The 72,089-nt window shown below is 36.0% G+C and overlaps 1 long non-coding RNA gene across 1 annotated transcript; it reads left to right on the top strand.

The window, feature by feature from the left end:
* The first annotated feature begins 19,315 nt into the window (after positions 1-19,315).
* On the top strand, positions 19,316-45,445 carry LOC140712557 (uncharacterized). Its single transcript, XR_012094172.1, has 3 exons — positions 19,316-19,487; positions 40,171-40,235; positions 44,608-45,445. It is a non-coding gene; the product is annotated as an uncharacterized lncRNA (long non-coding RNA).
* Positions 45,446-72,089: the final 26,644 nt, after the last annotated feature.

The following is a 72,089-nucleotide window of genomic DNA, read 5'->3' as shown; positions in this document are numbered from 1 at the left end:
CAGGACTTCCTGTATTTGCCTGTCTATCTGTACAACTGGGGGAGGCAGCTTGCCCTGTGACCTCACTCTCCTGTGGATCTAAAAGAGTTGTTAATTTTAGTTTCTTCAGCCTTTTATTTGTTGTTTAGGTACAGTGGCAACTTACAAGCTCTTTACATGTGGAGTGAAAACAGAGAGTCTCTACAAAGCTTTTTAAGTGAGTAGTCTACCAGTACCTAATTCTTTCAAAAAAAAAAAGACATAGGATTTGTTGATCTTATGGTTTTTCACATCTCCTTCAGGTAAGTTCTGATTTTGGTTATTTCTTTTCCTCTACTGGCACTGGGGTTGGCTTGCTCTTGTATCTCTAGTTCTTCTAGATGCAATATTAGATTGATAATTTGAGGTCTCTCTTACTTTTAGGTATAGGCATTTAGTGCTATAATCTTTCCTCTTGTTTTATTTGTATCCCAGATATTCTGGTATGTTGTATCTTCGTTCTCATTAGTTTCAAAGAATTTCTTGATTTCTGCCTTTTTTGTTTATACAAATGTCATTCAAGAACAGCTTAATTTCCATGTAATTTATGATTTTGAGCACTTTTCTTAGTATTGATTTCTATTTTTATTGTGCTATAGTCCAAGAGTGTGATTAGTATAATTTTTTTTTTTTAATTTTCTGAGAATTGTTTTATGGCTGATTGTGTGATCAATTTTAGAGAATGTGCATGTGTAAATGAAAAGAATGTATATACTCTCTCATTTTTCTGCGGCAACTTCTGTAGGTGTCTGTTGGGGCCGTGTGATCAAGTGTTGTGTTTAGGTCTCAAATATCTGTGTTACTTCTCTGCCTTGATGATATGTCCAATACCAGTGAGTGTTGAATTTCACCAGTTTGTGGTTATCTAAGTCTCTTTTAGGACGTTAAGGACTTGTTTTATAAATATTGGTGCCCCTGTGTTGGGTGCATTTTTAATTAAAATAGTTAGGTCTTATTGAATCAAACCCTTTATCATTATGTAATGTTCTTCTTTTTATGTGTTTTTCTTAAATTATTGTTCACTTAAAGTCAGTTTAGTATGAAATTAGAATAGCAATACCTGCTTTTTTTCAGTTTTCCATTTGATTTGGTATATTTTTTTCATCACTTTACATTGAACCAATGGGTGTCCTTGCATTTGAGATGTGTCTATTGAAGACAGCACACAGTACATCTTGCTTCTTTATCAGGCTTGCCACTCTGTTCCTTTTAATTGGAGCATGTAGCTCATTTACATTCAAAGTTAATATTGATATGTGTGAATTTGATCTTGTCATTGAAATGATAGCCAGTTATTATGCAGACTTGACTGTGTAGTTAGTTGCTTTATAATGTACTTAAGTGCACTTTCTATGTATTTAAGTGTGTTTTTTATGGTGGCTGGAAATGGTGTTTCCTTTCCATATTTAACACTCCCTTAAGGACCTCTTGTAAGACAGGTCTGGTGGCAATGAATTCCCTTAGCATTTGCTTGACTGAAAAGGATCTCAGTTTTCCTTTGCTCATGAAGTTTAGTTTGGCTGGATATAAAATTCATCATTGACATTTATTTTCTTTAAGAATATCGATCATAGGCCCCCAATCTCCTCTGGCTTTCAGGGTTTCTGCAAATGGGGTTCCCTTTCTAGGTGACCTACTCCTTCTATTTGCCTTTACCATTTTTCTTTCATTTCAATCTCAGAATCTGATGACTCTGAGTCTTGTCTTAGAGATGATCATCTTGCATAGCATCTCACAGAGGTTCTCTACATTTCCTGAATTTGAATGTTTGCCTCTCTGGTGAGGTTGGAGTAGTTTTCATGGATAATATCCTCAAATATGTGTTCTAAGTTGCTTGCTTTCTCTCCTTTTTTCAGGGATACCAATGAGTCATATTTTTAATCTTTTTACATAATCTCATATTTCTCATAAGTTCTATTTATTCATTGTTTAAAAATTTTCTGAGTTATTTTTGAGAAACAGTTCTTGGGCTCTGAGATTCTCTCCATAGCCCAGTTGATTCTGCTGTTTAATACTTGCAATTGCATTACGGAATTCTTGAAGTAAGCTTTTCAGCTCTATCGGTGCAGTTAGGTGTTTTCTTAAAATTGACATTTTGTCTTTCAGCTCTTGAATTGTTTTACTGTATTTCATAGATTGAGTTACAACTCTCTGCTCAATCTCGATAATCTTTGTTCATATCCATATTCTGAATTATACATCTGTCATTTTAGCCTGGTTAGGAACCACTGCTAGGGAGGTAGTGTGGTTGTTTGGAGGTAAGAAGACAGCCTGGCTTTTTTAGTTGACAAGGTTTCTGTACTGTTTCTCTCATGTGTAGGATGATGTTCCTTCAATTTTTGATATTGCTCCCCTATGGATATTGTTTTTAGTTGTTATCTTCTTTGATGCTCTGGGGGGTTTGATTGTGGTATATATAATATGAGTTCAGTCAACTGACTTTGTTTCTGGAAGATTTTAGGGGGCCAAGGCTGAGCTTGGCACTCCTGGACTGTATGCTCCAATTCTGAGTGGCTGGCACCAGAACCCTGGCTTTGGTCTCTGGCCCCTAGAGGTTAGAAACCTGCTGCACTGGAGGGGCTGAGGTGTTCCTGGTCTGCTTGCCATGAGACTCCAATGGGTGTTGCCAGGCAAAGAGTTTCTTTGGGGCAGTGGAATCTTGTACTTACTCACACATGCCAGCAGTTACCGAAGCATAGCAAGTTGCATGTGCATTGGCTGGGGCAGGACACTAATGGCAGTGGGGCTGCGACTGTTCCTGCGTGTGCTTGCTCCAGTGGCAATCGTAGCTTGGCAGGGGTGGGGCACTGGAGAGGGAAGGGCTTCCGGCATTCATGTGCATGGTGGCACTAGCGATGGCAGTGCAGCTAGGTGCCTGTGCATTAGCAGGAGGGCATGGGGACAGTGGCGTGTGCTTGTGCAGTGGCACCAGAGGGCTGTGCACACACGTACATGCCAGTAGGGGAGGGGAGGAGAGGTCCACATGTACGCGCCCTGGCAAACCAGCAGGGGTGTGGCCATGGGTGAGTGCATGCAGGCAAAGGGGGGCGGGGCCTGGGGGTGCTGTACCAGCGGGAGGGTGCAGGGGAACTGGTGCATATCGGTGGGTCCAGTTGGCTGGAGAGCTCTGATAATCTGTTGCCATCTGCTGGTGAGGGACCTATGATGAGGGCCCTCAGAAAGTACCCTGCTAGGGCATCTGAGGTTGTGCTACATGGCCATGGCCATGGCCATGCTGGGGCCCTTGGAGAGGTCAGCAGGTAGGGTGGTGCTCAGATTGAACTGACCCCGTCTCATAGACAAGACCACCCTATTTTGTCTAGGTCTGATAGTCATCCCAAGGCTAAAGTCTCTTAGAGTAGTATGGTAAGCCTTGGGAGATGGGTATCTCTGGCTGGCCATGCTCCACTGCAGACATTTCTGCCCCAAACCCTCTGGGCTCTGCACAGGCTGGAGTACTGCTCCTATTGCCTCTCTAAGTAGCTCTTGCTACCAGCTCAAGTTTCTGTGGTGTTCATGGGATCTGCTGATGCCAGGGTTCTAAAGGTCCATAGCAATAGTGAGATACTCCTCACTTATTCAACTCACCCCTTCCCAGGAGTCTCTAGAGACCAGGAAGAAGTTCTTGTGCTCAGAAGTCCCCTGCAGAGTTCCTTGCTACCTCCCATTTCAGCTCAGTGTCTGCATCCTTAGTCTATCCACTCTCAATTTCTGTCCTCTAAAGGTCTGTTCGAAGTGTGCCAGTCTTCTCAATGTCCCAGTCTCTTGGTGGAAGATGTTCCTCTCTAAGTGGACGATGTCAGCCATCTTGGATCCTCTGCCCAGCTTTTTGTATTTTAACCATTCGGCTGAAGGTGTTGGACTATGTCATTGAGGTTTAAGTTTTGTTGCAGTGATGATTAATGATGTTGAGTACTTTAACCATTTCTACATATTCTTTTGTAGAGCGTATTTCAAATCATTTGCCTATTTTAGTTTCTACTGCTAGTCTATTATCGAATTTCATGAGTTGTTTATATATTCCATTTATGAATTCTTAGGTGTGTATTTACACATACATTTTCACAAACTTTGGCTAATGTATTCATTTACTAGGTAATTTGGATGCGTAAAGGACTTTAATGACAGTAAAGTCTAATTTATTATTTTTATTAGTAATCTGAGCCCATTCTAAAAATGTTTGCTTGACTTTAGGGTCCCAATCTTTCAAAGAATTTTCTTCCATAAATTTATTGTTTGAATTGTGGAGTTTTATGTCTGCAGTATTATTTTAAGGTAAATGTTTATGTAGAGAGTACTTTGTTTTCAAATCACTTCTAATATGACATTCCCTTACTCGTTGCATTGCTTTGGCATTCTTCATTAATTCAATACGGGTGAGACTCTTGATGCTCTTTCCACAGAACTTTTTGTATGTCTTTTATCCAATACTATGCTCTCTCAGTTACTGTAGCTCTATAATCTGGTAATATGTCTTCAATATATATTCTTTCTTTTCAATATTATTTTGGATATCTTATATTATTTGCAGTTTTGTACAAATTTTTTATCTGTATATTAATACAAAAATACTTTAAAGTATTTTCATTATAATAACATTGAATTATAAAGCAACTTGGGGAAGATTGACCTCTTAATATTGAGTCATCTGCTCAATAGATGTGGTGTATCTATTCATGTAATGGGTCATCGCTATTATTATTTTTCAGCAATGATTGAATTCTAGTTTGTAGGGCCAATTTTTTGCTACTCTTATTTTTATATGTTTTACATATAGGTAAATATGGAAAATAATATTGCCCAGTACATTTGTCTTAGTTCTCTGCCTGATTCTCAGCCATCTACAAACTCCATAGTCTTGATCCTCAATTAGTGCAACTCTTTCAGGTCTCCTGACTACCGTAATAAAGTTGCCTGCTTCATTCTACTCAGAATAAGGTCCAGTGTGTACCTGTAGAATTTCTCTAAGTTTTTTCACCCTGACTTTAGACTTGAGTGGGCTCTGTATGTCTGTACTTAAAAGAGGCAGTGTTTTCTCAGTCCTTCGTCCTAGCTGCAGATGCCAAAATACTCAAAATCAGTATGAGATGTAAGTATTTGAGTTTTCTTCAGTTCTTGCCTGCCTTCGGCTAGCTTGCTATGCCTATGCCTCAGAAGAAATCTCTCTCAGCTATTCTACCCTGCCCACAATCTGTCTCATGAGCACACAGTGTAGGTTCAAGAAAAACAGCTGACAGGGAATACTGACTCCTTTTGTTTGGGGCTCCTGGGAATTCTAAACCACTGTGCCAACACCTAAGTTACACTTAAAAGCATATTTACAATTTATCTTCCTATCTTCTGCTAAGGATGAAATCTGCCATGGATGTCTTATCTCCTGAGAAAAATTTGTCATTTTATGGCTTTTATTTCATACTATCTTTTTTTGCCACCTCAGCTCTTTGATGGACATTAAAAAACAGACCAAAAAATATTATAATTTGTCAGTTTTGTATCCTGCTTTTTTTAGGATATAATTTGTTTTCTTACAACTTTCTCCACCCTAAGCACAAACTAAAATTCTATTTTATTTTCAGCTGTGTCCCCATCTACTCAACTTAGAATTCAATTTCAGAGGTTGTCATGATAACCTCCTGCTTTAACTTTTTCTTGATATGTTTATGACATTTTCTGGCATTTAATGCATGCACAACTCAGTTAAATTTTTTAAAAGTAGTTATTTACACATGAATATCAATGAAACCTACAGTTTACAGAGTACAATAGATTGAGTTTCTCAGCAGAAAAATGGAAAGAACACTGGACACAGAGGCAGAGAGAAGTGGATTTAAATCTAGCTTGGACATTTATTATCTCCGTGATCTTAAGCACCTCTCTTAACTTTGCTGTTTCTCAAAATTTCACTTACAAAGTAGAAAGTAAAACACCTACCCCAAAGAATTGATGAAATTAAGTAAGGCAACATATTTAAGTAAGGAAGAGTGTATGGCGTACAGGTGACTAATATCTTTCCTTGAATCTGAATATAAACACAAATATCCATCACAGAGGAAATTATAATTCATATAAAACTAAAAAATGGCACATCTTAGTCATGCCTGTGGACTGCATTGTGGCTACTTTTAGTATATTTAGTATGTGGGTTTTAAATAACAATTATCTACTAAACTTGACTGCAGAAAAATTTCATTACAAAAAAGAAAATCTGTTTCTTTTTTGTCACTTTAATTAAAGTTTGTCTTATATCTTGTTTTTTTTCAGGAGATACTGAAATTTGGAATTCTGTTTTATGTCTATAAAATGCACCTTTTATGATACTAAATGCCTATTTGTTGTATATGTTTTTTTTTTTTTGCTTTCTTGTTTTAGAGGTGATTGTTTCTGTTATTTGAAATGTTTCATTTTCTAATTTTTCCGTGCAGTAATTTTACTTATATATTACCCGCCATTATTTAGGTTTTTTTAAATTATATTTTAAGTTCTAGGGTACATGTGCACAACATGCAGCTTTGTTACATATGCAGGTTTGTTACATATGTGGCATGTTGGTGTGCTGCACCCATTAACTCGTCATTTACATTAGGTATATCTCCTAATGTCATCCTTCCCCCCACTCCCCACAATAGGACCCAGTGTGTGATGTTCCCGTTCCTGTGTCCAAGTGATCTCATTGTTCAATTCCCACCTATGAGTGAGAACATGTGGTGTTTGGTTTTCTGTTCGTGCGATAGTTTGCTGAGAATGATGGTTTCCAGCTGCATCCATGTCCCTTTGTAGGGACATCTTTTTTTATGGCTACATAGTATTCCATGGTGTATATGTGCCACACTTTCTTAATCCAGTCTGTCACTGATGGACATTTGGGTTGATTCCAAGTCTTTGCTATTGTGAATAGTGCCGCAGTAAACATACGTGTGCATGTGTCTTTATAGCAACATGACTTATAATCCTTTGGGTATATCCCTAGTAATGGGATGGCTGGGTGAAATGACATATTTCTAGGTCTAGATCCTTGAGGAATCGCCACACTGTTTTCCACAATGGTTGAACTAGTTTACAGTCCCACCAACAGTGGAAAAGTTTTCCTATTTCTCCACATCCTCTCCAGCAACTGTTGTTTCCTGATGTTTTAATGATTGCCATTTTAACTGGTGTGAGATGGTATCTCATTGTGGTTTTGATTTGCATTTCTCTGATGGCCAGTGATGATGAACATTTTTTCATGTGTCTGTTGGCTGTATGAATGTCTTCTTTTGAGAAGTGTCTGTTCATATCTTTTGTCCACTTTTTCATGGGGTTGTTTGGTTTTTTTCTTGTAAATTTGATTGAGTTCTTTATAGGTTCTGCATATTAGCCCTTTTGTCAGATGAGTAGATTGCAAAAATTTTCTCCCATTCTGTAGGTGGCCTGTTCACTCTGATGGTAGTTTCTTTTGCTGTGCAGAAGCTCTTTAGTTTAATTGGATCCCATTTGTCAATTTTGGCTTTTGTTGCCATTGCTTTTGGTGTTTTAGACATGAAGTCCTTGCCTATGCCTACGTCCTGAATGGTATTACTTAGGTTTTCTTTTAGGGTTTTTATGGTTTTAGGTCTAACATTTAAGTCTCTAATCCATCTTGAATTAATTTTCGTATAAGGAGTAAGGAAAGGATCCAGTTTCAGCTTTCTACTTATGGCTAGCCAATTTTCCCAGCACCATTTATTAAATAGGGAATCCTTTCCCCATTTCTTGTTTTTGTCAGGTTTGTCAAAGATCAGATGGCTGTAGATGTGTGGTATCATTTCTGAGGACTCTGTTCTGTTCCATTGGTCTCTGTCTCTGTTTTGGTACCAGTACCATGCTGTTTTGGTTACTGTAGCCTTGTAGTAGAGTTGGAAGGCAAGTAGCGTGATGCCTCCAGCTTTGTTCTTTTGGCTTAGGATTATCTTGGCAATACGGGGTCTTTTTTGGTTCCACATGAACTTTAAAGCAGTTTTTTCCAATTCTGTGAAGAAAGTCATTGGTAGCTTAATGGGGATGGCATTGAATCTATAAATTACCTTGGGCAGTATGGCCATTTTCACGATATTGATTCTTCCTATCCATGAGCATGGAATGTTCTTCCATTTGTTTGTGTCCTCTTTGATTTCACTGAGCAGTGGTTTGTAGTTCTCCTTGAAGAGGTCCTTTACATCCCTTGTAAGTTGGATTCCTAGGTATTTTATTCTCTTTGAAGCTATTGTGAATGGGAGTTCATTTATGATTTGGCTCTCTGTTAATGGTTTATAGCAATGCTTGTGATTTTTGCACATTGATTTTGTATCCTGAGATTTTGCTGAAGTTGCTTATCAGCTTAAGGAGATTTTGGGCTGAGCCAATGGGGTTTTCTAAATATACAATCATGTCATCTGCAAACAGGGACAATTTGATGACTTCTTTTCCTAACTGAATCCCCTTTACTTCTTTCTCTTGCCTGATTGCCCTAGCCAGAATTTCCAACACTGTGTTGAATAGGAGTGGTGAGAGAGAGCATCCCTGTCTTGTGCCAGTTTTCAAAGGGAATGCTTCCAGTTTTTGCCCGTTCAGTATGATATTGGCTGTGGGTTTGTCATAACTAGCTCTTATGATTTTGAGATACGTTCCATCAATACCGAATTTATTGAGTGTTTTTAGCATGAAGGGCTGTTGAATTTTGTCAAAGGCCTTTTCTGCATCTATTGAGATAATCATGTGGTTTTTGTCTTTGGTTCAGTTTATATGCTGGATTATGTTTATTGATTTGCATATGGTGAACCAGCCTTGCATCCCAGGGATGAAGCCCACTTGATCATGGTGGATAAGCTTTTTGATGTGCTGCTGGATTCTGTTTGCCAGTATTTTATGGAGGATTTTCGCATCGATGTTTATCATGGATATTGGTGTAAAATTCTCTTTTTTTTTTTGTATCTCTGCCAGGCTTTGGTATCAGGATGATGTTGGCCTCGTAAAATGAGTTAGGGAGGATTCCCTCTTTTTCTATTGATTGGAATCGTTTCAGAAGTAATTGTACCAACTCCTCCTTGTACCTCTGGTAGAATTCGGCTGTGAATCCATCTGGTCCTGGACTTTTTTTGGTTGGTAGGCTATTAATTATTGCCTGCTTTTTTCACGGTTTTTAGTTTCTTTGAGCACTTTACGTAGTTCCTCCTTTAGCTCTGAGAAGTTTGATTGACTGAAACCTTCATCTCTCAACTCATCAAAGTCATTCTCCATCCAGCTTTGTTCCGTTGCTGGCAATGAGCTGCGTTCCTTTGGAGGGGGAGATGCGCTCTGATTTTTTTGAATTTCCAGCTTTTCTCCACTGCTTTTTCCCCATCTTTGTCGTTTTCTCTGCCTTTGGTCTTTGATGATGATGACATCCTGATGGGGTTTTGGTGTGGGCATCCTTTCTGTTTGTTAGTTTTCCTTTCTAACAGTCAGGACTCTCAGCTGCATGTCTGTTGGAGTTTTCTTGAGGTCCACTCCAGACGCTGTTTGCCTGGGTATCAGCAGCGGAGGCTGCAGAAGATAGAATATTGCTGAACAGCGAGTGTTGCTGTCTGATTCTTGCCTGGAAGCTTCTCTCAGGGGTGTACCCCCCCGTGTGAGGTGTCGGTCTGCACCCAGTGGGGGATTTCTCCCAGTTAGGCTACTCAGGGGTCAGGGACCCACTTGAGCAGGCAGTCTGTTCTCAGATCTCAACCTCTGTGCTGGGAGATCCACTGCTCTCTTCAAAGCTGTCACAAAGGGGAATTTACCTCTGTCGAGGTTTCTGCTGCTTTTTGTTTAGCTATGCCCTGTCCCCAGAGGTGGTGTCTACAGAGGCAGGCCGGCCTCCTTGAGCTGTGGTGGGCTCCACGCAATTTGAGCTTCCCAGAAGCTTTGTTTACCTACCTAAACCTCAGCAATGGCAGGTGCCCCTCCCCTAGCCTCGCTGCCACCTTGCAGTTAGATCTCAGACTGCTGTGCTTGCAATGAGGGAGGCTCCGTGAGCATGGGACCCTCTGGGCAAGGTATGGGATATAATCTTCTGGTGTGCTAAGACCCTTGGTAAAGTGCAGTATTAGGGTGGGAGTTACCTGATTTTCCAGGTATTGCATGTCTCAATTTCCTTTGGCTAGGTAAAGGAATTCCCTTCCCCCTTGGGCTTCCCAGGTGAGGCGATGCCTCGCCTTGCTTCAGCTCTTGCTGGTCAGGCTGCTCCCACGGACCAGCTCCAACTGTCGGACAGGCCCCAGTGAGATGAACCTGGTACCTCAGTTGAAAATGCACAAATCGCCTGTCTTCTGTATTGCTCACGCTGGGAGCTGGAGGCTGGAGCTGTTCCTATTCGGTCATCTTGGGTGTGCCCCCCAGTCATTATTTAGTTTTAAATGTTTTTTGTTTTTCTTTTTTAGACTACAGTGGCAGCTGTTTCAACATAAGAAAGGGTTAAAGATTTGACCGGCTTTTGTGTTCAAGTGTCTTCTCTTAGAATGATGTTTCTTTAACTTATCGTTGCCTTATTGGTAGAGAGTATTGATTTTATAGTAATACTCTCCTGTTTATATATAAAGCTTAATTTTGATCAGTTACTTCTTTCTTTCTCATCACCACCAAGGCTGCAAAGGAATCCTGTTTCTTCCAAACTACCTCTTCCTTCTGCAAAAGTTAAATCCCTTCCTTTCTATTTTCCTGTGGCCAGTCCAATCACCCCGGTCTCAGGCTGCAATAGTTCCCCTTTTACGGTATGACTTTCCTCCTCCTCAGAAATCTTCATAAAACCCACTTCTGCATTGCCCATGCAGCTGTCTCTGTTGGTTTGAGTGTTCATTTCATTACACACATATAATTCCGAGCTGTAATATTATTTCTCTCTTACTAATGCTGGACAACAGTTATGAGTGGTTTTATTTCTGCCGTTTGTTGATCTAGATGGTTTCTGGATGATATGTGGGGGTATGCTGATTTAAGAAGCTACTAGTATTTGAAAAATAATGGCATAAGAGGTATACATTTATGTGAGAGAAAATTGTCTTTAAAGGTGTAGCTAATTTGATACTCATCAAAAAGATAAGTAAAACAATGTCTCAGTTTTATTTTAGTATAAGTCACCTATAATTAACTATATATTTGAGGCCACCTCTCTTTGTAGGATATGGTGATAGTGGAGAGTAGTGAACAGCTTCCTTCCTTTATCACTGTGCAAAGTGAAAATGTTGTGCATTGTTACCATGGAACCTTGACATGCATGAATTCAGTCCTGATATGCAGAAGTTTTCTACCATGCCAAGCAAGGACTGCCTGCACTGATGAGAACTTCTGCACAGTCAAGATAATTGACATATTTAAGCATCCCTCAAAGTTTTCTCATATGCTTGTGTCAATCCTCTTTTTTTTTTTTTTTTTTTTTTTGAGACAGAGTTTCTCTCTGTCTCCCAGGCTGGAGTGCAATGGTGGGATCTCAACTCACTGAAACCTCTGCATCCCGAGTTCAAGCAATTCACCTGCCTCAGCCTCCTGAGTAGCTGGGATTACAGGCATGCGCCACCATGCCTGGCTAATTTTTTTTGTATTTTCAGCAGAGATGGGGTTTCACCATGTTGGCCAGGCTGGTCTCGAACTTCTGATGTTGTGATCCGCCTGTCTCGGCCTCCCAAAGTGCTGGGATTACAGGCGTGAGCCACTGCGCCCGGCCCGTCCTTCCTCTGGCAGTCCCCAATCTGCTTTATTTCATATAGTTTTCATTTTCTAGAAGGTTATGTAAATGGTGTTTACAGTGCATATACTTTTGGATCTGGCTTCACAAAGCATAGCTATTTTGAGATTTATCCAACTTGTTGCAAGTATCAGTAATTCAATTAGGTAAAACAAGAATAAATCCTCCAAATTTTTTATCTTTCAAGGTAGTTTTTCCCCGACTTTGTCTTTTGAAATTCCATGTAAATTTTATAATCATCTTGACAATTTCTATACAAAAGCCTGATGAAATACCAATTAAAATTGCATTGAATCTGTAGATATTTTGGGGACAAGTAACATGATATCACATTTTTTGATCAATCAGTTTGATATAGCTCTATATTCTTAGAAATCTTAATTTTATCAGTTTAGAGGCCTTTTACACCTTTTGTTCAATTTATTGCTAAATATTATGTATTTTAATGGTATTGTAATTTATAATTATTTGTTGCTTATATATACAAATACTCCATATCTTCCAAACTTGCTAGACAGAGGTACCAGTTACATTTTTTTGGTAGATTCCTAGGATTTCCTGCATAGACAATCATGCCACCTCTAAATACAGATTTAATCTTTGCTTTCTAATGTGTGATTAACTTTTTTCCTACTTTATTGCATAAATTCTCCAATGTAATGTTTAATAGATGAGGTAAAAACAGACATCCTTTCTGCATTTCTGATCTTGGAGGAAAAGCATTCAGTTTTAACCATTAAATGTTTTATCGTATATGCCTTTTATCAGGTTGAGAAATTTTGCTTATATTATTAGTTTGCTGAGAGTTTTACCATAAATGGAGATTCAGTTCTGTTAAATGCTTGAGATTACTGTTATGCATTTTTCTTCATTAATTTAATGGTATGATTATTTAAATAGCCTTGCATTCTTACACTTAATCATGATGCATTATCTTTTTATGTATCATTGGATTTAATTTTCTTAACAAATTTTTGTATTTATTTTTATGAAACATGTTGCTGTGTACTTTTCTTATATCTTTGGTTTAAGTGTCAGGATAATGTTGGCCTCATATAATGAGTTTGAAAATGCTTTCTGCAACTCTATTTTCTGACAAACTTGTAAAATTGGAAATGTTTCTTCTTTCAGTGTTTGGTGGAATTTACCAGGGATAAATCTGAAACTGGAGTTTTCTTTCTATGAATGTTTTACCTAAAATTCTAATTTCTTCCATCACATGTCACTGTTTGATATACAGCTATTTAGGTTATATATTACCTTTTAAGTGAGTTTGGTAGTTGCTGTCATTTAAGATAGTCATCATTTCATCTAAAATTTGGAATTTATTGACAGACATCTTTAAACTGTTAACGCTGATAAGAACTGCAGTGATGCCATGTTCCTTTTTCCTGATATTTGTGGTTTTTCCTCACATTTTTTAATCAGTTTGGCTTGAGGCTTATCGACTTTACTGATCTTCCCATTCTTCTGTTTTTTATTTTATTATTTAATCGTAATTTAGTAGTTTTCTAATTAACATGAGCTCTATTTCTTTAAAAATGTTCAAATCTATAATTTGTTTCTCAAAGCACTGCTTTAGTTGAAGATTAGAAGTGGACATGTTTTCTTATTTAATGCTATGTTATTTACTGTCTACATTACAATATTTCAAGTATCTCTGTGTTATTAATTTCTAATTGAATCCCCCGAAGGCATATAATAAAACCTTGTATTATATACATAAATTTAGAATACTGAGACCTGTTCTATGGCTCAGAAAGCAATCTATCATATTACATGTTCACTGTTTTCTTGAAGAATATATATTCTGCTGCTGGGGTTTGTGTGACTATCCTATGAGTATTACTTAGCTTCCTTTGGTTTTACAATTATTTTTAATCTGAATTTTTAAAGATCAAATCTCTCCCCAAGTTACTCAGCATTAGTCAGATTTGACTGTATTCTAAATTTAAGTCTTTGGTTTACATGAAAATTTAGAATTCACAGAAAATGAATTGTCTTTTAGTGTGTTCTCAAAAAACGTTGAAAAAGTAACAAAGTTAGTACCTCTTTAAAACTGAGATTTCTTGGATTAACCCAAATGTGTGTGAGGAAAAATATTGAATCAAGAAAAATGCTTCTCAAATTTTAGCCACATATTTCTGTTGTTAATCTACCCTAAACACTAGCAGAAAGTCTCAGCTTATAGTGATGGTGTATTATGAATAAGGATTATGTGATAAGTTTTAAAACTTATCTATAAGAACAGATAAATGTTGGTGACATCTGACAAAATATCTGAACAGCTGGTGGTCCAGTCAAGTTGACACATAATATTAACCATCATACAGACCCTGAAGAAGAATAAAATAATTATGTGCTGTTTACTTAAGATATATTTTGCATTTAAAGGACAGTCATCTGATAGTGTGTCACAAATGAAGAAAGTACATATACAAAATTAAGTTGGTAAAGCACGTAGTTCTAGCTAGACCCTTTCAAATCTTTAACTCTGTACAGTTATGTGGAGAAGATTTTAGAGTAGATACACTGCCTTGATATTTAAATTATACTTGTAAGGCTATACATATGGTAATATTGTAGTACATAGAAATAGGATACCATTATAAAACTGGAGTTTAGATATATATGCATTTATATAAAATCGAATCTTAGGTTTACAGTATAATGAGGCACAGACCAACAGGGGAGACATGAGTTTTATTAAAGATGCTTATCTGAGATTCCTTTGTAGACAAATTGCCTCAAATGCCCATCACTGCCATGGAAGCTGTAATTTTATACATCTAATTCACAAAGTGAGTAGTGAATATCATTTCTTGGTGCACAGATATCTGCCTCTTGTCAGGCAGTTTTCACATTTCATCTCGTCGTCTTTTTGACAAGTTGGAATTAGAGTCCTCAGTTTCAAAGTGATTGGTGTGAAATGCTGTTATGATAAAAAGCACTGTGATACCACGAAAAGCAAAATCATGAAATAAATAATCTATAACAACACAAACTCACAATACAGAAATGTTTTCAAAACACACACATACACACAGTAAAAAAAAATGTCATTTACACTGCAAGAGAAAGATAATTTTTTTTTTTGGTCAATAGCTGCTGGATATTCTCTCAAAAGCATGTTTCCTTTTCAATTTTTATTACAAGTCAAAATGTTCATCCTCACTATGTAGATATTTGTCAAGTGTATTGAGGACCATCTTTCTTTCCCTAAAACAGAGGCTATTAATTCTAGGAAACTCAAAATTGAGGTGAGTAGCTCACAATGCATAGGAGCCAGGGCTGCCTCCAACTTTTCTGATACCACCCAGAGGATGCCCTCACTTTTCTCCAGATTATCATGAATACATGGCTTGATTTCATTCTGATGCAAATAACACCCATGACCGGATGACTATAGAGAGGCTCCAGATTGGGAAAGAAACCCAATGAGATCAATCCACATAGCTCAAAAGAAGGCAAAGACAAGGATGTGGTTTTAAAAATCAATTCAGATGAATGAATTGCTGCCAGGAATAGAACTGAAGATTTCATTTTCAATAACTACCTAATTACATCAAATTTAATTTTCTGAATGAGTTTCTATTGTTATGTTTAAAAGTTATTGGAAAATTCTGATAGGTAAATACTTTTGTTCTATCATTTTTGGTGCAAGTCCCCTTGTTAGGACATGGCTCTATGAGATAAAAGTTAAAATTAATATGTTAATACATATAAGAATGAATATGAATGCACACATAATGAAAATTATATGTATAATCTATGGATGTATATTAATATAAATCTAGTTGACTCTTACACAAACAGGTTTGAACTGTGTGGGTACACTACATGCCTATTTTATTCTGTATCTGCCACCCATGAAACAGCAAGACCAACATTTCCTCTTCCTCCTCTGCCTTCTCATTGTGAATATGGCAAGGATGAAGACCTTTATGATAATCAGAAAATATATAAATATATTTTCTCTAGTTTACTATAACCATAGTATACAATATATAACATACAAAATGTGTTTATTCACTGTTTATATTATTGGCAAGATGTCTGGTTACAGTAGCCTATTAGTGGCTGGAGAGTCAATAGTTATACATAGATTTTCAACTGTGCGGGGAGTGAGTTCTAACCCTTTGATTGTTTAACTTCTTAGCTTTTTCAGACTTTTTAAAAATGTGATCTCTAAAAGGTAAATCTTAGGTTCAAAATTTAATCTATGAAGTAGATGATGTAATCTTTTAAATTTATTAAAAACAACTCAAAAATGAGACAAAAATTGTAGGGAAATAATGAATGTTAAGATGTACTTCACCTGCTTGGTGAATATATTAACAGGTATAATTTTTTCAGATGCTAGGCCTAGTTTTGATGCCTCCCTTCCTCCTCAGAGGGAATCACTTCAAGAAATTTGTGTTTTATACCACATGCATATTTTCCATGACATGTGCATACTTATGCACATTTTTAATTATACATATAAAAATTAAAATGATATATTTAATAAGAGACAATGCATTCTGCTGATTTTGTTTTTTACTTTATATTTTGAAATTTATCCATGTTAACAAATTTAGTCTGGGTTGATTCGCCTTATGTCATATCACTGAAGCAGTGTTATAAATGATCTTTTATATGTTTCCAATTTGTTGGACAGCACAATAACTATTCTTCTGATTGTGCACATCTGTAGACAGCCTAGTCACTAGAATATGCCTAAGTGAAATTTCTGATATGTTGCCAAATTATTCTCCCCATTAGATTTTCCAATTTATATATTCGTCAACAGCTTGTTGATATTCTTGCTAAGAATACTGTAAGAATATTATACAATATTTTTCGGTATTCTTGCAAATTTTCTGCATTGATGAGTATTTTCCATGTACTTTCTTGTTTGTGGCTGATTTTGCTAACCCTGCACAAATCAAATTAAGAGACCCATCCCACCAGTAATATGTGTTTTTAGTGTTTTTCCATGTACTTTCTTGTTTGTGGCTGATTTTGCTAACCCTGCACAAATCAAATTAAGAGACCCATCCCACCAGTAATATGTGTTTTTAGTGTTTTTATAATGATTTCTAGTTTTGTTAGGTTCCCTGAATACTAATCCTCTTTCAGCTCTGTGTTTTGAAAAGATCTTGAGCATAGCATTTTATTATATTCATATGAAAATAATGGTACAACATAGATAATACCCTCAAACATAATCTTTAATATTGTATTGGACACTTTCTATTCACTACCTCTTATATTCACATAAAAGGCTTTAAATTGGTTGTGCATAGTGGCAGGATTGATTTAGCACAGGAGTTCAAGACGAGCCTGGGCAACATGGTGAGAGCCCCATCTCTACAAGAAAATACAAGAAATAGCCAGGTGTGGTGGTGCATACTTGTAGTCCCAGTTACTGGGAAGGCTGAGGCAGGAGGATTGCCTGAGTCCTGGAGGCAGAGGTTGCAGTGAGCCCTGATCATGTTACTGCACTCCAGCCTGGGCAACAGAACAAGACTGTCTCAGAAAAAAAAAAAAAAAAGTCTTTAAATTATGCTTTTAAAATTTATGTCCTTGGCTGGGCACAGTGGCTCATGCCTGTAATCCCAGCACCTTGGGGGACCGAGGTGGGCAGATCACTTGAGGTCAGGAGTTTGAGACCAGCCTGGCCAACATGGTGAAACCCCATCTCTACTAAAACTACAAAAAATTAGCTAGGCGGGTGGCACACGCCTATAATCCCAGCTACTGGGGAGACTGAGGCAGGATAATTGCTTGAACCTGGGAGGCAGAGGTTGCACTGAGCCAAGATTGTGCCACCACACTCCAGACTGGGTGACAGAATGAAATTCCATATCAAAAAATACAAAATGTATGTCATTAACCTAATTTAGAATTGATTTACACTCATGGTGTTTTGGGAGGCATCTAGCTACCTACCTATTTACGTATCTCTTTCAATGTAGCTAATGTATTGCCCTATCATTTATGGTAGCAGTTTTCTTAAAAGCCATGATGTCTGTTTAGAGGAATGTCCCCCACCTTGCTTTGCCTTAGAAGTTGTGCTAGTGAGGTAGATATGCCATAACAAAATACCATGGACTGGGTGGCTTAAATGACAGAAATGTATTTTCTCACAGTTCTGGAGGTGGGAAGTCCAGATCCAGGTGCTGTTAGACTTGACTTCTGGCAAAGTCTCTCTTCTTTGCATGTGGCTACCTCGTTGCTGTGCCTTTACATGGCCTTTCTCAGTACACACATGGAGAGTGAGAGCTTCGATGCCTCTTCCTTCTTTGAAGGACACCAGTCCTATCCAATTAGGGCTCCACTCTTATAACCTTATTGAACCTAATACCTGGATTTCATAGAAAGTAAACATCTCATATAGAGATAATATTTATTCAGTGAGTTGTTTTTTTTTTTTTTCTCTAAAAGGACACACGTGACGGGTCCAAATAAGATTTGCACTAGACCTTTTAGTCCAAATGAGACGTCTCTTCTTGAAAATAAAAAAGTTAATGGGTGTGTGTGATGGTGAAGCACTATGTATTCTGTTCACATATTTGAAAAAAAAATTTTTTTGAGATGGAGTTTCACTCTTGTGGCCCAGGCTGGAGTGCAATGATGTGATCTTGGCTCACTGCAACCTCCGCCTCCCGTTTTCAAGCGATTCTCCTGTCTTAGCCTCCTGAGTGGCTGGGATTACAAGTGTGTACCAATACCTCCAGCTAATTTTTTGTATTTTTAGTAGAGATGAGGTTTTGCCATGTTGGCCAGGCTTGTCTAGAACTCCTGACCTCAGGCGATTCACTGGCCGTGGCCTCCTAAAGTGCTGGGATTACAGGTGTGAGCCACCGCAACTGGCCTGAAAAAAATATTTTTAAGATACTAAAGCTGATGACTTTTATGGTTGTTGACAAAACTTTCAGAGTTGTTGGAAGAGTCTCTAATGCCAGTGCCTATCTCTGTAAAAAGCAATAATATGAGGAGCTTGAAAATGTGGGAAGATTTTTCAAGTAGTATAGGAGCTCCATCTGTGACAAGCAGCAGAAGCATTCATTTCCACTTGATATAACTTTAAGTAACATTCTTTATCTGCCTTTAAAATGTTGACTCAAAATGTTGAGTCTTTTAGTAGTTTTTAAAATGGACATGCAAGAGGTATAATTTTCTCTTATCGCATCAGCATACACCTGAAGAGTAATTATATATAGATTTGAAGGCCAGGCACGGGGGCTCACATCTGTAATCCCAGCACTTTGGGAGGCCAAGGCAGAAGGATAGCTTGAGGTGGAGCTCAAGACCAGCTTGGGAAAAATGGCAAGATCCTGTCTCTACATACGTTTTTTAAAAATTAGCCAGGTGTGATGATACACACCTGTAGTCTCAGCTACTTAGGATGATGAGGCTGGAGGATTGCTTGGCTCCAGGAAGTCAAGGCTGCAGTGAGCCATGTTCGTGCCACTGCACTCTAGCCTGGGTGACAGAGAGAGACCCTGTCTCAAAAAATAATAATGATAATGTTTTTTTAAAGGACGTGGCTACCACAGAAGGGGAGTAGTGAAGCTGCAGTACCTTGATGAACAATTTCAGAGTTAGCTAGATTAGAAAATACATAAAACTTTGGAAGTATATCAGTGGGAACACAGAGTGTTGTTTGAAAAATGGTTCACTTTTCCCTTCCTTTTCCAGGTCACCAACCAGTTTGAAAATTTTTGCAGTACACATGTCTTTCTTAAAGGCTTTCCAATGCTTTGGGACTTCTTTTCTTTGCAATCTGGTAAGTAGTTTTATAGAATGCTTCTGGAAAAGGTTTTTAAGAAGAGAAGACCCTAATCGTGAAAATGTCGCCTTGGAAGTTTTAGAATTCTCATTTGAACTGTCTCACTTCTCTCACCTCTTTACAAAAATACTGAACTAAGCTTACGTGTCTAAATCACCTATGTGAGAACATGCAGCTTTACCTTAATGGTGGCTAATGGCTTTGAGGTGCCTATGTGCATCAGAAGAGGCCAGTTTACTCTGATGACATGCATTCTAGCCCAGACTATCATATAACAACTACTGCAATGTTGTAGAAGTCATGAATATAAATGAGGTTTTTAGATATCTGGAAAAACATCAGTTGACCATAAAAACATTTTTAGTTTCTATTGGTGTCATTTTTATTTTTAGTCTTAAATTTATAATTGAAGAAAATACTAAGTTTTGTTTAGAGGCTATAAAGATGTAATTTTTAAGACTTAAATATTCTTATTTTAAAAGTAAATATCAATTTTATTGTTTTCTTCAAGTTATGACATAGGTATTTGTTTAAATGTACATGGTATACAAATTATATATGCCACATTTTAAAAATTAAAAACAAATTTATATTATTTGAATTAACTATTCACACTTGGACAAGAGTCAGATGTTTCTAATGGAGAGATGAAAGTAGCCAGTACTTTCTTACTTTGGGGATGCACATTGCCTCAACATTTTCAGGGTGAATATACATAACAATTTTCATTTTCTGGAATCTTTTTTTATACCTATGGTGAGGTAGATATGTAATCTTATATAGGTCTATTTAGTGCAAATCATGTATATTACTATAGAAGGATAACATTGACCTTGGGATTTACTTCTAATTTGCCTTATAAGAGATCCTTCACTTCTTATGCCTTCTTTCAATTTATTTATCTCTTTGAGAAGCAATATGCTACATGCTAGAAAAAGAAAAATTATGGCTAAAATAGATCTAGAAACCAGGTGCGTTAGTAAATATATATACTATATATATATGGAAGTTATTTCCAAATATGGTATTATGGTAGTATATATATGTACTTCTCTCTAACCCTCAAAAATATAATGGGTATCAACGTTTCCTATATATATAGACACACAAAATTTATATATATTTACTTATTTCTAACCATTTTGTGACTCTCAAAAACATAATGGATATCAAGATTTCTACAAAATAGAAATGAAAGCATAATAATGATATATTAAATAATTATACCAGTTCTCAAAAACACATTTCCAGGCATCTCTACAATTGACAAATGAAACTTACTAGAGTAATGCAAAGAAATTGCTCTGTGCATGTGTGACTAGTATTCCTAGGTCATACTTTAACTTATCCTACTATGTGGAAATGCTACTGCTGATCTATGAATTAGCCATTATCTCCAATTATTTTATCTAGTTTTGATGATAAATTATACTAAATTATGTACACTGTCTCTCACAAGCAAAGTCTCATGCTTCAGAGAGAGAGAGATAAGTGGCAAGCCTTAGACCTTGAGATAATCAGACAGATAGTGATGTCTTGGGAATGGCACAGTAAAGTGTCTGAATACTAGGTCCACTCATTCAAACTACCATCACCTGGCAAACACTGACAGCATCAGCTCTGTTTTTGGAACCTTGATATTTTGCTTTTGCACCTTTGGGATAATTGTGGGCTCTACAAAAGCAAAATATTAACGTTAAGGCACAGTCCTGAGTAGTCTGGCTTGGTATTGAAGTAACACAACTCAGAGCTACTCTGCACAAATTAGGAGAGTAGGATTTTCTTTTAACTCCAGAGGTATTTAAGAAAAAAACACCTCTGTTGGGTCACTTGCTTACTGCTGAGATAATGAAACATAGACTTCAGTAACTACACAGCATAAGGAATACAATCTTTGTAAAAATAGTTTGGAAAACTCACCAAATGGACAAGTTAGAGCCCTAAAAAATTAACACCAGCAAACCCAGGGGAATGAGGATAATCTAATTCCCAGAGTTACCACATGTAAATATTCAAACTGCATAGTGTTATTATGAGGAGAATCTAATTCCCAGAGTTGCTACATTTAAATATTCAAACTCCACAGTTGTGTGTTTTTAAAAATCACAAGGCATAACAAGAAAAAGGAAGTACGGCCTATTCACATGGGGGGAAAAAAAAGAGAGCTGGTTGTGAGGAAGCACAGACACTGGAATTAGTAGATAAAACCTTTAAATTAACTATCTGAAAACTGCTTAATAGGCTAAAGGAAGTCATGGCTAAAGAACTGAAGAAAACTGGGAAAGTAATGTCTAGTCTAAAGAAGTAAAATATTAATAAAGAAGAAATAATAAAAAAGGATCCAAAGATGAATTCTAGTGCCAAAAATTAAAATAGGTTAAAATAATTCAACAGCAGCTTTCTGAAGACAGAAGAAAGAATTAGCGAATTTGGAAATAGGAATTAGAATTATCAAGTCAGGACAGATTAAAGAATAGTCACTGAAAACTTCGTAAGTTTGATGGAGGGTATGAGCTACACATTCAAGAGCTTAAAAAATACTCCAAATAGGACCAACTCATAAAGATCCCAGATATAAACCATGATCAAATTTTTGAAAAGATAAAATATTGAAAACAAGCAAGTAGCAAGTTTTACATACAAGGGGTCCTCAATAGGACTAACAGCTAATTTCAGTAACTTCAGAACAAAATATTTAAAGTATTGAAAGAAAAACAGTAAAGTCAGCCAAAAATTCTATTTTCAGTAAAACTACTCTTCAAATACACAAAAGTTGAGAAAATGATTTTCTGGTAGACCTTCCCTACAAAAATGCTAAAGTGAATCCTTCAAGATGAATTCAAGCACTACAGTATGCAAAGACATATGGGAAAGGTAAGAATGTTAGAAAGGTAACCGCAGTTGTAAATATAAATGACAGTACTGTATTTTTTGTTTGTAACTCCTCTTATTTTCTACATGATATAAAAAATCATGAAATATGTAAATCCATGTTAATTTGCACATAATTTATGAAGATAAAATTTATGAAGTAGTAACTTAAAGACAGGATGAGGCTAAATAGGGGCAAAGTTTTCATATGTTAGAGATGATAAATTGCAAGCAAGCTAAATTGTTATAAATTTGGATGCTGGTTGTAATCTACATGTTAACCATTAAGAAAATACCTAAAAAGGGAAGACAAAAGAGATGAGAAATGAATAAAAAGGGTGCAATACAGAAAAAAAGAATAAATCAAACACTTAAATATGTTTAATGGAGAAAATAGTAAAAAAAGATAAAGTGGATAGACCATCTAAACACAAGATAGAAAACTGAGAATTTGAACAACATATCAGCAAGAACTAACAGACATATTGAATAACCCACCAACAAAAGCATAATTTTCATTCTTCTTAAGGCACATGAGATGTTCTCTGTAATAGATCATATATGGGGCCACAAAACAAGTCTCAAATTGTAAAATACAGAAATTATACAAAATATATTTTCTAAACAGAATGGAATAAAGCTAAAACTTAATGATAAGGAAAACTTGGAAAATTCACAAATGCAGGGAAATTTAAAAACATACTTTAAAAAAACATACTTTTAAACATGTATTGATGTAGAAATCACAAAGGAAATTAGAAAATATGTGGAGACCATGGAAACAAAAGCACAGTATACCAAAAGTGATTAGGTGCAGCAAAACAGGTGCTGGGGGGGACCTAGGGACCTAGAGCTGTAAACACCTACATTAATGAAGAAGAAGCATAAACTAGACCCAGAGGTAGGTGAAGGAAGGAAATAGATCAGAGTAGAGACAAATGAAGTAGAGACAAATGAAATAAAGACGAGAAAAAAACAATAGAATCAATGAAAACAAAACTGTTTCTTTAAAAAGATCAGTAAAATGGCAAACCTTTAACTTAAATAAAATCAGAGCTAAATGGAGGGACATAACTGCTGACCTTACAGATACAAAGGGATATAATGTGATGCTGTGAACAACTGTAGGTCGACAAATTAGATGAAAAATACATAGAAACACATAAATTATAAAACTGATTCAAGAAAATATAGAAAATCTGAACAGAACTATAGTCAGCAGATTGAACCCATATTTAAAAATGCTCACAAGAAAAAATATCAGATTGATGGCTTTGTTGGTGAAATTCTAACAAACATTTATTAAAAACAATTCTCAATTTTTTTGAAAAAATAGAAGAGAAGGGAACACTTCCCATGAGGCCAACATTAGCCTGCTACTAAAGTCAGGGGATGGGAGGGAGGAATAAACATCACAAGCAAGAAAATAAATAAATAAACAAATATATATGTGTATATATGCAAATTCTATCACACCATCACACATAATGGAGGCTATGAGCTACACATACCCTCCTTAATAGCAAGTCCAATCAGAGCATATTAAAAGTATTATACATGAAGACCAAATGTGATTTATCCCAGGAATGAAAGGGTAGGTCTGTATATGATAATCAATTTAATTATTTAATCAAATTAATACACCACAGTAATAGAAAAGCATGACAAAAATCCAACATCCATTCATGATTAAAAAAAAAACACTCATGTACAAAAATTGAAAGCAAATTCTTCCATATGACAAAGGGTATATATGCAAAGCCAACAGCTAACATCATAGTCAGTGGGAGAAGACCAGAAATTTTTAGTACTAAAATTAGAAACAAGACAAGGATGCTGATTTTTATGACTTCTGTTTGACATCCTGCAGGGTGTTCTAGCCAGAGCATTTAAGCAAGAAAAGGAATTAAAAGGCAGTCAAATTGGAAGGAAAGAACTACCTCTACTTGCAAATGCCGATATGCTAACTGCAGAGAATGTCAAAGAATATACACATATATACAATACACGCACATAAATTCACAAACTACTAAAGCTAATAAATTAATTTAAAAAGCCTGGAAGGTACAATAAAAATCAATTGTGATTCTATACATAAGCAATGAATAATCCAAAGGATGAAATTAAGAAAATTTCTATTCAAAGAAGTACCCAAAAGAATAACTAGAAATAAATTTTACCATTGAGAGGTAAGATTTATACACTGAAGACTACAAAACATTCCTGAAAGAAATAAATACATGAAAAATATATTCTGTGTTCATTAATTGAAATAGTTAATATTAAAATAGCTATACTTCCCAGTGATCTACCAATTTATGCAATCCCTATGAAAATCACAATGGCCTTATTCCTCCCAAAATGGGAAGTTAATGTTCAAATTCATATGAAGTTGCAAAGTGTCCCAAATAGCTAAAAACGTGTCTTGAAAAAAGAACAAATTTGAAGAACTCACTTTTTTTTTTTTCCTCAAAACTTACCAAAAAGCTACTGTAATCAAAAGATTGTGCTACTGGCATAAAGATGGACCTAAACATGGAATCATACTGAGTGTCCAGAAAAAAATAATATTTATGGTCATTTAATACTTGGCAAAGTTGTCAAGACTATTCACTGAGAGACAGAATGGTCTTTTCAGAAAATGGTATTGTGGCAACTGGATATCCAACGTGTAAACTAATGAAGTTGGACTACATATAACAGTTATTCAACATGGATTAATTGCCTAGATATAATATCTAAAACTTTTAAAGTCTTAGATAAAACATATGTGAAACCGAAAGCCTGGGCAACAGAAGGAAAATAGATAAATTATACTACCTCAAAAAAATTTTTAAATGTGCATCAAAGAACATTATCACAAAAGTAAAAAGATAACCTACAAAATGGAAAGAAATATTTTCAAATCTTACATCTGATAAGGGTCTAATATCTAGGACATATAAAGAATTCCTATAACTAATACAAAGACAAAAAATTCTATTAAAAATGGGCAAAGGGATTGAACAGCTATGTCTCCAAAGAAGATATACAAATGGACAAGCACATAAACAAAGATACTCATTAGTTATTAGTGATGCAAATCAAAACACAATGAAGTACCATTTTACATGCACTAGGATGGTAATTCTTTTAAAAAAGAAAATTGACAAGCATTAGTGAGGATATAGGGAGATCAGAGCCCTTGTACATTTCTAGTAGAGGTATAAAATGCTTCAGCTGCTGTGGAAAATAGCTTGGAGATTCTTCAAAAAGTTAAACGTAGGTTGACCATCAGCAAGATGGTAGAATAGGACTCCCCAGAACTCATGCCCTTGCAGAAACATCAATTTGAACAACTATCCATGCATGCAAAAACCTTCGCAAGAGCTATGAAATTCAGATGGGAGATTTCAGCACCTGCTGTAACACGGAACTGAAAATAGATGCATTGAAGAGAGTAGGAACAACTGTTTTACAGTACTCACATCATCCCTCTTCCAGCCCCAGGCAGCACAGTGTGGAGAGTGATACCCTCTGAATTAGAGAACAAGAGGAAAATAAGCACCAGATTTTGTCTCAGACCCTGAAACTGGACCCACCCCAGTAAAAGACAGTGGTGGACAGTCACTCATGGCCCCAGCCTGTAAACTAAGTGTCCCAGCCCAATGAAGTACCAAGGATTCCACAGCCTCAGTCTCCAGGCTTGTGTAGCCACCCCAGTGGTAGGTCAATCCCAGTGGCCCTAGGCTCCAGACTGCCCCAGAACAGGCTAGCCCTGCAGCCATAGACTTCAAGCCTACCTCAGCATTAGGTAGAGCCCCCACAGCAACTGTAGTCATCAGGTTAGTACACATGGACTCGGCTTCCAGACCTGCCCAAACCAGGACAACCCCTGGGATCCCAGACTCCAGGTATCGTACCTGCATACTGAGTTTCCACACATGTCTCAGCTCTAGGCAGAATCCCACAGCACAGGCTCCAGGCCTGTCAAGTAGACTTGGTCTCCAGATCTCTACCAGTGCCAGGCTGACCCCACTGACCCCAGGGTTCAGACTGCCATAAGCACTGGGAATAGCACCTCAGCCCCAGACTTTAAGGCCATCCTAGCATTAAGTTGGCCACCACAGCCCTAGTCATCAAGGTGGCAACTTCAGACTCATCTTCCTGCCTCATCTCTTTGAATTCAGGGTCTAAACTCACCAAGCAAGGACAGCCCTTGTGACCTCAGACTCCACATCATCCTAGTACCAGATTAGCATCCCTGGTGTAAAGTACCAGGTAGACATCCCTGAACATAAGCTTCAGGCTTGTCCAGTATTGATCCAATTCCCATGGATCATGGCTTCACCCTTCAACTGGCTCCAGTAACCCAAGCTCCAGCAGACCCAGGATAAATCAGGTCTGTCTCTATGACTCACAGCCAGCCCAGAGTGTGGACCCAGGCTTTATGCCAGCCCCAGTACCTGGATGGCCCTAGGCCCCAGGCCCATCTGCATAACCCAAGCTCCAGGGGACCCACGTGCCAGGTCAGCTCCTGTGAACCCTGGTTTCAGGCTGACCCCCAGGAATCGAAGCTCCAGGCCTAAAACATAGCTTATAACCTGAGAAAGATTAACATGACCAAGTAGGGAAAAAGTTGTAACCCAACTGTATGATTGCGTGAATGTTACCTAAGAATGTGACTGTATAAATCAGTAGATAAATGCACAGTGGTGAGATTATTTTGATCTTTGAGATTTAATTTCCTTAGTGCTGCCTAGAAAATGTTAATTGACATTCTGTTTGTATTTTACTATAATATTCCATGAATTACATGTAAGATACCTGAAATCCTTTGTGACTGAAGGCAGAAGAATAAAAGATTAAAAATATGATTGACGACCTGGAAGAAATGAAAGCTATTATCAATAAATGGGTTTCTCAGATATTCATGATCATCTTTTCAAAAAAAATGTATTGTTTGTGATTGAAGATAATTTATCAGTTTAAAATACACTGTTATGACTTTAAGATGTTTTATGCAATTGCAATGGTGACCACAAGAAAAATATCTATAGAATAAACACAAAGATAAATGAGAAGGGAATCAAAACATGTTACTACGAAAGTTGGGCTGGGAGCAGTGGCTCACACCTGTAATGCCAGCACTTTGGGAGGCTGAGGCGGGCAGATCACTTGAGGTCGGGAGTTCAAGACCAGCCTGACCAACATGGAGAAACCCCATCTCTACTAAAAATACAAAATTAGTTGGGTGTGGTGGCGCATGCATGTAATCCCAGCTACCTGAGAGACTGAGACAGGAGAATTGCTTGAATTAGGGAGGTGGAGGTTGGGGTGAGCTGAGATGGCACCATTGCACTCCAGCCTGGGCAACAAGAGTGAAACCCCATCTCAAAAAACATAACAAAACAAAAAAACATGTCACTACTGAAGTCAACAATATAAAGGAAGGCAATAAGAAGAAAGGAGGAACAAATAAAGCTACAGAACACACTTAATAAAGTTAAAAAAAGTGTAGTAGTAATTTCTGGTCTATGTGTTATTACCTTACCTGTCCTTTTGTAAATGGCTTATTTCACTTAGCATAACGTCCTTGAGGTTCATTTACATTGTAGTATGTGACAGGGTTTCCTTCTTTTTTTAAGGCTCCATAATATTCGATCACATGTACATAACACATTTTCTTTATCCACTTATCTGTTAATCAACATTTGGATTGCTTTTACTTCTTAGTTCTTGTGAATAATGTTGCAGCGAACATGAGTGTGAAAATATTTTGTCTAGATCATGCTTTTTTAATGTGTGTATATACCAAGAAGTGGGATTGCTAGATAATATGGTAATTCTATATTTAATTTAATGAACCTCATTATTGTTTCCTAAAATGGCTGCACCATTTTTCATTTCTACCAACAGTGCACAAAAATTATAATTTTCCACATCAATAATTTTATTTTCTGTTGTTTTGATAGTGGCCATCCTAATGGAGCTGAGGCTATGATATCTCATTGTGGTTTTTCTTTGCTTTTAGTTTATGATGAGTGATGTTAAACATTTTTTCATAGGCTTCTTGGTCATTTGTATATCTTCACTGGGCAACTGTGTATTGAAGTCTTTTGGTCATTTTTTAATTGGTTATTTTTGTTGTTTTTGTTGCTGTTGAGTTGTAGAAGCTACTCACATACTCTGAATATTGATCCTTTATCATACACAGTATTTGCAAATATTTTCTCCCTTTCCATAGATTGCCTTTTCACTTTATTTACTATTTTGTGTGATAGAGTTTTTAAGTTTGATGTAGTCCTATTTGTCTATTTTTGTTTTGGCTGCTTGTGTTTTTCATACGTTTCCCAAGAAATCATTGCCAAATCCAATGGTCTGATGTTTTCCCCTATGTTTTCTCCTAGGAGTTTGATAGTTTTAGGTCTTAAGTTTAGGTTTTGAATTCATTTTCAGTTAATTTTTGTATATGGTATTAGTTAAGAGTCTAAATGTATTCTTTTTCATATGGAGATCCAATTATCTCAAAACCATTTTTTTCACAAAAAGACTGACAGTTCCCTGTTATGTAGTCTTGTTCCCTTGTCAAAGATCCTTTGGCTGTATGTGTAAGGTTTTATTTCTAGGTGCTCTGTTTTGTTCCATTGACATCTATATTGGTCTATATGCCAGTGACACACTACCTTGAGATCCATTGCTTATAGTATGTTTTGAAATTAGGAAATGTAAGAACTCCAAATTTGTTAGTATTTTTTAGTACTATTTTGGATATGCGGGTCTCTTGAAATTGAAATTTCCTGTAAGTTTTGGTGCTACTTTCTATTTCTTAAAAAAATTTGCCAGCTGGGTGTGGTGGCTCAAGCCTCTAATCCCAGCACTTTGAGAGGCTGAGGTAGGCAGATCATGAGGTCAGGAGATCGAGACCATCCTGCCCAACATGGTAAAATCCCATCTCTACTAAAATGCAAAAATTAGATGGGAATGGTGGCGGGCGCCTATAGTCCCAGCTACTCAGGAGGCTGAGGCAAGAGAATTGCTTGAACCTGGGAGGCGGTGGTTGCAGTGAGCTTAGATCATGCCACTGCACTCCAGCCTGGCAACAGAGCAAGACTCCATCTCAAAAAAAAAAAAAAAAAAAAAAAAAAAAAAAAAAAAAAAAAAAAATTGCCATTGAGATTTTGATAGCAATTGCATCTGTAGATAGCTAGGTACTAAAGACATTTTAACAATATAAAGTCTTCTAATCTATAAACACAGAATGGCTTTCAACTTATGTGTACTTCTGGTTTCTTTTAGCAATGTTAGCAATGTACTTTAATAGCATTTTTAACCAAATTTGAATTTTTATTTTTAGTAATTACTAATAGTCAAGGACTATTGTCATTTTGTTGTTTTCTGTGTATTTTGTTGATTTTTTGTTCCTCCTTTCTCACTGCCTTCTTTTATATTTTGTTGATTTTTTTGTAATGAGGTGTTTTGATTCCTTTATCACTTCTCTTTGTATGTATTCGATATATATTTTCTTTTTGGTTACAATTGCAAAAAACTTCTTAACATTATAACAGCGTATTTTAAACTGATAACTTTTTTTTTTTCCTAAACACAACAATAATGGATGACTGCCAAAGCCATTTATTGATAGTTAGATAGTTTCCATTCCTTCTAGGTTGTCAGTCATCTCCTTACCTCTTTTTTCCCTGTTTAGTTCACAGAGAATTTGAGGTAAGATACAGGTAATACACTGACTATTATAGTAAAATATAAATAGAACATCAATTAACATTTTTTAAAAACGTGGTGGTGCATGCCTGTAGTCCAAGCTACCAGCAACCAGTTAAACATTACTAGTGAAGTTAAATCTCAACAAGGGTCACGACAGTTTTAGCACTGTGTATTTATCTACTGATCTGTGTAATCACCCATGTTTTTAGGCAACATTCACCCAATTATATGATTGGATTATAGCCCTCTTTCCTCTACTTGGATACTTTTATCTTCTCCAGATGTAAGATACATTTTCAGTCATTTGTTTATTCAACACATTAAAATAATTATGATATGCCAGGAACTGTACTGGTTACTATAGATATAGTAGTAAGAGCAACAGTTCTCTCGCCTTTTATAAAGCTTAGATTGTATTGGAGGAGAAAATAAAAACCAAATGAATACACTATTGAAAAAAGAAGAATGCAATAAAGTGTTATTTTAGACACAGTTCTTTTGGTAAGATGGTAAAAGGGCTATTTTGAGGAAATATTTATGCTGAGACCTAAGGAAACAGATAAATAGGAAACAGGTAAATATACAGACAATAGTATGGGAGGCGTAGGGAATGCAAACAGCAAAGGCCCTAAAGACACACAGAAAAAGAAATATATCAAGGCCATTAAGCACAGAAAGACAAATATCATATGTTTTCACTCATCTGTGGGAGCTAAAAAGGTGGATCACATGAAGCTAGAGAGTAGATGGGTGGTTACCAGAAGCCAGAAAAGGTAGTGGGGAGGGAGAGCATTGAATAGAAGTTGATTAAAGGCACAAATATATAGTTTGGCAGAAGAAATAAGACCTATTGTTAGATAAATTGAGTGACTACAATTATCTATAGCAGATTTCAAAATAGCCAAAGAGGAATAATTTGAATCTTTCCAGCCTAAAGATAAAGGTTTAAGGTGATGATCTTTCACTAATATGATCTTTCAAATTTTGCAACTAAATTATTTCATGTATCCAAAAACTATGTACATGTATTATGCAGCCATAAAAATACATTTAAAAAAAGAGACAAAAGGGAGTTTTAGTGATTCCAGGTTGTAGTAGATGAGAAAATGATAAGGGAAAAATCAGAGAGATAGGGAGGGCAAGATTTATAGGGTCCTATGGGCAAGTGTTTTGAAGTTTATAACAGTGATGAGAAACCTCAGACATATTTTATATAAGATAAAAATACCTAATTTCCTTTTGAAAACTATTACTATTGTGGCTGTGTGGGAACTGCAGAATGTTGAAGACCACTTTCATGGAATTTGTAGTTGCCCAGGTTTGATATAATGGAAAATTTTGTTTAACTCAAGGGAAATTCAAATAAAAATTAATTTCATATTCTATCTGCACAGAAAAAATTACATCTTGAATTTATAGTTATGTGTAGTTGGTAATGAAATGCAGGTTGATTTGTTTTTTTTTTTTTTTTTTTGCTCCTGCATGTTATAAAGGTCTTGTAATGAACATGCACCATTTTTACAGTGAAAGAGTTATTTTCTCTATCAAGCCAGTAGAAAACAAGAAAGATCAGAAGCTGCTCTCCTTATTTCATACGAATCAATTTTAAAACAACAATGATCAGAAAGGACAAAGAAGGACATTACCTAATGATAACAGGTTTTATTCAATAAGAAGACTTAACTATCGTAAATATATATGTAACCAACACACAGCTGCACATAGATTCATAAAACAAGTTCTTAGAAACCTGTGAACAGGCTTAGATAACCACACAATAGTGGGAGACCTCAACACCCCATGGACATTATTTGACAGATCACTGAGGAAGAGAAAGAAGAAAATCTGGGACCTAAACTCAACACTTGACCAAGTGATCCTAACAGACATCTACAGAGCACTCCAGCCATCAACCACAAGTTGGTATTCTCATCTATACATGGCACATACTCTAAAATCAACAACCCGCTTGGCCGTAAGGCAATTCTCAACAAATTCAAAAGAACTGAAATCATACTAACCACACTCTCAGATCACAGAGCAGTAAAAACAAATCAATACCAAGAAGATCTCTCAGAATCATACAATTACATAGAAATTAAATGTGCTTCTCCTGAATGACTTTAGGGTACATGATAAAATTAAGACAGAAATTAAAAAAAAAAAAAATCGAACTAATGAAAAGAAAGATGCAACATAGCAGAATCTCTGGAACACAGCTAAAGCAGTGTTAACAGGGAAGTTTATGGCACTAAAAGTCCACATCAAAAAGTTAGAAAGATCTCAAATTAACAATCTAACATTATATCTAGAAAACCTGGGGGAAAAAAAAAGAGCAAACCAACCCCAAAGTTAGCAGAAGAAAAGAAATAGCCAAAATCAGGACTGAACTCAACACAATTAATAAATGAAAAGTCTCATAAAGATCAATGAAACCAACAGTTGGTTCTTATTTTTGAGAGAGAGTTTCGCTCTTGTTGCCCAGGCTGGAGTACAATGGAGCAGTCTTGGCTCACCATAACCTCTCTCTTCCAGGTTCAAGCGATTCTCCTGCCTCAGTCTCCTGAGTAGCTGGGATTACAGGTGCCCACCACCACGCCCAGCTAATTTTTTGTATTTTTAGTAGAGACAGGGTGTCACCATGTTAGCCAGTCTGGTCGCAAACTCCTGACCTCAGGTGATCCACCCGCCTCGGCCTCCCAAAGTGCTAGGATTACAGGAATGAGCCACTGTGCCCAGCCAATGACATGCATGACCCATCACGCTTGTCCAAGTTGGTTCTTAAAAATAAAGATTGATAGACTGCTAGTGAGACTAATAAAGAAAAAAATATCCAAAGAAACACAGTCATAAATTACAAAGGGGACATTACCACCAACTCTACATAAATATAAAAACCCTCAGATGCTATTACGAACAATTCTATGCACACAAACTAGAAAACCTTGAAGAAATGGATATATCCCTGGCAACATACACCCTCCCAAGATGCAACCAGGAAGAAACTGAATCCCTGAACAAGCGAATAATGAGTTCCAAAATTAAATCAGTCCAAAAAAAAAAAAAAAAAAAAAAGCCTATCAAGAAGAAAAAACTCTGGACCAGACTGATTCACAACTACATTCTACTGGAATTTGGCCGTAGTGCTGAAAACAGTTTATAGATTTAATGCTATTCCTATCAAATGACCAATGACATTTTTCAGAGAATTAGAAAAAAAAACGATTCTAAAATTCATACAGTGCTAGGTGTGGTGGTTCACACCTGTAATCCCAGCACTTTGGGAAGCCAAAGTAAGAGGATAGCTTCAGCTCCGGAGTTTGGGACTAGCCTTGGCAGCATGGTGAAACTCAATATCTACAAAATTAGGGAAAAAAAAATAGTTGAGTGTGGTAGCTTGGCACCTGTAGTCCCATCTGCTTCAGAGTCTGAAGCGGGAGGATTGCTTGAGCCTCATTGTGCCACTAGACTACAGCCTGTGGTCTGTGTGACAATGCAAGACACCATCTCAAAAAAATGAAATACAGAAATAAATCACATGAAACCAAAAAAGAGCCAAAATAGCCAAATTAACACTAAGCAAAGAGGACAACTGAATCATCAAGCTACTCAACTTCAAACTATGCTACAAGACTACCATAACCCAAACAGCATGGTACTGGTACAAAAACAGATACATAGACCAATGAAACAGGTTAAGGAACCCAGAAATAATGCTGTACACTTATAATCCTCTGATCTTTGACAAAGTCAACAAAATCAAGCAATGGGAAAATGACTTCATATTCAATACATGGTGCTGGGATGACTGGCTAGCCAAATATATGCAGAAAATTCAAACTGGACCCCTTTCTTTCACCACATACAAAAATCAACTTAAGATAGGTTAAAGACTTAAATGCAAAACTAAAAACTGTAAAAAAATAAACCCTAGAGGAAAGCTTAGAAAATACTATTGTGCACATAGGACCCTGACAAAGATTTCATGATGAAGTCTCCAAAAGCAATTACAACAAAAACAAAAATTGATAAATGGGACCTAATTAAAGAGCTTCTGCACAGCAATATATATCATCAGAGTAAACAGACAATCTACGGAATGGGAAGAAAAAAATCACAAACTATACATCAAAAGTCTGATATCCAGAATCTATTAGAAACAAATTAATAAGCAAAACCAAACAACCCCATTAAAATATGGGCAAAAGGCCATGAACATACACCTCTCAAAGATGACATACATCTTTTATTACATACATGCAGCCAGCTAGCCTGTGAAAAAGCATTCCACATCACTCATTACAGAAATGTAAATCAAAATCAAAATGAGATGCCATCTCATACCAGTCAGAATAGGTATTATTAAAAATTCAAAAAATCCCAGATGCAGGCAAGGCTGTGGACAAAAAGTGTTTGCACTGTTAGTAGGAGTGTAAATTAGTTCAACCATTGTTGAAGACAGTGTGGCAATTCCTTATTGCTGTTATGGAGAAAGTCTTAGGGAACTAGATATAAAGGTCAAAGCAGCCACAACATCCCCTTAAGCCAAAGCCTAATTCGGAACAAGACCCTAACTCTCTTCACTTCTATAAAAGTTCAGAGGTGAGAAAGCTGAAGAAGAAACTTAGAAGCTAGCAGAGGCTGCTTCATGAGGTGTAAGGAAAGAAGTCATCTCTGTAACAATAAAGTACAAGATGACGAAGCAAGTGCTAATGTAGAGGCTTCAGGAAGTTACACAGAAGATCTAGGTAAGATCATCGATGAAGGTAGCTACACAAAGCAACAGATTTTCAGTGCAGACAAAACAGCCTTATACCTAAAAATATGCCACCTAGGACTAAAAGAGAAGAATTCAATGCTTGGCTTCAAAGCTTCAAAGGACAGGCTGACTCTATAGTTAGGGACTAACGTAGTGGGTGACTTGAAGTTGAAGCCAGTGTTCATTTGCTATTCTGAAACTCCTAGGCCCTTTAATACGTATGTTAAATCTACTCTGCTATGCTCTTGAAATGGAACAACAAAGCCTGAATGACAGGGAATCTGTTTATAGCATGGTTTGATTGTTTTAAGCACACTGTTGAGACCTACTGCTCAAAAAATAAGATTCCTTTCAAATAATGGATTTGGTTACCCAAGAACTCTCACAGAGGTGTGCAAAGAGATTAATGTGGATTTCATGCCTATTAACACAACATCCATTCTAGATCAAAAAGTAATTTCAATTTTCAATTCTTCTTATTTAAGAAATTCATTTCAGAAACCTTTAGGTGCCATAGATGGTGATTTATTTAATGGATCTAGAAAAAGGAAATTGAAAGCCTTCTGGAAAGCATTGACCATTGTAGGTGCCATTAAGATCATTCATGATCCATGGGAGGTCAAAAGAGCACAATTAAAAAGACAACAAAGTATTCTGAATGTTACGTAAACTTAGTTGACCAAGCAGTGGTAGGGTTGGAGAGAATTGAATCCAATGTTGATAGAAGTTCTGCTGTGGGGAAATGCTATCAAACAGACTTGCATGCTATAGAGAAAGGGTCAACTGATGTTACATTTTTTTCTTATTTTAAGAAATTGCCACAACTATCTGAATCTTTAGAAACTATCACCATGATCAACACAGTCAGCAGCCACCAGTATCGATGCAAGACCCTCCACCGGCAAAAACATTGTAACTCACTGAAGGCTCAGATTATTTTTAGCATTTTTAGCAATGAAGTATTTTTAATTCAGGTATATACATTGTTTTATTAAAAACACAATGCTATTGCACACTTAATGGACTATATTATAGTGTAAATGTAATATTTATGTGCACTAGGAAATCCAAAATGTGTGCAACTTCCTTTATTACAGGGGTCTAGAACCAAACCTGTAATATATTTGAGGTATGACTGTATTCAAAACTTAAGCAAAAAGAGCAGCATTAAGAAAAAGTTTACAGAAATACAAACTACCATCAAAGAATACTATAAACACTTCTATGCAAATAAACTAGAAGAAATAGATAAATTCCTGGACACATATAGCCTCCCAAGTCTAAACCAGGAAGAAGTTGAATCCATGAATATACCAATAACAAGTTCTGAAATTGAGGCACTAATTAATAGTCTACCAACCAAAAAAGTCTGGGACCAGACAGATTCACAGATGAATTCTACCAGAGGTACAAAGAGGAGCTGGTACCATTCCTTCTGAAACGATTCCGAACAGTAGAAAAGGAGGGAATCCTCCCTAACTCATTTTAATGAGGCTAGCATCATCCTAATACAAAAGCCTGGCAGAGACAAGACAAAAAAAGAAAATTTCAGGCCAATATCCCTGAACATCAATGCGAAAATCCTCCGTAAAATACTGGCAAACCGAATCCAGCAGCACATCAAAAAGCTGAACCACCATGATCAAGTTGGCTTCATCCATGGGATGCAAGGCTGGTTCAACATATGGAAATCAATAAATGCCGTCACATAAACTGAACCAATGACAAAAAACATGATTATCTCAATAGATGCAGAAAAGGCCTTTGACAAAATTTAGCACATCTTCATGCTAAAAACTCTCAATAAACTATGGAACGTATCTCAAAATATTAAGAGCTATTTATGACAACCTCTCAGCCACTATCATACTGAATGGGCAAAAATGAAGCATTCCTTTTGAAAACCAGCACAAGACAAGGATGCCTTCTCTCACCACTCCTATTCAACATAGTATTGGAAGTTCTGGCCAAGGCAATCAGGCAAGAGAAAGAAATGAAGGGTACTCAGATAACAAAAGAGGAAGTCAAAATGTCTCTGATTGCAGATAATATGATGGTATATATATATTATAAAAAAAAACAAAAACAAAAACAAAAACAAAAAAACAAAAAAAAAATCATCTCAGCACAAAATCTCCTTAGGCTGATAAACAACTTCAGCAAAGTCTCAGGATACAAAATCAATGTGCAAAAATCACAAGCATTCCTATACACCAACAACAGATAGAGAGCCAAATGATGAGTGCACTCCAATTCACAATTGCAACAAAGATAATTAAATACCTAGGAATACAACTTACAAAGGATGTGAAGGATCTCTTCAAGGAGAACTACAAATCACTGCTCAAGGAAATAAGAGAGGACACAAACAAATGGAAGAACATTCCATGCTCATGGATAGGAAGAATCAATCTCCTGAAAATGGCCATACTGCCCAAAGTAATTTATAGATTCAATGCTATCCCCATCAAGCTATCATTGACTTTCTTCACAGAATTAGAAAAAACTACTGTAAAGTTCATATGGAACCAAAAAAGAGCTCGTATAGCCAAGACAATCCTAAGTAAAAGAACAAACCTGGAGCATCACGCTACCTGACTTCAAACTATACTACAATGCTACAGTAACCAAAACAGATATGTAGACCAATGGAACCGAACAGAGGCCTCAGAAATAACACCACACATCTACAAACATCTGATCTTTGACAAACCTGACAAAAACAAGCAATAGGGAAAGGATTCTCTATTTAATAAATGGTGTTGGGAAAACTGGCTAGCCATATGCAGAAAACAAATTGGATCCCTTCCTTACACCTTATACAAAAATTAAATCATGATGGATTAAAGACTCAAACATTAGACCTAGAACCACAAAAACCCTATAAGAAAACCTAGGCAATACCATTCAGGATATAGGCATGGGCAAAGACTTCATGACTAAATCACCAAAAGCAATGACAACAAAAGCTGAAATTGACATCTGGGATCTAATTAAACTAAAGAGCTTCTGCATAGCAAAAGAAACTATCATCAGAGTGATCAGGCAACCTACAGGATGGGAGAAAATTTTTGCAATCTATCCATCTGTCCAAGGGCTAATATCCAGAATCTACAACTAATTTAAACAAATTTACAAAAAAAAAAAAAAAAAATCAAAAGTGGGCAAAGGCTATGAACAGACACTTCTCGAAAGAAGACATTTATGGAGCCAATAAACATATGAAAAAAAGCTCATCATCACTGGTCATTAGAGAAATGCAAATCAAAATCACAATGAGATACTACTTCATGCCAGTTAAAATGGCCATAATTTAAAAGTCAGGAAAACAACAGATGCTGGAGAGGATGTGGAGGAAGACGAACATTTTTACACTGTTGGTAGGACTGTAAACTAGTTCAACAACTGTGGAAGACAGTGTGGCGATTCCTCCAGGATCTAGAACCAGATATAACATTGACCCAGGAATCTCATTACTGGGTATATACCCAAAGGATTATAAATCACTCTACTATAAGGACACATGCACACATGTTTATTGCAGCACTATTCACAATAGCAAAGAGTTGGAACCAACCCAAATGCCCATGGATGATAGACTGGATAAAGACACTGTGACAAAAATGCAACATGGAATACTATGCAGCCATAAAAAAGGATGAGTTCACGTCCTTTGCAGGGACATGGAAGAAGATGGAAACCAACATTCTTCGCAAACCAACACAAGAACAGAACACCAAACACGGCATGCTCTCACTCATAAGTGGGAGTTGAACAATGAGAACACATGGGCACAGGGAGGGGAACATCACACACCAAGGCCTGTCCAGGGGGGTGGGGGCGCTAGGGGAGGGATACCATTAGGAGAAATACCTAATATAGATGACGGGTTGATGGGTGCACCAAACCACCATGGCACGTGTATACCTTTGTAGCAACTCTGAATGTTCTACACATGTACCCCAGAACTTAAAGTATAATAATAATAATGAAAGAGAATATCCTTAGCACCCCAGATGGCTACTGTGTGACCTTTCCCAGGATATTAAAATTTAAAAAAAGGTTTAAGGATGAGGGATTCGTATAGGTCAGTTTATTGAAGGAACAGATGATGGAAAGCAAATTAACAACTAGTTTTATTCCATTAGAAAATAACTCTGAAACATGAAAGTGTACATATAGTATTGCCAGATTTTATTCCAGAGCAAATTTTATGATCACTCTACTATTTGGAAGTCAAGGATTCAAAGGATTCAAGATTCAAAGTGCAGAGATGAACATGGAAACGGAAAAACTCAATGGATAAAAACTGTAATTTTAGCATGCAGGGTAGATATTTCGGCAAGCAAATATTGTTCTAAGGAGCAATAAATATATTGCAGCAAGTGGAATCTTCTCAAATGCCATACAAGTAGTTGTGAATTGGAAAAGAACAAGCTTGAATTCTATGTAATTTGAAAAAGCATAGTTTTATAATATTGCCTGAATTACTGCAGTCAGATGGGAACCTCCTTCAGAAATTGATAACACTATAAACATATCCATCTCTGTCCCCTGTGATGCACTAAGTAAAAATATTGTGAATATCAAGATCATTAATAATAATTTTCAAGTTATTGGAATGCAGGAAAGATGACACAATTCAGCTTTGCCATGATATAAAGTATGAAAAATAGAGACACAAAATCGATAGAAAAGGATGCCCTATCAGGTATTATTACTACCAACAGAATGATATTCAGTTATATTTGAAAGTATGAGGTGATAATAGAATCAGATAAATGTCATAAAATGGTCAACTTCCGTTATCTGTCAGTGGAGGAAATAGTGATGCAAATAACTGGAATAAAACAAATTTCTAACCGTTCTGCCTGTGCCTATTGTGTATTTAGCCACCAAGGATTTATACAAATGTATATAAGAGGAAAACAGCAGAGTTTATAACGTAAATGCTATTTACTCAGTCTTTTTTTTTCCCAAGAAGTTAATGAACCAAAACTATAGTCTTATTCTGTTAAAAGAGCTAGATTTTAATTTGAAGCTTGCTGATTACTATAGGGTTTTTGTATTAATAGATATGAAAATATATATGTACTGTTTGTGACTTATTTGAACCAGTTTATCTTATTCCATACCTCATTATACATTTGATTTGAGGCAATATGCAGAATAAAATAAAGTGCAATATTTGGTCAAGTGCAATAGAAATAATTTTACTGGTAAACTATAAAAATGAGTAAAAATAATGGTGATGATAAGAATAAGATTTTTTATGAGATGGGGCCTTCTTTGTGCCAACCAACATTGTAGTAAGTCTGTGTATATATTATCTCATTTAATTTTTAGAACAATCATGTCTACTGTGTGTACTAGCTTCAATTTGCAGATGAGGAGATGGAAGCCTAATGAAGGTGAGTATCATGTGCAAAATTAAATAGTTGGAAAAAACTAATACTGATATAAAACAGGATTTTTACCCTCTACAGAATATCCAATGTCAAAATACCACAAATATTTATCTATTGAGGTGAATAAAACAAAATAATATATACATATATACACTATTATCAAAAAATTCATTGCAAAGTAATAATTTCAGAAGAAAAGATAAACATCACCAAAGAAGTAAAAAAAATTTTGGAAAGTATGTTACTGGCATGGGTACATTTTAATATATTCTTGGCATTTTCTACATAAATTCATAAAAATTTAACAACTCTGATATTTTTATTAATACATGGTATAGACTTCAATATTATTCATTGTAAATAATTTTAAGGGAAAAGAAGCTAATTTGATAAATTGGGTGTTTAAAAATGTGTTCCCAGATTTATTGGGTGACAAAATTAAATAAAAAGCTTATAAAATAGTCACAAATTCTAATATTCTCAGTTCAAATGAATCACGATTTCTTTAAAGCATATTATCTTTTCAATGAAAATACGATTTGTAAAAGTTTAATACATATGCACAAAATTATCAGATAAAAATAACTGCGTTTATATTTGTGACATGATTTTCAGTTTTCAAATAATTTCTTTAATTATACACATACAATAGCCCACTGTTATTCATTTAGGCTACAATCCAAGACTTCCAATGGACGCCAAAAACCATGGAAAGTAGTGAACTCTATGTATACAAGTTATTGTCCTCTACATACAAACCTATGATAGAACTTAACTTATAAATTAGGCACAATAAGAGATTAACAACAATAAAATAGAACAAATATAATAGAGTGGTGTGTGATTTAAAATTATAAATTGTTTATTTCTGGAATTTTTCATTTAATATTTTTGGACTATGGTTGACTGCTGTTATCTGAAACCATAGGAAGCAAAACTGCCAATAAGTGAGGACTAATGCACTTAAGTCAAAGTTTTGTAAACATGAGTTTTGTATTGAAATAATGTAGTTGAGTGAAAGATTTTTTTCACAGTCTTTTTGCTATTAATTTTCTTCCTTGCTACATAAGACAATATGGACATTCTTGGCTGTTAAGTCAATAAATTATAAGCTTATAAACAAACAGATATCCCTGTATTGGACCCAAATTGTAAAATTTCATCTCTTTCTCTTATCCTAACCTGTGTGTATATATATATACACACACACACACACACTTATTTACATACACATATATACACATGACTTATATGTATACATATGTATTTTAAATTCTTTTGGTTCACATAACATGCTTAGAGAGCTTAACATAAAATTGTTTAATTTCTCTTTAAAACTTGTTCATACCTTTATTGGCTAACATGCTCTATCTGGAACCCTAGTAAATGGCATAAGGACATATTACTGTTGCATGTGTTTAGAGCAATTAAATAAACCTGCTCTAAGTTATTATTGCGATACTAATATTAACAAGTTAGGCTAGGGCCAATTTATGAGGACGGTGAAATCTATGATTGAAAATTATGTAGAATGTTCTGCAGGCAAGTGGGATCCATGCAAAGGTTATGAGGAAAGTTCTGACATAATGAATTTTGTTATATTTATGTGTTTTATCTTATGACGAAGATTGCAACAAGCGAAACAAGTGTAGTAAACTGACAACCTGGGCTTTAATGCTGCTCCCAGAAATGTGTCATGTTCCTGGATTTTTTTTTTTCTTTACTGGGGAGGAGCTATGGAAGGACGATGCTCAAATTAGAAATAAGAAACAATTATACTTTCTTAAGCGACATTGATATAAGGGATGTGGTCATAAAAATAATCAGTGTTGGAGAAGCCTTCAGTAAAAACTATCCTCATGATAGAAACAGTTTTTAGGTACAAGAAGGGGAGGAGAAGTTTCAAAGTTTAAATGTAAAGACATTTTCTATTGCGAGACACGATATATTCAGGAACGTTCAGGGAAAAGGTTTGGATAAGTGGGATGAGGTGAAAGTGTATGTGTGTGTGTGTGTATATATATATGAAAATATATTAGGAAATACAGAAAGTCATCCTTCCCATAAACAAGAAAAGATGTAACACATCTTGTTTTCTGAGTCCAGTGTAACATTAAATCAAAGTATAAGAAAAACAATGAAAAAAATCCCATTAACATATATGTAAAAATTTTTAACAAAAGTATTATATGAATTACATTGGAAATCTGTATTAAAATGATTATTCGGCATGACAAAGTAGTTGGTTTAACTTTAAAAAATCAACATCACATTAACAGATTTTAGAAGAAAATTTATATGATTATCTTAGAAGTTGTAGAGAAATGGATTTGACAAAATTTATCACCTACTCATGACAAAACTCTCAGCAAACTAGAAATAGAAAATATCCTTATAAGGAATAATTGCAAAAACATCCATAGCTAACATCACATGATGTGTTGTAAAATGTAATGTCTTGTCTTTGAAGTTGGAAATAAGATAAATATGTTTCTACTACTTCTATTTAACATTTTACTGGAAGTGAGTTTAATAGAGAAAATTGTAATGGAAAAAATAAAAAAGGTTTTCTCACAGATGACATGATTGGGTAAGTAGAAAATCCAGAATAATGTATAAAATAATTCATAGAATGAATAAGAAAGTTTAGCAAGTTTGTGGCATACTAAATCAGTCCCTCCAAATTTATTCTATTACTGTATTGCCATTAGAAAACATAGGGAAATGAAATTTTAAAAGTATAAACTATAAAATTACCTAAAAGTATAAACTATAAAATTATTAGAAGAAAACAAAAAACTTCATGACTTCAGAATTGGCAATGGATTCTTATATATGACCCTGAAAAAGCATAAGCAATAACATTTTTCAAAATGGATAAATTGTACTTCATAACTTTTTAATGGAGGTTTTATAGGACACTATCACAAATGGAAGAAAATATTTGTAAGCCAGGACTACTGCAGCAAACTAGCATGCATAGTAACCTTACTAATGCTTTACTTAAAATTTGCTAAACAAAAGGCTGCATTTCCCATAGCAGCCTCCAAGATGGTCCGCAGTGATCCCTAGCTCCTGGTAGTCACACTCCTGTCCTTCAAAGCATCAGAATCTATCTGTGCAACCAATAGTATATAGCAGAAGTCCTGGTGTGTCACTTCCAGGATTAGGTTATATAAGACACTGCTGCTTCCATCATTGTTACTATGTCAGAGGTCTCTAAAGTCGGCCCCAGATTTGCTTATTCACTAGAAGAACTCACAGGACTCAGTATATAGTTGTACTTTTGGCTAAGATTTATCAAAGCAAAATGATATGGAATAAAATTAGTAAAGAAAAAAAGGCCATGGGATGAAGGCTTAAAGCAGCCAGGGGCAAATTTTCAAGAGCTGACTCCTAGTAGAGTCACACAGGACACACTTAATTCTTCCTGCCATGAATTGTGACAACACGAGTGTTCACTAGGAGGGAAGATTCAGTACGCAAGGTTTTTATTGTAGGCTGGGGACAAGGGAAGTCTGTGACTGGCACCAAAATTCCAGACACCCAGAAGGAAAGCAGGTGTTCAGCATAAACCATATTGTTTACACCGTTTTAGGCACAATGAGCTACTGGTACTTATCATTTTTTCTTTCTTTTCCTTTCGGAAAACACTCTTCTAAGTTTCTCACTTCATTTGGTTCTAGAGGTGCTGATCCTGTCCCCTGGCTCTAGGGCACATGACCAAGGTTGGTCAGCTACTGCCGTACCACCCTGAACACGCCCGATGTGGTCTAATACTTATCATTTAGGTAAAAGTCATCGTAGTATAGAGAACTCATTAGCAGTCACATTTCCAAATGCCAGCTATGGACCAAAACTTCCAGGCAGGCCTTTCTAAGGATTGCAGTCTCGGAACTACTATGTTAAATCTTCTGCAAAGTCATCCTTTCTCTTCAATCACTTGAGGGGAAGCCAGCAGTCAGGTTGTGCACAGCGCTATGTCCTGCCTATGGTGAGAAACTGATGCCTGCCAACAACTGTGTGTGAGTTTGGAAGTGGATTAGTAAAGTTATAGATGAAGGCAACCTTGGCTGACAGCTATACTGGACCCTCATGAGATACTGTGCCAGATCATCCCAGCTAAGCGTTGTCTAGATTCCTGACCATCAGAAAATGTATGTGATAGTGAATAGTTTTGTTTTAAGCTACTAAGTTTTTGCATAAATTGTTATATAGTGTTGAGAGATGAATAATTTCCCCACTCAAATATGTCCACATTCTAATCTTTGGAACCTGTGAATACGTTACTTTATGCGGAATTTGCAGGTACAATAAAGGTTTCTCTTTTTTGTTTTGTTTTGTTTTTTAACGGAGTTTCGCTCTTCTTGCCTAGGCTGGAGTGCAGTGGCGCAATCTTGGCTCACTACAACCTCCGCTTCCGGAGTTCAGACGATTCTTCTGCCTCAGCCTCCTAAGTAGTTGTGATTACAGGTTCCCACCACCATGCCCAGCTAATTTTTAAAATTTTTAGTAGAGATGGGGTTTCACCATGTTGGTCAGGCTGGACTGGAACTCCCGACCTCACATGATCCATCTGCTTCAGCCTCCCAAAGTCCAGAGATCATAGGCGAAGTTAAATATTTTAAATGGGGAGACAATTCTGGATTATATGTGTGAGTTCAATGTAATCACAAATATCTTTATACTAGGGAAGGAGGCAGAGGATCAGAGTGAGTAGTAGGAGATTTGATTATACAAAGTGTTAGGGTAAGGAAGCAAGAGAAAGACTTGACTGGCTATTATCAACTTTGAAGATGGAGGAAGTCCCATGGACCAGGAGATGTGGGCAGCCTCTAGGAACTTAAAAAGGCAAAGAAATGGATTATCCCCTGGAATGTCTAGGGGGATTAGCAGGCCTGCAAACACCTGGATTTTAGACAAGTGAAAATGATATTGGACTTTGGCCCATCACTACTGTAAGATAATTTGTTGTTGTTGTTTTAAGCTGCTATGTTTATGGTAATATGTTCAACAACAATAGGAACTAATACCTGCAGCAGTAAATAAACAATACTTGAGGATACATCACTGCACAAAACCTACTGCTCTCAAGGAATTTACATTCTAATGGGAGAAAAAGGTACATATGTGAGAAAATATTGATGAGACGTTAATTAGTCCTACAAAGAAAAGTAAAGCGGGGTAGGGAGAATAGAGCAAGTCTGATACAAGTTGTTGAGAAAAAGCCTAGTTTACCAGAGGATGCATAAGTTAAAATCTGAATGAAGTGAGAAAACAAGTCTTTTGTGTCTCTGGAATAAGAATGATTCAAGCAGAGGGGGACAAGTTCAAATACTCTGAGATGAAAGCAGGTTGGATGTGTTCTAGGAGCATCGGGGGGGACAGTATGGCTGGACATCATGAGTAAGCAAGATGGAATATGGCACAGTAGCACTACACCCTATATGGACTGTGCATAAAGTTCTTTCACTTTCTTCACAACTGCACTGATAAAAGAGTTATTCTTACCAGAGACCTTGGCAACCGCAGCATGTGATTTTTGTCCTTCCTTGTTGAGTCAAGAACTTGTGCTTTTTCATTTGAAGAAGGCACTTTTGGCTTTTCTTTGTTATATCTGAATTTTCAGCATCACTACTCTTGTGCTTTGAGGCCATTATTAAGTAAAATAAAGAACCCTTATTTTATTTAATATCTGCACCAAGATACTGTGACATTGATCACCCAGAAGACTACTGACTAATGGGAAGGGAGCAGATACATGGTGGAGATGCCGGACCAGGGGATGGTTCCCCCCCTGGGTGGGATGAAGCAGGGTGACCTGAGATTTTATTACACCCCTCAGAATAGCACATAATTTAAAACATACAAATTGTTTAAAAAATATTTTTTAAAAATAATAAGACAAAAAACCCTCATAAACTCTTCATTTTTGGAATTTCTCATTTGATATTTTCAGGCTACCGTTGAATGCGGGTAACTGAAACTGTATAGAAAGAGATCGTGGAAAAGGTGGGAGCTGCTGTAAAATGAATTTCCAAAACACAAAAGTGTAATGTGAAAATTTCAGAAAATTAAAATGCGTCATCTGGGTGGGGATCACTTGGAAATAGAGTTTTTTTCCTGCATTTCTATGTCACATTGCCCAGGGAATGGCTTCATATATTTATCCTGAAATGTTATCTCTGGAACACTATCATAACTAAGCTTTAGTTGGGAAAGGAAGAACACAACATGAGAACTGGCGTGGACAAGACGACCCAGGACCTGCGCTCACATCCATGACTTTCAACAGTTCATCTCACTGGTCTCAATTCATCCTTTGTGAAGTAAAGACCCCATGGTATTTACCTGGACCCAAGCATCACTGGACGCCACGATGTCTGAGATTCCTACCAGCTGTATAATTATGTGGAGCATCAGCTTTTTCTTTTCTACAAGAAAAATTTAAACTTTCCTGTGAAAAAGGCATGTTCCTTTGAGGTGTGATTTCACTTTCATTTTTTTATAATCCTTTCCATGGAGAGGAGGTTTGTTTTTCACAGTAAATACTTTCTTTATATGCAATTCAATCTTCTAGAAGCACGGAGAAACTGGGGGGAGCAATCACTATAATATTTTAAAACAAATATTTAAATGTTCAGATTGCCCCTGTCTCTTCAAATTACTGTTTTAGCCTGCTTCAAAATGCATACTTTGGTCGATTGTCAGAAAAATTATACTGTACTGTAGTTACTCAGAATCCCACTCCTTTGTGCACTGTGTCATGTGAGGAGTCGTGGCCACTGAAGCATAGTCAGGAGGCAAATTGCTTTCGTCTTTGTTCATCCAAAACTCTTAAATTTGAGGTATTTTTTTCAGTGCAAAAATTCCTGGAAATGAATCAATTCTAGCAGATTTTGTAGAATCACAATTCTGAAAAGCACTTGAGTAGTTATTTCATTTTGTCAGGGATGAAACAAAGGCACGGAAGATTAAGAGATGTATTTCAGGTATTCTCGTTAGAGCTAGCACTTGACTTCAAGTCTTGGGACTTGCCCACCATGGCCCTTGCCTGGCTTTATGCCTGGTCAGTCCTCAACAGCTTTGAGTACATGGAATGCCACTTGTTATTTTCTCTATTAACCATTTTTAGAAAATTTTAAATTATAGTAGTACATCAATTAATACCTGTAAAGGAATTGATAAAGTTAAAAAATCAGTATTTTATAATTATTATAATAATTTAGGCAAGAATCACCAGTGGATGTTAAAATTAACAAGTGGACATTGAATGAGGCATAGGATATTCATATAACATCAAACTATCTCCCCATGAATTATCTATTAATAAAAGGAAAAATAGTAACCATATAGTGAAGAAATCTGGCAGATACCTCTTTAACCAAATGATCAAAGTTAACACCATGAATAATGTGACTTTTATGATGTCCTTGACAAAAATGCGTAACTTGAATCTAGTCATGAGGAAACATCAGATAAACCCAAAGTCGGGAACATTCTGCAAAACTGATCTATTTAAAAATACCAGTGTCTTGAAACACAAAGAGAGGCTATAACTGTTTCATATTAAAACAGGCTCTAGAGAAATGACAATGTAGCTCTCAGGTTCTCAATTATATCCTGTATAGAAAAAGATGATGAAAAACAATACTAGGGAATCTGGTGAATTTTGAAGATGGACTGTGCATTGATAATAACATTATCAATATTAAATTTTATTTTGATAACATAGTTATATAAAAAGCATGTTCTCAGAAAATAATTTTTGTAGGGCAGGTGTAGAGAGAGAGGAAGCATGCATTATGTCAAAATATTAACAATTATTGAACCATGGTACAAAGCAGCTATTCATGCTATTCTTGCAAATTTATGTTCAAAATTTTCTCAAAATAAACAAAAATTAACTAAAGCTCTCAAATTGGAGTAGCAATGTGATTTTTTGGTAACAAATGAAATTCTCCAAAAAGGTATAAAAAGAACATTTTTAAATTCTCTCTAACCACTTTCCTCTATTCTTCTCCTGAGATAGTAAATATAAGCAGAAAAATTACATCCTGCCACATCTTATATGCTCATCCAAATATATACATAGATGTTTTTATGAATACATACATATTTTTGTCACAAATAATTGTTTGCACGTTACTCTATAATGTGGATCAATACATAAAAAATGTCTGCCTTGCTTAATACATATAAAAATAGCTTCTTTGCCTCACTGGTTGCTTAATATCTCAGAGTATGTGATCCACTCATTAACCAACCATTTCTTTAGCTGTTTGAAATTTGCTAACCATTTTCCACTCCCACAATGCTGCAATAAATATTGTTGTTTATATGTGTGTACATATATATAATTTTACATATATGTAATTTATATGTGTGTATGTGTATATATATGTGTGTGTGTGTGTGTGTGTATAAAATCTAGACCTAGTACTTCTTAAAATAACAGAGACTTCCAAATAATCAGGATGAGTAAAAATGTATACTTCTATGAATGTTACCATATTCTCCAAATTTTAAGAGTTCACAATTTCCATTTAAAATATATGAAAGCTTGAATTTCTTGTACCCTAAAAACACTGGAAATTTTCAAAAATTTTCTGTCCGTATACCACTTTATAACAATGAGTATCATATCTGTCTTTTTGTGTTTGTTATCCTGATCTCATATATTTCTAAATATACTTGTTTTAAAAATTAAATATATGTCAAATACCAAGAAAAAAAAGCAGAAAATAGATAAACAATGTGACAATTGATAATAGCACTGAAATAATTATTGAATATGTATCTTTAATATTTATTAATATGAAAGTATATTTCCTGTGAAGGATTTATTTCTTCCACTAGTGCAAGACTACCAGCTTCATTAAATAAATAACATCTTTATCTTTGCTGCTTCTTTTGTTTTTTATTCTCTATAACTGAGCCTCCTTTCTTCACAAGTCAACCGATCTCAGGTACACGGAAACTTCTGCACTAAACTTTGTGGATTCTTCCTGGCATACTGGAATTAGCTTGGACTGACCTCAGGAACTCAATTCCAGCTGCTGCTAATAGCGAACCTCTAGGGTTTTACTTACATCAACCTTAGCTAAACTTGAATCTTTAGGGCTTAGTGCACAGAGCCTCAAGTTTTGATCTCCAGAAAAACAAGCAGAGAAGTGTTTATTATTGTTTTTTGTTGATTGTCAGTACCACAGATAGAACCTACTTTCTAAACTACTGAAACAAAGGCTTTAGGGGTAGAACTTAGTCATATAGCTTTTGAAAATATTATGAGATTGATAGCTGCTTTGATATTTGTGTGACCATACTCGTTAATTATAAATGCTCTGTGCTGTCTTATGCCTCACACTTACAACTACCATATAACTTATTCATTCATGAACACATTTTTATGGATCATCTATTAAAGACTAAAGGGAGCCTTTGTCTTTTTAAGTTTCACACAAGAATGGTTCTCAAGCTCTTTGTGGTGGAAGACAAGTTTTTGTTCTTAATCTTTTAAGGTTCCAATTCATCACTGGCCTATACATGCTGTTCACATTCCATGTCATTCAGCGCATATGTTCAACCACACCTGAGGCAGTCTATAACAAGAAGACTCATTTGGATATTTCTGCAATGTGCTTCTCAAGGGTCACTCTCAATTTCTGTCCTCCTCTCCTTGTTGACGCTTGACAATTCGAGCGTTAGTACTAGGGGCCACACACCACACTGGGAGTCACACACCGTGAAGAATGTCTGAACTGAAAGGTTTGCTAACCTAAACCCCTCTGTTTACCTCAAAACATCTGGCTGCTTTACTTTCCTCCTTGTTATTACCTTCTATCCCTTTTTCTATCCTTATTCAATTTCCCCTCACGTAATATAGAATTAAACAATTATACTGGAAATAAAAATTTGGTAAGATAATACAGAAAATCTGAGTAGAAAACAATAGCAACTTCCCAACCCAGAAAATTATATTCTTCTACCAATTCCTCTCTACTGATTACAAACAAACGTATATAAATATATAATTGATAGTGTTTAGTGTTCTCCGGCTAGACACAGAAATGAAACCCCATTCGCAAGCTAAAAATATTCAACAATTAATATATATAATAGATTTGTTAGGACTATAGGAGCCAGTGATAAATGAAAGGGATTCATGTCTGCCAGGTTTTACATCTAACTTGTAGAGTTTTCTTTCTTTTTTTTTTTAATAGAAGCTGATTCTCCCAGTAAGATGTTTGTATGACAAAGACACTCAAGGGGAGAATAGAGAGTGTAGGATGTAAAAGCATTATAGCATATTAGCCTTTCTCTATGATGGTTATAAAACCTAACTGCACAAAAATACATAGCTTACACTCTATTATTAGTAGTATAGGAATTATTATTTTTTCCTTTTCAAAAATCTTGTATAAACCCTTACATATTTCCTAGTTTACTGATGATTCCTGGTACATGCTGAGTGACTGAATATTTACATTAGACAACAAATATCTACTAACTTTGTAGAAGATACCCACTGTTGCCTATGCAAAACTTTTCCTCTATTCCTTTTACCCAAACCCTAATTGCACTGAGATAGATATTTTTCTCTTAGAGAAAGTTAAATCAAATGTGGGAATCCTTTGTTAATGCTTAATGGTGGGTATATGATGTAGTTTTGCCTTATGAAAGGTGATAGAATAAAGGGGGTCTTCAAGGGTTTCTAAGAAAGGATTACTAACTTTTAAAGAAGGGACACTTTGGCAAAAACAGATTTTTTTCCACTTAATATTTTTAAATTTGCAGTCTATAAATACAACCGTGATTTCTCAAGAAGAAATAACAACATACTAACTATGGCATAAAAAAACTGTGGCAAAACTAGGTTTCTGATTACCTCATTTTACCAATTAACCAACTCCAGAGCTGCTTTATTCCTGGACTTTATATGAGTGAATTAGTCTTTTGTCGTATTGCTTAATTAGGTTGCAACTAAAATCATCCATACTCATCAGTACATTCGGCATCGTGGAAAAAATATTTGAAACATATACCATCTGGAACTTCTTTTATTGTACTTTAAGTTCTAGGGTACATGTGCACTAAGTGCAGGTTTGTTACATATGTATACATGTGCCATGTTGGTGTGCTGCACCCATTAACTTCGTCATTTACATTAGGTATATCTCCTAATGCTACCCCTCCCTCCTTCCCTCTACCACACGACAGGACCCGGTATGTGATGTTCCCCTTCCTGTATCCAAGTGTTCTCATTGTTCAGTTCCCACCTATGAGTAAGAACATGTGGTGTTTGACTTTTTGTCCTTGCGATAGTTCACTGAAAATGATGGTTTCCAGCTTCATCCATGTCCCTACAAAGGACATGAACTCATCTTTTATTATGGCTGCATAGTATTTCATGGTGTATATGTGCCACATTATCTTAATCCAGCCCATCATTGATGGACATTTGGGTTGGTTGCAAGTCTTTGCTATTGTGAATAGTGCCGCAATAAACATACGTGTGCATGTGTCTCCACGGCAACATGATTTATAATCCTTTGGGTATATACCCAGTAATGGGATGGCTGGGCCAAATGGTATTTCTAGTTCCAGATCCTTGAGGAATCACCACACTGTCTTCCACAATGGTTGAACTAGTTTACACTCCTACCTAGAGTGTAAAACTGTTACTACGTCTCTACTTCCTCTCCAACACCTGTTGTTTCCTGACTTGTAAATGGTCGCCATTCTAACTGGTGTGAGATGGTATCTCATTGTGGTTTTGATTTGCATTTCTCTGATGGCCAGTGATGATGAGCATTTTTTCATGTGTCTGTTGGCTGCATAAACGTCTTCTTTTGAGAAGTGTCTGTTCATATCCTTCGTCCGCTTTTTGATGGGGTTGTTTTTTTCTTGTAAGTTTGTTTGAGTTCTTCGGATTCTGTTTATTAGCCCTTTGTCAGATGAGTAGATTGCAAAGAAATATATTTTCTAAGACTTTTGAGACCTGAGATTCTATACTACCTAGCAATATTTATGATTCTAATTAACTGTTAGAAATCTTATTAAGAAATGTATTTTACACCACACCTGTTTAATGGATTTTAGTGTTTCAGATTAAGAAAGGTATGCTTTCTTTAAGAAACAATTTATAGTGTCAACTTTCTTACCTACCATGACATTTTACACTTTATAATTACTGGCAAAATTCTCAGTTGTGATATTCTGAAATATGTGTAGATATGTACTCCAAACACTAAAAATTTGCCTTTAGGTAGTATGCAGGATTGGACACCTACCCTCTATATATGTCCAAATAAAAGGAACAGTATTAAAACTGCTAACATTTTTTCATTTATCCTTCCAAGCATGAGCTTGAAGATTTAAAACTCTCAAACTGTTTCCCAATATGTGCAGTAAATTATTCCCTTTGTAACCTGTTACATTTGATTAATGTTGACTGAATAGATCAATTTTATTTATTTTAATGCATGCCTTCATAGAACATTATAAGTAAATGGCTTTCAAAGTTCAGCTTAACCCTGGTAGCACTGGGCATTTCCAAGGGACTTTCAGCAGTAATTTAGGATGAGCTTTCCTAATAACTGTTTTCAGAATCCATTAAAGTCCAAAGAGAGTTTTGCATAGATGCAAACTATCATCACATTACATAGTGAACACTCATCAGAAACAAAAGCCAAACCCTGTTGCTGGGATTCTCCCTCTGGGCAATAAACTGTTTAATGAAACTATAAAGAAATATATGTCATATAAACCTTAAAATTTCTGACCAAACTACAGACTTACGGAACAGTAACCCTGTTTAAATTTAGTTTGAAAATATAATCCATTTTTATATAACCAACATTATTGCTAATTACTGCTAAATCCTAATCTGATATTGAGACGTAATATCAAGAAATATGAATTATAACTAGGACTGAAGACACTGAGAAGCAACACCAGAATGCAAATTTCGGAAGTTCTAGATGCATCTGTTTGATTCTTCTCTATTTTCTTCTTTAGTAATCTTGCTAGCAGTCTAACAATATTGTTGATCTTTTCAAAAAACCAGCTCCTGGATTCATAGATTTTTTTGAAGGGTTTTTTGTGTCTCTATCTCCTTCGGTTCTGCTCTGATCTTAGTTATTTCTAGAAGAAAAGGATAAATTCCTGGACACATACACCCTCCTAAGACTAAACCAGGAAGAAGTTGAATCCCTGAATAGACCAATAGGAGGTTCTGAAATTGAGGCAATAATTAATAGCCTACCAACCAAAAAATTCCAGGACAAGATGGATTCACAGCTGATTTCTACCAGAGGTACAAGGAGGAGCTGGTACCATTCCTTCTGAAACTATTCCAATCATTAGAAAAAGACGGAATCCTCCCTAACTCATTTTTTTTTTTTTAATTTATTATTATTAAACTTCAAGTTGTAGGGTACATGTGCACAACGTGCAGGTTTGCTACATATGTATACTTGTGCCATGTTGGTGTGCTGCACCCATCAACTCGTCATTTACATCAGGTATAACTCCCAATGCAATCCCTCCCCCCTCCCCCCCTCCCCCCTCCCCATGATAGGCCCCGGTGTGTGATGTTCCCCTTCCCGAGTCCCAGTGATCTCATTGTTCAGTTCCCACCTACGAGTGAGAACATGCGGTGTTTGGTTTTCTGTTCTTGTGATAGTTTGCTAAGAATGATGGTTTCCAGCTTCATCCATGTCCCTACAAAGGACACAATCTCATCCTTTATTATGGCTGCATAGTATTCCATGGTGTATATGTGCCATATTTTCTTAATCCAATCTGTCACTGATGGACATTTGGGTTGATTCCAAGTCTTTGCTATTGTGAATAGTGCTGCAATAAACATACGTGTGCATGTGTCTTTATAGCAGCATAATTTATAATCCTTTGGGTATATACCTAGTAATGGGATGGCTGGGTCATATGGTACATCTAGTTCTAGATCCTTGAGGAATCGCCATACTGTTTTCCATAATGGTTGAACTAGTTTACAATCCCACCAACAGTGTAAAAGTGTTCCTATTTCTCCACATCCTCTCCAGCACCTGTTGTTTCCTGACTTTTTAATGATCGCCATTCTAACTGGTGTGAGATGGTATCTCATTGTGGTTTTGATTTGCATTTCTCTGATGGCCAGTGATGATGAGCATTTTTTCATGTGTCTGTTGGCTGTATGAATGTCTTCTTTTGAGAAATGTCTGTTCATATCCTTTGCCCACTTTTTGATGGGGTTGTTTGTTTTTTTCTTGTAAATTTGTTTGAGTTCTTTGTAGGTTCTGGATATTAGCCCTTTGTCAGATGAGTAGATTGCAAAAATGTTCTCCCATTCTGTAAGTTGCCTGTTCACTCTGATGGTAGTTTCTTTTGCTGTGCAGAAGCTCTTTAGTTTAATGAGATCCCATTTGTCAATTTTGGCTTTTGCTGCCGTTGCTTTTGGTGTTTTAGACATGAAGTCTTTGCCCATGCCTATGTCCTGAATGGTACTACCTAGGTTTTCCTCTAGGATTTTTATGGTATTAGGTCTAACATTTAAGTCTCTAATCCATCTTGAATTAATTTTCCTATAAGGAGTAAGGAAAGGATCCAGTTTCAGCTTTCTACTTATGGCTAGCCAATTTTCCCAGCACCGCTCCCTAACTCATTTTATGAGGCCAGCATCATCCTGATACCAAAGCCTGGCAGAGACACGACAAAAAACGAGAACTTTAGACCAATATCCCTGATGAACATCAATGCAAAAATCCTCAATAAAACCCTGGCAAACCAAATCCAGCAGTACATGAAAAAGCTTATCCACCATGATCAAGTTGGCTTCATCTCTGGGATGCAAGGCTGGTTCAACATATGCAAATCAATAAATGTAATCCAGCATATAAACATAACCAAAGACAACACATGATTATCTCAATAGATGCAGAAAAGGCCTCTGACAAAATTCAACAGCTCTTCATGCTAAAAACTCTCAGTTAGGTATTGATGGAATGTATCTCAAAATAATAAGAACTATTTATGACAAACCCACAGCCAATATCATATTGAATGGGCAAAAACTGGAAGCATTCCCTTTGAAAACTGGTGCAATGCAGGGATGCTCTCTCTCACCACTCTTATTCAACAAGTTCTGGCCAGGGCAATCAGGCAAGATAAAGAAATAAAGGGTATTCAGTTAGGAAATGAGGAAGTAAAATTGTCCGTGTTTGCAGATGACATGATTGTATATTTAGAAAACTGCATCATGTCAGCCCAGAATCTCCTTAAGCTGATGAGCAACTTCAGCAAAGTCTCAGGATGCAAAATCAATGTGCGACAATTATAAGCATTCTTATACACCAATAACAGACAAACAGAGAGCCAAATCATGAATGAACTCCCATTCACAATTGCTTCAAAGAGAATAAAATACCTAGGAATCCAACTTACAAGGGATGTGAAGGACCTCTTCAAGGAGAACTATAAACCACTGCTCAAGGAAATAAAAGAGGACACAAACAAATGGAAGAACATTGCATGCTCAGGGACAGGAAGAATTAATATTGTGAAAATGGCCATACTGCCCAAGGTACTTTATAGATTCAATGCAATTCCCATCAAGCTACCAATGACGTTCTTCACAGAATTGGAAAATACTTTAAAGTTCATATGGAACCATAAAAGAGCCTAAATTACCACGACAATCCCAAGCCAAAAGAACAAAGCTGGAGGCATCACTCTGACTTCAAACTATACTACAAGGCTACAGTAACCAAAACAGCATGGCACTGGTACCAAAACAGAGATATAGACCAATGGAACAGAACAGAGCCCTCAGAAATAACACCACACACCTACAACCATCTGATCTTTGACAAACCTGACAAAAACAAGAAATGGGGAAAGGATTTGCTGTTTAATAAATGATGCTGGGAAAACTGGCTAGTCATATGTAGAAAGCTGAAACTGAATCTCTTCCTTACATCTTTTACAATAATCAATTCGAGATGGATTAGAGACTTAAATGTTAGACCTAAAACCAAAAAAAAAAAAAAAAAAAAAAAAAAAAAAAAACCCTAGAAGAAAACCTAGGCAATACCATTTAGGACATAGGCATGGGCAAGGACTTCATGTCTAAAATACAAAAAGCGCAGAAAAAACCAAAATTGACAAATGGGATCTAATTAAACTAAAGAGCTTCTGCACAGCAAAAGAAACTACCATCAGAGTGAACAGGCAACCTACAGAATGGGAGAAAATTTTCACAATCTACTCATCTGACAAAGGGCTAATATCCAGAACCTACAAAGAACTTAAACAAATGTACAAGAAAAAACAACCCCATCAAAAAGTGGACAAGAATATGAACACACACTTCTCAAAAGAAGACATTTATGCAGCCAACAGACACATGAAAAAATGCTCATCATCACTGGCCTTCAGAGAAATGCAAATCAAAACCACAATGAGATACCATCTCACACCAGTTAGAATGGCAATCATTAAAAAGTCAGGAAACAACAGGTGCTGGAGAGGATGTGGGGAAATAGGAATATTTTTACACTGTTGCTGGGAGTGTAAACTAATTCAACCATTGTGGAAGACAGTGTGGCGATTCCTCAAGGATCTCGAACTAGAAATATCATTTGACCCAGCCATCCCATTACTGAGTATATACCTAAAAGATTATAAATCATGCTGCTATAAAGACACATGCACATGTATGTTTATTGTGGCACCATTCACAACAACAAAGACTTGGAACCAACTGAAAAGTCCATCAATGATAGACTGGATTAAGAAAATGTGGCATATATACACCATGGAATACTATGCAGTCATAATAAAGGATGAGTTCATGTCCTTTGTAGAGACATGGATGAAGCTGGAAACCATCATTCTCAGCAAACTATCACAAGGACAAAAAGCCAAACACCGCATGTTCTCACTCATAGGTGAGAATTGAACAACGAGAACACTTGGATACAGGAAACAGAACATCACACACTGGCACCTGTTTTATGGTAGGGGGATGGGGAAGGGATAGCATTAGGAAATATACCTAGTGTAAATGATGAGTTAATGGGTGCAGCACACCAACATGGCACATGTATACATATGTAACAACCTGCACGTTGTGCACCTGTACCCTAGAAAGTATAATAAAAAAAGAACATATTTCAGATAAAGCCCCTAAGCATAATCATATTACAGTCTGATTAAACAGAGATATGCTTTGAGACACATTCAGCTGCAACATAAAAGAGAAAAATTGAAATTCAGCATCATAGTATACGTTTTGTTAAATATAGGTGAAAACTAATATGTGGACATGTGTGAGCATTCATGTGTCTCCCATAAACTCCCTTACAGATTATATCCAAAGCAACTGTCAGATCAAACTCTACTAAACATGCAGATGCTTAAAACAGGCAAAAACCAGTGTAGCCATAACTTTTGTAAGTTTAGCCACATTCAGGCTCATCTAAGTCACTCTACATAGAAGACTGACCTGAGGCAAATGTGACAGTTTTTTAATGGCAGGACTGAGCTCACGATTAGTCAGACTGAGACAACTAAGAAATTCTCCAAATGAGTGGCACAGCACAGGGCTGTTGATCAATCAAGCTAAGCAGTCAATGTTGAAGGTGCTATAGGACTCATGTTTTGTTCATTCAAAGGGAGTTTCCAGGAATTCTTTTGAGCTAATCACTATATCTTGTATGCAACATATTGCATCAACTGGGACCCAAATTCTAAAAATGTTAACCTATTTCGTAAGACCTTTCCTTCTCCAAATAAAACCATCATCTAATCTTTATTATTTTAGTTAGAAAGCCTTCTGGTATTGATATAAGAATATAAGAAAGGTGGTCGGAAACCTGTTCTAGGCCAGGACTGACAACTTTATTCTGAAAAGAAATCGGCATTTCTGATGGAATGCTTAAGTAATTTACTGAAGAATTTTATTGGGAACAAGATTTGTTCTGAGAATAATGGAAAAAAGTTTATACTCACCCCTAGCTGGCTGTTAGTGAACTCTAGTGACTCATCAGGCTTTTGTTTTCCTCTTTATACTATTTATTACATTTCCTATAAAAATCTCCTTATCAGAATTAGTCTTTCAGGTAGTCTAGTAAAGACCTTTCACTTTCCAAGTAATATTGTAATAAAAAATTAATGCATGTGTATTAGTCTGTTTCCATGCAGTTATGATGAAATACCAGAGATTGAAAATTTAAATGAAAGAAGTTTAATTGACTCACAGTACAGCATGTCTGAAAAGGCCTCAGGAAACTTACCATCATGGCAGAAGGTGAAGGGGAGTAAGGCACCTTTTTCACAGGATGGCAAGAGAGAGAAGTGCAGAGTGAAGAGGAAAAAAATCCCTTATGAAACCATCAGATCTAATGAAATCTCACTCATTATGAGAACAATATGGGGAACTGCCACCATGATCTACTCACCTCCCAGGAAGTCCTTCCCCCAACACATGGGGATTACAATTCAGGTAACAATTAAAGATGAGATTTGGTGGGGACACAGAGCCAGACCACATCATTCTGCCCCTGGTTCCTTTCAACTCTCATGTTTCTCACATTTCAAACACAATTGTACCTTCCCAACAGTTCCCCAAACTTAATTAATTTCAGCATTAACCAAAAGGTTAAGTCCACTGTATTATCTGAGACAAGGCAAGACCCTTCCACCTATCAGCCTTTTAAAAGCAAGTTAATTACTTCCAAGATATAATGGGGGTGCAGGAATTGGATAAATGTACCAATCTCAAATGGGATAAATTGGCCAAAACAAAGAGGCTACAGTCCCCATGCAATTCATAATCCAATAGGGCAGTCATTTAAACCTTAAAATTCCAAAATGATCTCCTTTGACTCTGTGTCTCAGATCCAGGTCATGCTGATGTAAGAGGTGGGTTCCCATGGCCTTGGGCAGCTCTGTCTTTGTGGCTTTGCATGATATAGCCCCCCTTCTGGCTGCTTTCATGGGCTGGCATTGAATGCCTGCAAATCCAGGTTCATAGTGCAAACTCTCAGTGGACGTACCATTTTGCAGTCTGGAAGATGGTGGCCCTCTTCTCACAACTGCACTAGACAGTGCACCAGTGGGGACTCTGTGCCAAGTGTCCTTCCCTTACATGTTATTCTAGCAGAGGTTCTCGTTGAGGACTCCATCCCTGAAGCAGACTTCTGCCTAGACATCTAGGCATTTCCATATATACTCTGGTATCTAGGCCCAGGTTTCCAAACCTAAATCCTTGTCTTCTGTACACCCACAGGAATGGGTGTACAGCACTACGAAGCTGCCAAGGCTTAAACCCTCTGAAGCTAGGGCCTGAACTGTACCTTGGCCCCTTTTAGCCATAACTGAAGTGGGACATATGACATGAAGTCCAAGGCTGCACACAGCAGGGGGTCCCGGACCTTACCCATGAAACATTTTTTCCCTCCTAGGCCTCCAGGCCTGTGATCTGAGGGGCTGCCGCAAAGGTCTTTGACTTCCCTTGGAGATATTCTCCCCATTGTCTTGGTGATTAGTATTTGACTCCTTGTTATTTATGCAAATTTCTGAAGCTGGCTTGATCTTCTCCCCAGAAAATGGGTTTTTCTTTTCTACTGCATTGTCAGACTGACGATTTTTCAAACTTTTAGGCTCTGTCACCTCTTCAGTGTTTTGCTGCTTAGAAATTTCTTCTGCCAGATACCCTAAATCATCTCTCTCAAGTTCAACATTCCACAGATCTCTAGGGTAGAAGCAAAACATTGCCAGTCTCTTTGCTAATTGCTAAAGCATAGCAAGAAACAGCTTTATTCCAGCTCCCAACAAGTTTATCAACTGCATCTGAGACCACCCCAACCTGGACTTCATTTGACTCCATGACTCTTACATCCATATCACTATTGGCATTTTGGTCAAAGCCATTCAAAAATTCTCTAGGAAGTTCCAATCTTTTCCACATCTTCCTGTCTTCTTCTGAGTCCTTGAAACTGTTCCGCCCTCTGCCCGTTACCCAGTTACAAAGTCGTTACACATTCTAGGTATCTTATATCAATGCCCCACTAGCTTGGTGCCAAATTATATGCATTAGTATGTTCTCACATTGCTATTAAAAAATACCTGAGACTGGGTAATTTATAAAGGAAAGAGGTTTAATTGACTCACAATTCAACATAGATGGGAAGGCCTCAGGAAACTTACTATCATGGCAGCAGGTGAAAGGGAAGCAAGGCACCTTCTTCACAATGCAGCAGAAGTGAGAAGTGCAGAGAGAAGTGCAGAAAGAAGTGGAGAAAGCCCCTTATCAAACTGTCAGATCTCATGTGAGCTATGATGAGAACAGCATGAAGAACTGCCACCATGATCTAATCACCTCCCACGAGGTTCCTCCCCCATACATGGTGATGACAATTCAGATTACAATTCAAATGAGATTTGTGTGGGGACACAGAACCAGACCATACCATTTCACCTGCAGCCCCTGTCAAATCCCATCTTTCTCACATTTCGAAACACAATTATGCCTTCCCTACAGTTTCTCAGTCTTAACTCATTTGAGGATTAATCCAAAAGTCCAAGTCCATATTTTCAGCTGAAACAAGGTAAGTCCCTTCTCCCTATAAGCCTGTAAAATCAAGTGCAAGTTAGTTACTTCTGAGATATAATGGGGCTGCAAGCATTAGATAAATGCACCCATTCCAAATGGGAGAAATTGGCCAAAACAAAGGTTCTACAAGCCCCATGCAAGTTCTTAATCCAATAGGGCAGTCATTAAACCTTAAAGTTCAAATATGATCTCCTTTGACTCCATTTCTCACACTCAGGTCACACTAATGCAAGAGGTGGGTTCCCACAACCTTGGGCAGCATGCTCATGAATAAATTGAGACGTTTTCTTTGCCAGAGATAATGATGGCTGAACTACTTATAGTAGCTGCCCTTACAGTGTGATCATTTTATTAAATTACTACCTTTGGAGTACAAATTACTGATTAGAACAACTAATTGTCCAGAGCATATTGTTTAATCTAGCTAAAAAAAAAAAAAAAGAGTATTTCAATGTCTATGTCAGAACGTTTAAATTATATAGACTTTTGCTTATAGAAAGATGAAGAATACATAGTTTTTTCCATACTTCTAGGTAACTACAGCTAGAAATCCTGGACATTATATATAAAACCAATATATAAGAATTCTGAGGTAGAGAGGAAAGATAAAGACTGACTAGGGATCTCAGAACCCCAGGAATAATGGTGGTGCGTTTGCTGGGTTTTCTCTTTGCCTCACATGACCCAGATTTGGTGCCAGATAAGCCAATAACCTGAAAACACTTTAGGGCACATGTGTGCACACGTACACATACACACGCACACACACAAATACACAATCCCTGTTCTCTCTAGCCAAAAGACCAGAAAGGGAGTAGCCTAGGAGGGCATGAAACACTTAGAAATAATGGCCCTAAGCCAGCTAAACACTACAAAAAACAAATGGTAGTCCCACTGCTACCCCAACAGCAAATGCTGATCAGAGAGACTAAATTTACACCCTCACGAGACTGTAAAAAGGCACCCCAAAGACCTGTCGTCATGGTGTATCAGTGAAGACTGTGTGGGGAGCATGGACTTTCATTCCTGCCGAGCAGTAATAAGGCCCCACCCTGCAGTGTCATCAGAGACCACATGAGGAACCTGCATTTCCATTCCCGCCAGGCGGTAACATAGGTGCCTTTTTCTCTTCCCGTGGCAGTGATGTAAGAGGAGGCTGAATTGAAAGGTCAGACTCTCACCTCAATTTAACAGTGATGAGGTCGCTACCTGATATGGTATGACTCTGTGTCCCCACCCAAATCTCATCTCGTAGGTCCCATAATTCCCACGTGTTGCGGGATTGACCTGGTGGGAGATGATAGAACCATAGAGGAGTTTCATTTCTCATGCTGTTCTCATGATAGTGAATGAGTATCATGAAATATGATAGTTTTGAAGCAGGAGTTTCTCTGATCAAGCTCTCTCTTTGAATGCTGCCATCCATGTAAGATGTGACTTGCTCCTTCTTGCCTTCAGCCATAATTGTGAGGCCTCCCCAGTCACGTGGAACTGTTAAGTCCAAAAACGTCTTTCTTTTGTAAATGCCCAGTCTTGGGTATGTCTTTATCAGCAGCGTGAAAACAGAATAATACACTCCCACTCCCCTGTGGTGGTAGTGAAGGCAACATGGGAATTAGGAAGAAGTCATGCCTCCTACCCTCCCAGCCAGGGCGGTATCAGTAAGACCTAGTGGGAACTAGCACTCCCTACAACCACCTAGCAGAGAAAAGGAACTACAGACCTCATTAATAATAGGGATCAAGCAGGAAGTCTGAACCTCTACCCTCATTTGGCAGTAAGAAAGTAGCTCACTTTTTCCTTTGTCAGATGGTAACAAAAAAGTCAGGTAAGACAGAAAGTTTGCATGTGATCCGAGTCTCTCACAGTGCTCAAAATGTTCAGGTTTCAATGGAAAAGTATTTGCCACATCAAGAAGCAGGAAGATGTCAAGGTGAGTGTAAAAAGATAGTCAAAACATGTCAAAAATGATGTGACAGAGATGTTAGAAATATTTTAAGTAGCCATCATAAAAGATATTCCAAAACACTATAGATATGTCGAAATGGAATTGTGAAGCTTGATTTGGGTAACATACAGGAAGGCAAGCCAACAAACAAAATAGAGAAACAAAAACCAGAGTAAACAAACAAATGCCAAAATTGAATGGTGGAGTTAGCCCAAATAAATCAATAATTACTTTAGATGTAAATAGTCTAAATAAACCAACTAAAACACAAAAATAGGGAGAATGAACTAAAAAATAAGACTGCACTTAATGTTATGTTGCCTAAAAGAATCTCACTACAAATACAAAAAAGGAGGCAGGTTGGAAGTTAAAGGATTGAAAAGGCATGCCATGAAAACATTAATCAAAAGAAAGCCAGAGAGCCTATATTAACATCAGATAAAGAAGACTACAAAAGAAAGAAAATTATCAGAGAGGGATATATCATAACAATAAAAGCATGAACCTGTCAAGAGCATACAGTAACCTTATACATGTATGCAACAAACAACAGAGTTGCAAAATATGTGACACAAAAATAGAACTTGAAAGAAATTAGACAAATTCACAATAGTAGCTGCAGGTTTCAATACCCTTCTTTCAGCAATTAATAAATTAACTAGACAGAAATTCAGCCATGACAATAAAAGGAGTCAGGAACACCATCAACCAAGAGTACCTAATGAACATCTATAGAATATTCACCAAAAATGGCAAAAAGTTCATCATTTTCAAGGGCTCACAAACATATACCAAAAAAAAAAAAAAAAAAAAAAGAAAGAAAACAAAAACTATATCCTGGGCCATAAAACAAATCTCAATACATTTAAAGGACGTCAAATTATATAGAGTGTATTCCCTCACTACAAAGAAATCAAACTAAAAATCAACAACAGGGAACTCTTAAAATACTTAAAATTAAACAACATTCCTAAATAATCTATAGGCCAAAGAGAAAAACACAAAAGAAATAAACCATATATAAGTAAATGAACATAAAGATACAATATATAAAATTTGTGGAAAGCAATTAAGGCAGTGTTAAGAGACATATTTATGGCACTATCTGCATGTATTAGATAAGATTAAAACTCTCATATCAGTAATTTAAGCAACCCAAGAAACTTGAAAAATGAGTAAAAAATAAATCCAAAGCAAGCATGAAGAAGGAAGTATCAAAGAGCAGAAATGCATGAAATTGAAAAATAAGAAAATGATAGATTAAAAAAATAAAATAAAATTATTTCTTTGGGAAGTTCAATGAAATTGACCCAGAAAAATATCCACGCAAATATATCCAGCTGATTTCTTACAAAGGCACAAAAATCAATCAATGTAGGAAAGGTAGCCTTTTCAACAAATGAAGGAAAAATAAAGAACCATGAAACTTTTGGAAAAAGGGAGTAAATCTTTAGGAACTAATGCTAGGCAAAGCGTTCTTATATTTCATAATCAAAAGTATAATCCTTAGAAAGCAAACTTGTTAAATTTGATTTCATTCAATTAAAACTTTTTCTCTGCCCAAGACACTGTTAAGAGAACAATATACAAGGTACAGATTACAGTGAAATAATGGCAAATAACATATCTGACAAAGAACTAATGGCTAGAACACAGAAAGAAGAAAAATTCTAGTAGTAAAGAAATAATCTGATCAGAAAATGTACAAAGAGTATAGTGACATTTTCACAAAGAGGCTATACATAAGCACATGAAAAGGTGTTCAACATCACTAGCCATTAGTGAAATGCAAATTAAAACTATAAGGCCATATCATTACACATTTATCAGAATGGCTAAAGTAAAAAATTGTGACTACACTAATTCTGGTGAGCATGTGGGCAACTGGATCACACATACATTGTTGATGGGAATGCAAAATGATATAGTCACTCTGTAAAACACTTTGACAGTTTCTTGAAAGTGTAAACCTTGGACTATGATATCCACTATCAATTGTATTCCTAGACATTCATCCCAGAGTGGTGAGAATTTGTGTTTACACAAAACTTGTATATAAATGTTTATAGCAGCTTTATTTGTAATAGTCAAATAAAACAGGAACATTCCAGATGTCCTTCAACAGGTAAACTCCTAAACAAACCATGGTATATCCACACTATGGACTACTACTAGCAAAAAAAAAGACATTTCATCATTGATGCAGGCAACAGCTTGGCTAAGTCTCCAGAGAATTATGCTGAGTGAATAAAGAGTCAATTCCAAAAGATTTGTACTATGTAATTCCATTTACACAACACTTTTGAAATGACGAAATTACTGATATGAAGAAAAACTGCCTAGGGTTACTGCACTTGAGTTATAGGTGAGATTGAAGTTGCTGTGGCTGTCATAGGGCCACAGGAGGAACCCTTGTGGTGATGGACATATTCTGCATATAATTATGCTCCTGTACTATAGTTTTGCAAGCTGTTGCCACTTAAAAAATTGGTTAATGGTACATAGGATCTTACTGTATTTTTAGCTAACAGCAGTATATAAGCCTCCAATTATCTCAAAGCCAATAATATAATTTAAAAGTAACTCTTAGATCATATAACAACACATACCAAATATTAAAGGTCTACACTGTTATACACTCAGATAAACTGCAACTGGCTTCAGTTTGAAAACATACCTAACTCCAGTCATGAACAGTAATAGTTTTTGTCTTTTTTCTCTGGATTTATTTAAAACATTGTCCTATTTGAAACTCTGAAGTATACTTACTTTCCTTTTCTTTTTCTTTCTCTAGTGTTAAGGGCATCACCACAAGTGTCCCTCATGTGGCCCTTTTATAGCCACATCCACTTTGATCTCACATACACCCCTATGTAGTAATCCCAGGCAATTGTTCTTTAGTTCTATAAACCTGTCATCTTCTGAAAATACTGTGTACATGGAATTATACAGATTGCAATCATTTGGGATTGGTTTTTTACTACTCAGCATAATTTTCTGGAAGTTAATTACCTCTGGTTAATCTCGGGCACTCAGGATTCCCTGCGGTGCCTTTTCTTGGGGATGTAGTAGGACCTATCTCCTCACTCTGCAAAAGCTGGTCTTAACCAGTCTCATCTATTCTTCACTCATAAAACACGAGATTGTGTCTTAGAAGGTAGCTAGGAATATGGACATCAAAGCTAATTCATTCTAATATTTCCTGCATACCTGAAGGAAAGGGAGAAAGGCATCATTATTTATTTGCTCAGAGTTCATTGTTTAGAGTTCAGTTTGTCACAGATAAGAATGCTGAATACTTACCTATTCAAGTACAGACTACGTAGTTACCTGAAAATTCACGAAGTAAAATAATTTCATTAACACTTTAGATATTTGCTAATAGAAGGGTCACAACATACATTAAAATGTATATTTCCTTTATTACTGCATAGCAAAATAGTTTTAAGACCAAAAACCTAGTGACTTACATAACACTGTCTTGTCTACTTTCTTGGTTCTGAATGCTGATAGGCTCAGCCTGCTAGGGTTGTTGGTTCAATAAATGAACAACCTCAAGTCAACCAAATACCTATTCTTTAGAACACTTCCGTTCATTGCCTTCAGTGGCCAGCACTTGGTATTTGTTGAGTGAATTCAGGCATGTATCTGAGGATAAATGGCTGTTGAAGCAGAAAAATCCTTCTACTGTAGACCGTCTCTGTGGTAGTCACAGTACATAAGTAAACTAGTGATACAAATGGAGAAGTTGACTATTCCTATAAAGGTAAGTCCATGAGCTTTTCCTAACATTAAATATTTCTCTTCTATCATTAAATTGCATTGGCTGTACTACCCAAAGAAAAAAACATGAATTTCATTATACTGTCTTTGTGTATATCTGTTAGTAAATACTTATTTACTTAGGAATCACTCACTAAAGCTGATGCCCAATCTTTATTGGGGGTGAAAAATTACTTAAACCATTTAGAAGACTCCTGTTCTCATAAGTATCTGTCAAACACATCCTTGCTGACTGAGATTAGAAAGAAAAATAAGTCAAAAATAAGGCTACTTCTCTAAATTTAATAGTTATCTTCAACAAAATAGTACAAAAATTGCCAGTTATTTTTATTAATTTTCCTGTAGAACACTAGTTAATCTTTTTACTTAAATCTGTTGAAAAAATACAACAAAAGTCACAAAGTCTGGTGAAAATATACCTATATACCAATGAAAATGTAAAAAAAAAAATCAAATGGCAAAAGAAATACTATCTGAGTTTCAAGAGCACAGGCAGAAATTCTCCAATTATCTTCATCTTCATATGAAACATTTTGGTAATTTAAACTTAGAATTTAAACATGAAAGACATTGCTTCCTCCAGGTTTTCTAAACCAATGAGTATATGAAATTTAAATCTTTCTTCACTTTCTAATCTTTGAAAATCTAATCAGGCAAATGTTTTTGTCCCAACATTGTATTATCACATCAAAGAGATCTCATTGCCAGTTTTTCTACTATTCTAAGTTCAGTGACTTTTATATTAAACTTAAGCAAAATGTTACTTGCATGAGTGATTTTTACTTTCTAGTATCCCTTAAGTATACTCAAGATCTACTTTGTAATGTGAAGTAAAATATGAGGTACCATTATCTGAAATAATATTCAAATATATTAATTGAAAATTGATTTATTCAAAGTTTAAAATACACTATTGCTTTGCTGACTTCAGAATTCTCAGGAGAAGGCACTTATTTCCTCAACATACCTCTTAAGAAGATTTATATTAATGTTAGAAAATGAAAATAAATGATTTAGCAAAGAGTATACTTTCATTTGTAGAGAATAAAACCATGAGAAATGATTTCAAAGCATAAACTTTCAGCGACTAATTTATAGAAGACATATATCTCAGCAGATAACAGAAATTCTATAGAAATTATTTACATGTAAAAAAGTGGAAAATTGCGATTTAAATTTCTTATACAATTCATAAATCATTGTAAGCAGTGTAAAGAATGACTTCTGATAAATTAAGCACTAATGACATTTGAAATGTCAGTACAGTTTGTCTCTCTATTGATAGAAACAATTTTCCATTATTCCTGTTTAAAGCAATTACACCTAATAACAACTGAAGTCCAACTTTTCTGGACTTTAAGAGAAGTAAAACACATGTGCTTATGATCTAGGGTCTTTATGGTTCTGCAATACCAAAGTTCTTAATGACAGTGTAGAACCATAAATACCACAACTCATTGTGGTATATAGATTACAATATATTTGTGAATAATCATGTGTGTTTTAGAAGCTGACCCTCACATTAACGGTCTACAGTAATCTGCTTTTTAAATTCATTATAAAGATGTCTTCATGTAATGGTAGATTCAATTGCCAAAAGTACCTTACCTTTTCAGAACACTTGTGTTTCTCTTTTTAAAGCTTACACAATTTAATCTATTCATATGGTCCTTTTGACAATTTGCCCCAGTGCTAACTGATGAACATTTTGTCCATTTTTATTATGTATATTATTTTCATTGGTGTTATATCTCTCTTCTCTAACCTTCATTTGAGTATCTTACAACACTGCTTGTCTAGACTGTCTTTCATGATAGGACAGGATTCTTGTACTGGCATCTGTATTCTCTGTAAAGTAGTGGATACATACCATTTTGAATCTGGAACTTTCTGCACATTATCCAAGGGGAGAGAACCTGAAAGTGGTTAAGAACCACTGCTATGGGTGATAATGAGGCAGGAGAATAGGGTCTGGAGGAAGGGAACCTAAGGCCCATATGCTGACTTTTCAAAAGGAAAATCCCACCTCTCCACAACCAAGTAACAAAAGGATCAGAGTAAGGGAAAATCCCACCTCTCCACAACCAAATAACAAAAGGATCAGAGTAAAGGAAAATCCCACTTCTCCACAACCAAGTAACAAAATGATCAGAGTAACTCCCTTTGCACTGTGTTGCAGATGAAAAATGAAAAGTATCTCTGGTCCCCTCCCACAACCAATCAGACTGGTCATAGGCCAAGTCTTCATGTGTAAATTTGTAGCTTCATTTCAGCCTCTGATTGGTAGTCTCCTGCAACCAGACTGGTTGTGGGCCACTCCCTCATTTAGATAAGGTGTAACCAAGTAACCAATGGAAAACCTCTAGAAAGTATTCTGAAACCAGTGGTCTTGAGCCATTTGTTCGAGTCTGTCTCTCTGTGGAGTGTACATTCATTTTCATAAGTCTGTGTTTTTGTTGTTTCATTCTTTCATTGCTTTTCTATGTGTTTTGCCCAATTCTTTATTCAAAATGCCAAGAGGGGGACTACTCATGGTCAAGACCCTCTACTGGTAATAATGAGAGACTACGATGCAGTCTGAATGAAGAGAGAGTGGCTTGTATTAGTTTCCTATTGGTGTCATAAAAAATTAACAAATCTTATTGGCTTAAATAACACAAATTTAATCTTATAGTTCTGGAAGTTAGAAGAATAACATAGTTCTCCCTGTGCTAAAATTATGATGTTCATGGGCTGCAGAGCATTCCAGAGGTTCCAGGTGGCAATCTCTTTCCTTTCTTCTTACAACAACTAAAGACCATTCACATGTTTTGGCCGACCTCTTCCTCCATCTTTAAAACCTGCGATATTGCATCTCTCTGACCCCTCTTCCATATAGTCATGCCTCCCTCTTAGACCTGGCCTGGAAAGGTTCTCTGCGTAATCATGTGATTAAGTTTGGCCTACTTTCTACCATGTAATGATTATTAAATATTAAATATTAATTAATTAAATATAAATTCGCAGGTTCTACAGATTAACACATGGGCATTTTGGGGGGACTGTTATTCTATTTACGACAAGCAACAAACATTTTCATACAGTAAATGAGAGACTAACATTCTAAATTGAGATATAGATTTGTCTTCTCATGTTCTATGGAACTCTTCTCTCTATATTTGAGTCAAATTTCAATGTCCACTCTTCTATCCTGTTTTTTTCAGTTCCCATCACCTGAAATCCCTCCTTGTCCAAAAGGTTTGCTGTTACATATTATCAGATGCTTATTGTATTCCTTTCTTCCTATATGAATTATTTTTTAAATAATCTCAGGTCTGTGGTCCTCAATCCTGTCTCATTCTAGTCGAAAAAAGAGTACAAGATTTCCACTAGACTACAAGATGCTTTGGAGATAGAAAACTGAATAGAAAAAACCAAGCTTCTCAAAATACTTTGGAAATAGAAAAAAAATTATAGACACTTCCTCATTTTTAACTTGGATCAGTGATGAAATACGTCATTTACTAGATGAGTGATTTAAACTTCTTCCCGCAAGTATTTCAATGGAACCTCTTTTTTAGCATTGGTATCTAGTTTACATTTTTCAATTTTATTTATATTAACTTATTAGTATATTCATTTGATATGTAAGATGATATGGCATTTTTATAGCACATTTGACTTGTAGATTAAAAAATATGACTATGACACATTGCCAGCTGTTTGAACACAGGCCAGTTATAAATATTTTAAACTGACTCATTCTCTCTTTAGAAAATAGTTGACAATATCTGCTTCTTTACTTCAAATGCTGGTTTTGATGATCAGATAATTATATAAGATATTTGAAATTATTAGAAAACTTAATCAACTAGTTTAAAATAATTACTGAAAAATAATCATTACAACTACAGTTTAAAGTTGAAAACCAAGACAAAAAGGCATATTTTAATAACTTAACTTTATACTTTGTATTTTTTTCTTGTAAACAATATATTTATGGACATGCTGCATGCTGTTAACTGTGATTCCTAATATTAGGAAGATTTTTTAATAAAATTTCCCTGTTCTTACTGTTAAATAAAAGAAACCTTTCATTTGACAAGTTCATTATTTCAGTAGGAAAGCAAGATGTTTACACATGGAAATCATAAACAAAAAAGTACATATATGAACTGAAAAAATATGAAAAGAACACTCAATTAGTATGAAGAGAATTTGAGTATTATTTTCTATAATTTATTGAATTTTTCAGGAAATGTTAAAAAAATTAAGAAGTCAAATATCTTTTCTAATACTGACCATTTATTAAGCACTGTTGTATAATAGGTAAATTATATATTAAAAATATATAACAATTTTCTTCTTGAGATACAAAGAGCCTATTATTGAAATATTGCTGACTCTATTTTTCAGATGAAAAAACTGAGACTCAGAGACTAAGTAACATCTCATATCAAAATTTAAATCCCAGTCAGCTTAAATGTTGAAGCTTCTGACTTTGGGTGCTCTGCTTCATGAAGAGGTCTGTAATGAAATGATGTGATTTAATTTAAAAGTGTATAGACTGCCATGTGAGACTCTTCAGTGCTAGACCAAAATTAGACACACGGTTCAACAGTTTTTTTCTGAGCAAATTTGACCGTGTTTTATATTAGGAAAATTTTATTAAATGCTTATAATGGTTTGCTAAAAGCTAGAATTATGGCAATACATTTTCTTTAATATTGATGTGATTCTGTTTAAAAATAGGTAATTTTCTTGTGTTTTTAAAGTCAACAAAAATGCATTTCAAAAATAAATGGTAATTATACAAGTAGATGGAATATGGGGAAAATAACTCTTACACTGCTAGGACTTAACGCACAAATTGGTGGAATAGCTACTATTTATATTTGATTTTTTGTTTTTGATATAGTATTCATTTATACTATAAACTGTAATGTAAATTATCACTTACTTTGGTGGACTTTGCAGTAAATAAACTTTTAGAGGAGACACTTCAAATTTAAATTTCAACTCTGACTTAAATTCATCAGATAATTCACATTCCAGAAGTCTGCACTGATTGTTTGATGTCTTCAATATATTTTACATTAACTAAAATTACGTGTTGAGTTATATTAGTGTTTTAGTTATTATAATGTTTAGCATCTAAACATATTTTTAAACTTTGTAATATAATTGTTGAATTTCAAAATTGTGCGCTTGAGCACTTCCTGTTTCAAACGTAGTGCCATTTCTTGATTAAAATGATTTGCAAATTTCCCAAACTCTCAGAGTAAAACACAAAATTATTATTATGATTCAAAAGACCCTCCAGGACAAGTCTCCAGGATACCTCCTCAGCCCAATATGTTCTTGATGTCTGTAATCCAGCTATACATGTTTTTATTTAATTACATAAACCTTCCAAGCACTTTCTTCCCTCAAGGTATCTGTGTGCATAATTTCTCTGATTAGAATTTTTTTGTACTGTATATGTAACTATGTAACTATTTCTTACCATACAGCTTTCAGCCTCAAC

The sequence above is a fragment of the Chlorocebus sabaeus genome, chromosome 10 (genome assembly GCF_047675955.1).
Source record: "Chlorocebus sabaeus isolate Y175 chromosome 10, mChlSab1.0.hap1, whole genome shotgun sequence".
Lineage (NCBI taxonomy): Eukaryota > Metazoa > Chordata > Mammalia > Primates > Cercopithecidae > Chlorocebus > Chlorocebus sabaeus.
This window is presented reverse-complemented; position numbering and strand designations above follow the sequence as displayed.